This window comes from Nicotiana sylvestris, chromosome 8 (assembly GCF_000393655.2).
Source record: "Nicotiana sylvestris chromosome 8, ASM39365v2, whole genome shotgun sequence".
Taxonomy (NCBI): Eukaryota; Viridiplantae; Streptophyta; class Magnoliopsida; order Solanales; family Solanaceae; genus Nicotiana; species Nicotiana sylvestris.
Window position 1 is genome coordinate 202526818 of NC_091064.1, and position 72089 is coordinate 202598906.

At 35.4% G+C, this 72089-nt stretch overlaps 2 protein-coding genes across 2 annotated transcripts; one reads left to right on the forward strand and one right to left on the reverse strand.

Annotated features, from left to right (window-relative positions):
* Positions 1 to 23171: 23171 nt before the first annotated feature.
* LOC104237240 (uncharacterized) lies at positions 23172 to 28169 on the reverse strand. Its single transcript, XM_009791342.2, has 13 exons — positions 27912 to 28169; positions 27798 to 27831; positions 27600 to 27689; positions 27428 to 27505; positions 26379 to 26453; positions 26150 to 26202; positions 25763 to 25925; positions 25316 to 25426; positions 24852 to 24978; positions 24633 to 24730; positions 24090 to 24228; positions 23565 to 23617; positions 23172 to 23478 (listed from the first exon to the last, which is right to left on the reverse strand). The coding sequence occupies exons 1-13, from the start codon at positions 28031 to 28033 to the stop codon at positions 23365 to 23367; spliced, it is 1257 nt and encodes a 418-aa protein (XP_009789644.1). The 5' UTR covers positions 28034 to 28169; the 3' UTR covers positions 23172 to 23364.
* A 1065-nt stretch (positions 28170 to 29234) lies between these two features.
* Positions 29235 to 32162, forward strand: LOC104237239 (O-fucosyltransferase 30). Its single transcript, XM_009791341.2, has 2 exons — positions 29235 to 29770; positions 30404 to 32162. Exons 1-2 carry the CDS (start codon positions 29337 to 29339, stop codon positions 31455 to 31457), a joined length of 1488 nt encoding a protein of 495 aa, XP_009789643.1. The 5' UTR covers positions 29235 to 29336; the 3' UTR covers positions 31458 to 32162.
* Positions 32163 to 72089: the final 39927 nt, after the last annotated feature.

Genomic DNA, 72089 nt, shown 5'->3' on the forward strand with positions numbered 1-72089 from the left:
ATCCGAAAGTAGAGGGATATATTTGGCTTTTCCCTTAAATAATTATTACCTTATCACTGCATGTTAACCTATAATAGTAGGTTATATATTTAGTTTACTATCTATAAAACCAAATTAGGCTTACTATACAGAGTTACATATATATTGTAATTCAGTATAACTAGAAAAGAGCAGTCTGGTGCACTAAACTTTCGTTATGCGCGGGGGGAAGGGCTGGACCATAAGAGTCTATTGTAATTCAGTATAACTGCATAGGGTAAAAAAGGGAAAAAGGCCAAAACTAACCCTGAAGTAATGGAATTGGTACAAAATTGTCCCCCGTTCACCCATTTGAATAAAAATGCCCCTACCGTTATTTTTTTGGCTCAACATTACCCTTATTACTAACAGAAATTTTTAATTTTTTTTTTAATTAATATCCACGTGTCATCGTCTCATTGGCCAAACATAAATCTTAAGCCAACTTATAATTAAACCCATCTGTAATCCGCCCTAATTTTAAAACATAACTCTTTATCTATCTATCTTTCTCTCTCTCTCCCTCTCACCTTTGTCTCTTCGATATTTCGTTTTAGTGAGCATTTATTTACGACGTGATTCGGACGTCCAGTTGTGAAAATAGCAAATTTGAAGTGTTCTTGAGGAAAATCATGAGTTGAGGTTAAATTCGTAATTGTTGATGTTATTTTGATGATTTGATCACACAAGCAAGTCTGTATGGTATTTTTAGACTTGCGTGCATGTTTGGTTTGGAGCCCCGAGGGCTCGGGTGAGTTTTGGATAGGCCACAGAGTGATTAGAACTTAGGAAAACTCATCTGTGCATCTGGTATTTTCCACAGGCCTCTGATCTCGCAAATGCGAGATCAGGCTTCGCAAATGCGAAGTCTGCCGGCCTGGAAAATGCAACAATATTGTCGCAAATGCAAAGAAGGCATGGGAAGGCCAACATCGCAAATGCAAAACTTTGGCCGAAATTGCGAAGGCCCCAGAAGTCGCAAATGACATATGTGTCGCAAATGCGAAGGCAGCAGAAATTCAAAGGTTTGCGAACCCCTGATCGCAATTGCGATAACTGCAGCCTGTTAAGTGAGATTTTAGACCGGATTTTCACTTCATTCTTAAAAATTTCAAAACCTAAATTCCAAAGGGCGATTTTCCTAGAGCAAGTTCTTCCCCAAATCATAGGTAAATGAAACTTCACTCTTTTTCTTCAACCTGTTTCATCTTTTTATATGATTTCATTTCAAAATCTAGGATTTTTCATGGGAAATTGGGTGTTCTTGGGTAGAAATTAGGATTTTGGAATTTTGGGAATTTGGACCTCAATTTGAGGTCGGATTTAAAAACCAATTGCATATTTGAGTTCGTGGATGAATGAGTAATCGGGTTGTGGTTCGAACTTCGAGTTTTGACTAAACGGGCCCGAGTCGGTTTTTGACTTTTTGGAAAAAACATTAGAAAATCTATATTCATGTATTAGAATTGGTTTATTTAGCATATATTGATGATATTAAGTAAATTATGATTAGATACAAGCGGATTGGAAGAGGAACGAGAGGTAAAACGGTAATTGAGGCTTGATTTTGTCCGTAGAATTGAGGTAAGTGTTTGGTTTAACTTTAGATTAAGGGAATAGGTGTTGTGGTCCTATTTGCTACGTGTTAGTGTTGAGTACGACGTATAAGTGTTGTGACGAGTATCTATATGTTGGTGTCGAACATGCCCGTGAGTCTTATACCATGATTGTTGTGACTCTTACTATGTACCGTCCATGCTTAAATTTATGATTATCAATGTTGAACAAGACTTATGATAATTTCTTAGTAATTGACCATTATTGAGTATTGACTCAAGTTGAGATTTATTTTGTGAAGTAACTATGAGAATGAGATTGGTTATAGTTGAATCCTTTACGGGGATGTATTTGTTTCTATTGTTGATTCCCTTGCTGGGATGTATTATTTCTGTTGTTTGGGTGAGAAAGAGTCTAAAGCACGATGGATGATGCCGTGCATGATATTGTGAGTGAGTGTTAATGCACTAAGGGTGATGTTGTGCCGATATTGTGAGAGTTAATGCATGAAGGGTGATGTCATGCCATAATTTGAGAGTTAATGCACGAAGGGTGATGTCGTGCCACAATTATGAGAGTTAATACACGAAGGGTGATGTCGTGCCGTTTCTGTTGTTTCTTATGGTGAGAACGAGAGTAAAAGCACGAAGGGTGATGTCATGCACGTGTTACTATTTCATTATTCTTGTTGATACAAATATGGTGTTCATTATGCTTCTCTATTGAATTACTGTTAGAATTTGATATTCCCCGCAACATGTTTCATTTCCCATCTTTATCTGTTATTTCTTGTTATTATTGTTCTGTTCGTATATGATTTAACTGCACAGGTTTATATGGTTGTCGTGTCCCAGCATCGTCACTACTTCTCCGAAGTTAGGCTCTACACTTACCAGTACAAGGGGTCGGTTGTTCTGATACTGCACTCTGCACTTTTTGTGTAGATTTCGGTGTCGGACCTTGTGAGTAGCTGCCTTCAGTCCAGGGAGACCAAGGTAGATATGTTGGCGTTCGCAGAGCCTGAAGTCCCCCTTACCCCACTTGGTTTTTCTGCTGTCTCTTCTATTTCGAGAACAGTTCTACTTCTTTCAGACTTATATTTGTAGTAAATCTTAGTCATTCGTGGATTGTGATACCAGATCTATGGGGTATTATGTACTTGAGTTGTGGCATTGTTATATTATTTGCGCCTTTCTTAATGATTTTGTTTAGCTAATATCTGTTCCTGTTTGATTAATAAAAATGGTGGTAAAACTGTAATTGTCGGCTTGCCTAGCTTTCACGAGTAGGCATCATCACGATTCCCGGGGTGAAAAATTCGGGTCGTGACAAAAGTATTTACCTAAGAGTCCCTAGCCTACCTATAAATACGTGTGTGACTCCATCAGTCTGGCATCCTACGATAGGCACAGGCTAGAAGGCTCTCTAGGTTTTCTGCTAAAGGTTTCAAAGGCAATTCTCTACATCGCTTGAACAACTATGGCTGAAGCTATGTTCCTATTAATATTCTGTTGCGTTGGCTTTGTGTTTGTATTCAAATTTCAACATAAATCTCATGTCAATCTTATTTTTATTTTTTTTAGAACTAGGCGTCCACGGGAGATGGACATGTCAGGTGTAAGTTTTTGCATATTAATTAAGTACTTCTTTTTCTTTCTTTCTCTGAATTGATTTATTCTTTTAAAATTTCACGCATTGAAAATCCTAATATTCTTTTGTTACCATAAAATTTTATATGATTAAATAAAACGTGCATAAAATTGCAGTGAATGATGTAGCTTATAGTCAATGGATTCAACTTATCCTAATATTTTTGATAGGGAGTAAATAATATAGATATAAATATAAGAAAATTACTATATAAATATTAAATTTGAACTTATAATTCCAAAGTGAATGCAATAGTAAAACTAAATATTAAATCCCTAAAATTTATATTATGGATCCACCGCTTCGTAATACTGCACACATCCTCCCAAATTTCTAGATTCGCCTCTACTAATAAATACATACATATGTTTACAAATATGGTTATTGCTATCTGTTAAGCTATAACTAATTAATACATATCTCACATTTATTTTTATTACTTAATCATGTGTGTGATTTGGTGTAAACACATGAGTAAGTTTTTACATGTAAAAAAGGTGACAAATAGAAGAAATTAGCAAATAGAAATTAGCTGCCGTAGCAATATAGGTGAACATGAATTTGGGCATGTAGAGCTTTGCAGAACGTAAATTCCCCGACCACTTAAGTAATATAAGTTCTTTCTTGAGGACCCAAAAAAGAAAAGCAAATAGAAATGAAAAATATAACAAGATTTGTACCTTCTCGAAAAGAGGAAACATCTTGCTGATGGCTGATTTAACATAAACTTATAATATTACAACAACAATTGAAATCTTGAAACAACATGAAAAATAGTTGTGGTACAATTGTACAAAGTAAACACGTACAGCAAGCATATATTTCTCTGTTTAGCCAAATTACTACATAGGAAGACTGAACCTCTGTTCAATTGGATAAAAAACCATATTCATCCTCCTCCTTAGAAAATTCCAAACAGTTTCTTCCCTCCTTCTCTGAAAATACGATTCTTCTTCAAATTGCTGCATTATTTTCTTGAAAAACCAATGCAACATTTCCCCACCAGTAAGCAGAAAACAGAGCAAATACACAAGAGGGGACACAGAGTCCGGGAACAGAACAGAGGCAGTAGAAGCCAATGACAGAGAACTAAAGAAAACCATAACATGGTTTACTAGGTCGGAGAATTTCCTGTAAAATGGATGACGAGAAAACCTCTGCTTAACACCATATATTAAGCAGTAAACGAGCAAAGAAGTGACTGAAACTTGCATGGTTTTGGGATGGGTTTGAAACGGATCAGTTTTGTCCTTGCCTTGATATTTCAGCTGTAGAAAGTTGAGGAGAATACTGAAGAAAAATCCAAGAATGGTGAGGGAACAAGTTGTGGTACTCTGTTCCTCGTACGTATAGAAAATGTAGGAAAGTGTAGCCATGAAAGTTTCGTTGAACTGATTGGTGAAAGTTATCCATGTTTGGACGAGAAATTGGCCAATTCTTGCATCAATGGCCATTGAACTAGAAACTAAGGGGCAAGAGCAAATAAAAAGGGAGTGATGAAGAAGAAGAAGAAGAAGAAGAAGAAGAAGAAGAAGAAGAAGAAGAAGAAGAAGAAGAAGAAGAAGAAGAAGAAGAAGAGAAGAGACCTCAGAGAGAAGATAAGTCCTACGACTAAAGGGTTGATGGTAATGAATATATAAAGATTTTCCTTGGCTGAGTTGGGTATCAATATTTTTGAAATGTCACCATTTTACATCTTAGTTAGTAGTAGTAGTATATTGGAAAAGACTGATTAAGTGGAAAGGGATTAGGGTATATTTAAGGGCCAGAAGGTTCAATGGTCGAATTGGGTAATATTAACATTAGGACATTCACTTTATTATATGAATATTGACACACGTATTCAATAGACACACTTTTGTAGGGCTGAAGTGTTTAATAGGTTACAAAGGTTAATTAAAGTGTCAAATGAAAATAGAATTTGGCCTATTTTTTCCAATAGGAACATTAACAGTAGAAGTCGACGTGGCCTTGTGCAACACCTATATATATTTTACACTTCGTGTTGGCAAAAACGTTGAAACGAAAAGGTTTACACTTACTGTTTGTGAAAGGGTGGTGAGAGGATAAAAGGCTAAAGGGACCAATTGGTTCTGTTTTATGCTGCAACTGCTGTCTAACTAATGTTGCCAAGAGAAAATGTACGTAATCACAAAAGCAAAGCCTCTTTTGACGTTGGACTTGGAGAGAGAAAAAATATCAAATTGGGAACACAATGAATTCTTTTAAAACAGTTAAATAAACAAAGTTTTAGTCTTGGTTTGGTACTTTGGTTGGTAGGGGTGTGCATTATCCGAATTAATTCAAGAAATCAAACCGAACCAAAATAGTTATGTTATTTGGTTCGATTTTTGAGTTTTTGGTTTGGTTTCAAATTAAAGATTTAAGCTAGCGTTTGGTCATAGATTTTCAAATTTGTTTTAAAAAATTTAATTTGGGTGAAGTTTGATTTGAAGATGAAAATCTGTTTGGACATAAGTTTTCAAAACACGTTTCACTTTTTTGTTTTGAGAAACATGAAATGTGACTTTTACCCATAAGTTCTAAAAACTATCAAAATACCCAACAATTCCAAACAAACAAACTTGCTAATCCTGCATATGCAGAACCTTAATTGATGTCATTCATTATCATTATCACAAATCATGGTCCTGAACATAGATAAGTTAGGCACAAAATTATCATTTTTATAATGAACCACATCCATGGAAACAGCCTCTTGCAGAAATGCAGGGTAAGGCTACGTACAATAAACCTTTATGGTCCGGTCATTCCCTGTACTTAAACTCCGACTTATCCTTTACTGCATTTGGTGGATGAGTCATCGTTGAGCAAGGGGGAAGCAGTTCCGCTAAAAAGGTGGAGGATAGAGGTCGGGGCGAGGTAGTAGGGAACGAAGAGCCAGCGAGGGGCAATCCCGAGACGGCCGTGGTCGCGCCCGAGGGTGGCATGGTTTTGGGCGCAAAGACTGCGTCCCTTTCAGATATGGAGATTTCTCCTTTATTAGAGGTCGTCATGGAAGGAGGAGGGCGATAAGAGGCAACCAAGGTCTTTTCGGTGAGTGATCCGTCAACGTCAGAGCGGGTTGACGTTCCTTCCCCTGGCGAGGAGAGGGAGAAAGGTGTGGCCGTAGATGACTATGAATCCAGCTCCGACGTCTACCCCTAAGATGAGAGGATGTTCGATGAGGGTTTTACCTAGGTCGAGGTGAGAACGGATGGATCTTCTCATTCTACAGTCATCCTTTTGGACTGCGACACGTTGACGAACACAGAGAGTGTGGTCCCTTCTTTGGTCCCTCTTTGCTCTGGCACCGAGAATAGGACTCTACGGTCATTTAAGGATGCCAATTTGTCGTTAGGCATATCTGGAATGGCTCTGAGGGTGGGTTTATATTTTCATTTTTGTTGTTTTTTGTACTTTGCGTCCTTTCTCCTCTCTATTTTTTCTGACTCTTTTCGGCTCTTCCTTTTTCCCTTAGACTCTCATTTTGGAGATCGAGAGCACTTGCCAAGAGGAGAAGAGGAAGACTGTTTTCAAGAAAATGGTGTTGAAGTATCGCAAGTATCGTGACAAGTACCTTAAGATGCGTGCCTGGTTCAGTGCGGATGACAATTTCTAGTCCCCAAGAGATGAGTTGGGGCGGAAGGACGATGAGCTCATGAGGTTCATTAGCAGATGCAGCGAGCTCGAGGGGGCACTTAGAGACAAGGAGGGCGAGCTCAAGGTGAGCAAGGGGGTCGTAGCTGAGTGTGTCGACCTTCAAGATCAAGTGATGTCCGTGTGAGCCAAGCTTGAGCAGAGCTCGATCAGAGCTAACGACTTGAGTGATGAGTTGATTGAGAATATGGCAGAGTTGGAAAGGACCGAGGAGGCCAGGGTAGTAGCTTTGGCGAAGGTGGCGGCATTAGAGGATACCACCTGTGTCCTTACATCTGAGCGGGCAAATGATGTGGAGATGGCCACGCTCAGGGAGGCGAGGTTTGATGAGCGGATTGGTGGTCTTGAAAATGAGATTTCGGACTCAAATGAGCAGATCGCCATTCTTGAGGCCGCAAAGGCGCAACTACTAGCTCAACCGTGTTCATCTCACGCTTTCGCTTATCCCGATGTTCCAAGGGATTTGTACGAGAAGTGGATTCATATAGAGGATTAACTAGACGTATTCAGGGGCTTGATGATGGCAGGGAGGGTTTCTGAGGCTGATTTTGAAGATGTTCGAGCTAAGGCGCGTTCAGCTCGGGTCTCTTGTAGTTATGATCCTGCTACACCGGGGTCCGATGATGGTGAAGATGATTTGGACGGGCTTGAGTTAGGTGCCTGGTATGATGACGAATACTCCGACGACGAGGACGAGGATGGTGACGATGCTGGGGGCGATGCTGCCGAGTAGTACTTTTATAACTATTTTTATTTTTGTGGGCGTCCGCTCGGCCATTGTAAGATACCTTTTTGAATGCTACTTTTGTTATTTATTCCCGAGTCTCCTATTTTTTCCATTGAATATTTTCCTCGATTGATTTCCTTGATTAAAAGAATTGTGTTGATAGACATTAGCTTGATCGTGATCGGGTGGTTGATTACTTCGCTGAAGTCGAATGTTGCTGTATTGACTCGAATGAGGTTATTCTGTGTATCAAGTTCGAGTTAGGCCGAATGTAGGCTGAATTCGGGCGAGGTCGAATGTGATTTGATTCAAGCGAGGTCGGACGTTGACTCTTAGTTAATTCAAATGAGGTCGAATATGAGTTGGTCGAGCGAGGCCGAATGAGTTAATTCGAGCGAGGTCGAATGTCACTTTTAACTAATTCGAACTAGGTTGAATGTGTTGATTTGAGCAAAGTCGAATGTCACTTTAATTAATGTCGAATATGAGTAAATTCGAGCGAGGTTGAATGTCTCTTTAATTAATTCGAACAAGGTCGAATATTTTAATTCAAGCGAGATCGAATGTCACTTTTAACTAATTCGAACTAGGTCGAATGTATTGATTCGAGCGAGGTCGAATGTCACTTTAATTAATTAGAACAAGGTCGAATGTCACTTTTATTAATTTGAACAAGGTCGAATATTTTAATTCGAGCGAGGCCGAATGTCACTTTTAACTAATTCGAACTAGGTCGAATGTGTTGATTCGAGCACGATCGAATGTCACTTTAATTAATTCGAACAAGGTCGAATGTGAGTTATATTGTTGCTTCAGTGAACGTAAATGGATTCCATTGTACACTTGTTTTGCTTCTACAAACTTGGAGAAATTTACATGTTTTTCAGACCGGCATTCCAGTCCTAGTCTATCTAGTCCCTTCATTGGGCGACCTAGAAAAGTATTGAGTGGTTGGGCAATGAATATATCAGTCTGCACCTTCAACATATTTTAACTTGAAACATTCTCCTAGTTGCTTCGCTAAAAACCTTCATGAGAAAACCCAATTGGGACAAAACTTAGGTGAGGGAAAAAGAGTATGGCTCGAAGAACATTTTTCCTTAGAAGTTAAAGTACTTGAGGTGGACGATGTTCCAGTTGTTTGACAGTTTTCCTTCCATCGTTTCCAATTGGAATGACCCTTTATTTGACCAAAAAGTATGAAACTCTTTGTTAAAATAATTAAGTAAAAATATAAGGGATTAATCTTAGTCAAAGATAATATCTCTAGATCTAAAAATTAGATCGTATGGATAGTGTGGAACCACGTTGAAATAGATTTAATGTGAAACATAATAAATGTGGTTGTTATTAATGTGATGAAGACAAGTAGTAAATAACAATAAATGGTACAAAATATAAATAAGGAGGAAGATTTACCTAATAATGAAAGAGGTGAATGACTTCTTCTTCTGACAATGATGAATGACAAGAATATGACGGAATACATACACTTTCTTGGATCTGGTGGAAATGACAATGGATCGGATTGAATATATGGATCAAATCTTTATCAGAAAGTTGTTCTTTGTATTTATCTAGAGAGCAAGCTTTTCAAAAGTGTTCTTATCAAATGGAATATTACATACCCCATTTCCTTATCTCTCCTACTATTTATGTAAGACATTCTCGAAAAAATCCTAAAAGGCACAATAAAAAGGAATATTCCACAGAATATTCCATTTATAAGTTCCAAAGCCATACTAGCCGTTACTTTTGTCCCTTTCTGCTTGACCTCGACCCTGATGAACCACTTGACATTTAGTTTTGTTCTCTACTGATCGACCTCGGCCGAACTGTCCATGATAAATTACAATTTTCACGGTAATCACCTCCTCGATCGGATTTTGACCCATACATAAATCATATCAAAGTATTGTGTTTCTTTTAGTTTACTTTTCTCTAGCTACTATCTGTTTTATCATCTTTCAAGTTTGTTTTATTAGATTCCACGTGATTGTCTTGTTATTTCGATCCCACTAGTGCCTGACGAGGAAATCTCCTAGCTCCTTTCCCTTTCAGCCTAATGCCCCAATGACCAATATTTAATTACAAAAAGAAACTCTGGGGATTCGAGTCATAGCCAACAACAATTCGTCCCCGACTGTTCTCGCCAACTCGAATCCTTCTGTGTCGCTTTCAGCTGCAATTTGAGTCCTTTGAGTGTATGTCCAAAATGTGTCATTTTTTCTCGGCAAATCGAGTCATTCGATTGTTTGCCCAAAATGGGTCATTTTCAACAGCAATTGGAGTCTCTGACTTCAAATCGACTCATTTTCAGCAGCTCGAATTCTTGCAAGTTTCAGTTAAATGGAGCTCTAAAATCTATAGCTGTCACATCATTAAATAGTTACTGTCGCACGGGCCCAACATAGTACTATTTAACTTGTATTTTCATAGAACATACCCTGTAAATAATTTTAATTTTTAACCAATATTCTCAAGTATTAAGGGAAAATTTTAAAATATTTAACTGCTTAGCAATTGAATATCTACTACTTGAATATCCTTAATGAGTCAATTTTCTTGAGATTGAACACTATATACCAATCGGCGATTCAATAACTATAACTAAATTTTTTGATAAAGTTATTATATTTTAAATTTCGCGTATGATATTAAAAATGATTATAAATAATAAGTGAGTGTCAGAAATATTTTTCGACGGAATATTAATACAAGTTTCCATCATTTCTTATTTTTGCAGGATAGTCAAATCAGATTCAAACGGTAGTAATGCAAATAAACATATCACTTGCAAGTTCTAACTCAAGAAGCAACTAAATTAAGAATGTTTTAAATTGTCTATTTTTTCCATAATGTATATTCTAGTGATTTGGTCCATTGAATTTAGGGTAAATAGCAAATACAAAATTAAATTAATAACTAAATTAGTAATTAACTTAAATGTTAGTATTTAAAAATAAATAAACTCATGAAAATATAAGGGTTAATAGGTTAGAAATAATATCATAAAAGTTAAATTAGAAATTAATTTTAAAGTTGCAAAATTAATTTAAAATTTTACAATAACTTTTCTTTACATAATATTACTTTATTAGAAAAAAAAAAGGTATGCACATTCCTTCATATTAAATGAGTTGGCGCCCAAATAATTGTACTACTATTTGAAAGCATTACAAACTACTTATTTGCAAAATGTTATAGTATTGTATTTACTTTCTTTCATGAATTTATAATATTTAAAGTTTTAGATGAGTATAAATATTAATTATTAACTTATTGGCATTGGTTGAACTTAAACCTAGCATATATTTATATGTAAAAATTATAATTTATTTAGTGAATTTATTCTATTATATTTTTATTTAGTGAATTTATTCTGTTATATTTTTTATATTTAGTGATTTTATTTTGCTACGCTTTAACTTGTCAATTTCATATATTCAAGCTTAACTGTTGATTTAACATATTAACCATTCAAACTCTTCAATTAGTTATCTATTAGGTCCTAATTATATAAAACTTATATATTTAATTGAATTCAAATACAATTTCCTTTTCAATTTGTGTGCTTGATATAAATGAGCTGCCAAATATACTTGATTTAGAAAATCTTAGATTTGGTTGAAGTATTTGTATTATGTGCTTATTAACAGATGCAACTTTCAAGGAATAGTGGTCTAACAATTTGTGCTATGTATATGTGGACTAAGTCTTGAGTGAATATGTGTTCCAATAGGTCCGGCGTTTAGATACTACTTGTCGAAAATTCCCCAAAATTTCCTTTGTTTACTAATTGTAGGTCCCACGTTTTATGTACTATTTTGCATTTGTGGAGAAAAAGTAGGCTCTGAAATTACCTCAAAGGTTCCTTTATTTATCAAATTGTGTGAGGGCGGTTAATGTAATAATACTGACAAAATAGGGATAAATATATAATGGTGAAAGCTGGCATGTTATTTTCCACCGTGGGCGTTCTATGGTTCGGTTTTTTCTCGAAAAAGAAACCAAACCAATTTAATCGGTTTTTCAAATATTAAAACCAAATCAAATCAATTAAGTCGTTTTTTTTTCGATTTAATTTTTATCAGTTTTTTGTTTTTTCGGTTATTTATCGGTTTTTTCTTAAATATAAGACATACACCACCAAACATATATTTCGGCGACCACATTTTCAATGTAACACTATCAAATCAATTGTCCTTTGAGAAATCTATTATTTACCAAGATATATTGATGATAATTGAATCAAATAGTGATGAATAATTTAAGGACTTAATTAAAAAAATATTATTTTTAATATGAAATAGATTCTTACACTTAACAAAAGAAAATTATCAATCAAGCTAGAATGTAAAGGTAAAGAACTGTAATAAAAGTGCAAACGATTAACATTTACTACAATTTTTTTGAAACTTTGTATAAAAGTATACATATATATACGTGTAATAATAAATCTAAAATAACAGCTCCTATATTCGGTTTGGTTCGGGTTTTTTTTAATTAAAACTAAAACCAAACCAAATTTGATCGGTTTTTAAATTTCAAAACCAAAACCAAACCAAACAGTATCGATTTTTTTGGTCGGTTTGATTCAGTTTTTTTTTTGATCGATTTGGTTCAGGTTTTCGGATTTTTATGAACACCCCTACTTCTTATCTATCTATAATTAATAGTATATTTATAAAAATAGACTTCTAAATTGTATTCACTTGGGAACAAAATTACGCAACCGACAACTTGAAAATCAACTTTATAAAGATATAGAGTTTGCACTAGGTATGGGAATCTATTACTTAATGCTGGTCATATTATATTATTACGATTGCGTAAGAAATGCATAATAAATGGAACTGAGTTCATTGGCTTTTAGAACGTGGATTTTTTATGTTGGAATTTGTTGTCAAAGGTCGAAATAGTTCAATGGCTAGCCTACCAGTCACTCCATGCTTAAGAATTTGACTTGACGGCATTTATCCATTTGCGCGGACATGAAGAGAACCAACATTAATGAAGAAAAATACTACTATTATCACAATTTTATTATGTTGTCCAATTGCTTAAAAGGTATTTCCTTATACTGAAGTTATTATTTACTACTCTCTTTTAATTTATTTGAATCTTTCCGGGATACAAGATTCAAATTGACTAATGTTCGTAATGGACTTGGACATAGATTCTTTAAGTTTTTTAAAATAAAATTTACATATTTAGAATATAAATTAATTATCTCGAAGTGACTCTAAAGGGGATGGTCTTTGGCGGAATGTTTTTATTTTTTATGGTTTTAGCAAAATGTCCACCTTTTTTATTTGAACACCATAATTCTTTAATTTTTAAAGCTTGGAATTCTTGTTTTATGGTGAAAATACAAGTTAATGAACAATTATTGTTAAAATCGTTTGAATGTTGATAATTTATGCTTAACTGTAATGTACTCAAGAAGTAAACGCAAAATTAGCATGAAATTAATAGCAATATGAGAATTTTATTAATTCGACACTTTCAATTCAAATAATTATAATTATAAAACAGAAATAAAAATGGTTAAGCTACAAATTGATAACCTAAAGATTGATAAGAGAAGAGAAGCAAAGAAGGAAAAAAAGAGCGGAGGAAGGAGAAGAGAAGAGACAAGGGAGCGAAGAAAAAAATGGAAAGAAGAGATATACATAAGAGAGAAAAAGAAGCAAGAAGCAGAGGCTATGAAAATGGATTATAATTCCTGGAGAAAAATTTTATTTTGCGTCTCACTTGCCAACTTATATTTATATAGGCTCTTTATTATTTGACAAATAGACTCACGAGTCCCATGTATTTATTTTAAGAGATAAAACTAAAAAAGACAACTTAAAAGTCTATTCTAGGTTGGCTTTTTTGACAATTAATTAGATCCAAAAATTAATCAACCAATTTTTGATCGAAACCGAAGTCGATCGACAACGACGACACGAGGCTTACCTTCTTTCCAACCCATTTAACATCAAAGAAAGTGCTTTCTTAATATAAGCACATTCCATTTTCTTTACACTACCAATAAGGGACAATTGCTCCTTCGAAAGCATAAAGGAACAACTCACTTTCCTTTCACATTTCTTTCCTCCATTTCTCATTCACCAACCTCCAATCCCAACAATAGATTCATTCTTTTTGAAGCAAAGTGAATATATAAATAGCAATATTCCACAACATATTGTTATCCATTATCCACATTTCACAGAATTAAAAATGACTTTAGGTATTATCTCGACCCAGATTTTCCTCCGTAGGATGTCGTGCCGGCGTCTAGTCTCTAAGACTAGGTAAGCCTAACAATTTGCGGAAAAAAATTAAATACGACTAAACCTCAACATTTAATAGATAATATATAACTGAAAACTACCGCTTGTCATGTACAAGTAAAAATCCACAACTCAGAGTAGAAACAACTCCCAAAACTCGGTATTTACAAGCCACAAGCTCTAAGGAAAGAACTAATTGTCTTTATACATCTACGTCTAAGAGAATAAAAAAAAAGATAACATAATATAGATAGCGGGGGACTCCGAGGTCTGCGGACGCTAGTAGATATACCTTGAAGTCTCCAAGCAACATCACACGCTCTCTAATATCGGGGCTGGTAGGATGTGCCAAACCTAACCTCGGTAGAGTAGTGACGAGTTCAGGTCAGGGCCCTACTGAAATATAATAAATAAGGCAGAAGGCGAAATGATAAAAGGGAATGGCATGTAAATGAAACAGTAAGAATGTACGGAAAGGCAACAGCTCAGGAAAACAGGAGGGAAATTACAATACGTAAGGAAAAGAACATCTTACAAGTTAAGCAACAACAACTACATCAAACAACACAACAAAAAGAGGAAATTAACAGGGGCGCTCCCGAGGTACTGCTTCGTAGATCCAAAAGTAAATTACTCACAACAACACGGCAAAAACCTCGTGCTACAATCTCACTCCGCACGGAAGAAACCTCGTGTCAAATCACACTCTCACAGAAGAAAACTCGTGCCAATCACACTCCGCACGAAAGAAATCGCGTGCCAATAAAATACCGCACGGAAAAAATCTCGTGCCAATAACACTCCGCACAGAAGAAATCTTGTGCCAATAATACTCCCGACGGAAGAAATCTCGTGCCAATAACACTCTGCACAGAAGAAACATCGTGACCATAACACTCTGCACGAAAGAACCTCGTGACAATAACACTCCGCACGGTAAAAACCTCGTGCCACAACAAAACAATCATCACAACAAGAATCACGAAAGTCAACATGTAATAAATACAACAATGATATTACGAGCAAGGAAATCCTACAATTAAAGAACAAATACGGAATCAAGGAAAAACAGGTAATTCAACTAAGCATATTGTACAATTTGCAACTGAGAGATTAAACTCGTAGATATGTGAAATTAGACTAAACATGAATACTACATGTGTTAAAATAACGCATTTAAGATATAAAAAGGAAATTACTTAGCAAAGAGCGGATTTTCAATATTTAGCTCGTGTACGCACTTGTCACCTCGCGTACATGGCGCTCACATATCACAAATTGTTACAACAGTATCCTAAGGGAATTTCCCCCACATAAGGTTAGACAAGTCACTTACCTCAACCAAGCTCAATTAGTTAATAAGAATATTTTTCCCTCGACTTTTTTACTCCGAACGGCCCAAATCTAACCAAAAGCAATTACATATTATAAATATAACTATAAGAAACTAATCTAAATAATGAAATTATGACTTTAACTAGAAATTAGAAAATCACTCCAAAAAGTCCACCCACACCCATATCTTGGAATAGCGTAAAAGTCACAAAATCTGAACACTCGTTCAACCACGAGTCCAACAATACCAAATTTACCAAAATCTGATATCAAATCGCCACTCAAATCCCCAAATTAGACTCTCCAGATCCCTAGCCTCAAACTCCCAAATTCCACCTTAAATACACACAAAATAGGTGGAAAATTCAATGGGAAAACAAGATTATTGAATAAAAATGTTCACAAGTATCTTACCTCAAGAAACCCCTCGAAAATCCTCTAAAAAATTGCCTTTTGAGTTTGCACAGTCCAAAATGAGAGAAATCTCAAAACCTTTCAAGTTTAAACACTGCCTAGTGTTTCCGCTTCTGCAGTCCACTTAGTCGCATCTACGTCACCACTTTTGCGGGACAAGGTGGTAGTGGCCCCTGTGGAGGCAAAGATGCCTGAGGCAAGATTGAGATGGTTCGGGCATGTTAAGAGGAGAAGCATAGATTCCCCTGTCATGAGATATGTGAGAGGTTGGCCTTGAGGGGGAGGGGTAGATGTAGGCCAAAGAAATCTTGGGGAGAGGTGATCAGGCGGGACATGGCGCATCTTGAGCTAACCGAGGAAATGACCCTAGATAGAAGGGTGTAGATGTTGTAGATTAGGGTAGAAGGTTAGTAGGTAGTTGTGTGTTTCCCTTTGTCTTCTCTAGCTCAATAGTATTAGCGCTAGTGCGGTACCTTTTTTTCCCTAGTTTGCTATATTCGCATGTCTCGTTCCGTTGTTACTTGTCATCGGTAATTCCGTAGTTTGCTAGCAATACTTCGTTCATATTCTCGTTTGCTGCCTTGGAATTAGTTTTCTAAATATGTTATCTTGCTATTACTTGTTATCGGTAATCCTTTCATATTCTTTGTTGCTATCTTCGATTTAGTTTTCTAATTATTTATCTTGTCATTACTTGCTATCAGGGCTTCTCTTACCTTCTTTAACCGAGGGTCTATCGGAAACAGTCTCTCTGCCTTCCCAGGGTAGGGGTAAGGCTGCGTACATCCTACCCTCCCCAAACTCCACTTGTGGGATTATACTGGGTAGTTGTTGTTGTTGTTGTTGTTGTTGTTGTTTCTCTTTTTACTAGGGAGGACAATGGGGCGGGGCGGGTGCGGGACAAGGCGAGTTTTGTTTGATGCGGGACGGAGCAGGTTTACTCTTATGCGGGTGCGGGACGAGTAAAAATAATTTTTAAATTTTTTAAAGTGGGGTGGGGCGGGTTGCGGGTTTAATGCGGGTTCAATGCGGGGCAATTTTAAATTTTATCCTTTTTGAAACAAAGCAATCATTTCAACTACAATTTCACATTCTTCTTCACTATGCATGAATACTATTTTGATTTATAATTAACCAATTTGCATAAGTCTCGCCAAAATGATATTACATAAGTCAAGATATCGTATTAGTAATGGGAAATGCTAGTAACCCATTTATTTTGGAAGATCAACGTAATACTCTCTCAGTTTTATGTTTATGTGATTCTATTAAACTCTCCATTTTATAAAATAATAAAATGTCAAACTAGTTTATTTTAGAAAAAAAATTAAAGAAAAAAGAAAAGAATTAAGTGGGCCGGGGCGAGTCCAAGCGGAGCGGATTGAAACCTAAAAAAATAACTATGTGGGGCGGGGCAGTACGGGCCGGGGCGAGGTAGGTTGAAACTTTTGTGGGTTTTGCCAAACCCGCCCCCCCTGCCCTATTGCCGTCCCTACTTTTTACTTTATGGTCAGTTTAGCACATTTAGGAAACCTATTGGCTAAGGGTTTATATAGACCGGATTAGTTTGGTTTTTATCAAAACCAAATCAAACCAACTATATCAGTTTGGATTGGTTCGATTTTGTCGGTCTTTTCGGGTTTCTTGAATTTTTTTGTTACGTGAATATTATTTCAATCTTACTTTCTTAAAGTTATAAATAAAATTTTAATAAGTAAATATATATTTAATAAAAATTGAACAAACTGACTAGCATGTGATCAATTAACATACTATTATGGGAGAATTTTTTACTAACACTTGATAGTTATTTTCTTAATCGTCTAACAATAATTTTTGGTTGATGTACGCTTTAATTTCAAGGTTAACCGATTTAATAATTAAATACAAAAATCAACATTAAACCTAAATAATGGTATGTTCTATTTAATTCTAAAACTATCGAAATACCATTTCAAATTCGAAAAGATACAAGAATTTAACAGATGTTGACATATGCATATGAAATAACAAAGAGATTGACGCATACAGTTGATAAGAAAATGATGATACAACCCATTATTTAAAGTAAACAAAAATAGATGCACTTTATAGGTCTATTAAATATTACATTCCACGAGAGGATACCAAATATTTCTAGATTTTTTTTAAAGAAAATTCTATATAAAGTCTTAAAGTATATATAAAAATTATATATTTATATGTTGGTATGGTTCAAATTTTTTTACTCAATATCAAACCTACTCAAATTTTTTAATTGGTTTGGTTTGACTTTTTGGTTTGGTGCGATTTTTCGGTTCGGTTTGAACACTCCTGGTAATTATACGATTTTCTAATATTAAGAAGTTCCTTTTAAATGAGAAAAATCCAATTTAAAGTAGAGTTCAATTTGTTTATTTTGCTTTATACATGGTCCACTAAACTCGTCATTGTCATTCAACGCTTCAAATTAATAATCTTTAACAACAAAGAAAGATGTAATCTTTGCAGTAATGTGATGTCACATTTTCGTTTGCTTTTTTTATTTTATTTATTTATAGTATAACATTAACCTCTCCGTTCATTAAAATACCAGTAGCTTTTGAGGGGTAGAGGGGGATTTAAATTTTCAAGAAACTTCAAAACTTATATAAATTTTTAAGACAAAAGTGTAAAGAATGGGGTAGAAGGGACATTTTAAAACCTCCAAAGTTTTCTTATTTTCAAAAATGTCTCCTTCCTCCTTCACACCGATGGATGTTTGAAACATCTTAATGATGTTTGAAACATCTCCGGGAGATGTTTTAACTATCCCGATGGATGTTTCAACTATCCCGGGAGATGTTTGAAACATCCCGGAAGATGTTTGAAAAATTCCGGGAATGTTTCAAACATTCTTGAGATGTTTCAAACATCACGGGAGATGTTGGAGATGTTCAAAATTACCCACAAATTTTGTTATTTTTAAATTGACTTCCGAACTCCTTGTGTCTTATATTCTTCCACAAGACATGAGAAGTCTTTTTTACCTTTTTTTACCTAAGAATATTTATCACACAAATAGTTAGCAAAGATACTTGAAAGAATTCTCTCTTCAATTTGCAAATGACGCAGTTGCCACACAAAATCAAACTAGGATATTAATACATTAACAAATAAATGAATGTAAAATTTGTGCTTTTTCATATACATGTTTATCACTTAGTAATGTTAATTTTTAACTGCTAAAATTAAAATATTTTATTTGGGTAAGCCTAGGATACAGATCAGTTTTACCATAGGGGCAATTGCAAGAATGCCTGCCGGAACTGGGCAAGCAAAAAATATATATACACAATAAGAGCCGATCTATTTTGAAATCAACCAAAATATTTAGATTCGCCTACAAAAAAACCTCTATAGTTGGTACTAACCAAACAACTGTTACATAAATAGCTGGTCAGATTTAATGTTTGTTTTTCTTAAATACATAATTATACATATATTATATATGAATTATACATATATTATATATTCGCCAGCTATTTTTAGTTTAAAAAATTAGGTGCATGGCTATTTGGATTAATCCTTCTTGGTAAAAATGTCCTTAAATTGAACAAAGAATTCACGATATTTGAGAAATTCATTAGGACATGAAAATTTATTTACAACATAAAAAAAAGATAAATAAAAATGTAACAGAAGTTGAGGTAAAAAGTGACCAATAAAAGAAATATAGATATTTCAATAAGAGCTATACCATCTCAAAATAACCAAACATGTAACCGGTAGCTGGCATTTACGGATTTGGCTCACCTCCTGTAGGTGATCTCTCCGGTTCCTCCAATGCCATTCTGTATAATTTACACGTGTCCATTCAATAATTTATTGGACGAGATTTATTTTGTTAACCAATTGGTTTTAACTATGGTTACCCTCTTTCCTTTCACTGCCATAGCAGGAAACCTTCCCTCGCTCCCAATTCTCTCAAGAAAATAGAGCGCAAACATCTATTTGTAATTTCATATTAACCAAATAACTGGAAAACTACAATTTCATAATATCTTATACCTCTGAAATTGTTAACATGTACATGAACAAATGGGAAGAATCTCAACAGAGAAATGCTGAAACTCCGAGAGTAGTCTCAGTTGAAGATTACAGTAATAAATGTAAAACAAGAGAAAAAGAAAAAACATAGTTGATCTCATAAGAGAAACACAAATTCTGCATCAGTGCATTTTCCCAATTTTCATGCCCTCTTTAGGTCTTTTAGTTGGCCTTAATAGTTTAAAAAAATCCCAAGTTAAAAAATTTTCTTTCCTGAAGACGACAGCAAAGCTTGTCCATCACCATTGCCGTCAAAACCAAGCTTTAAAATAGTCCAATGCTTCTCATAACCAAGTGCATCTTTTCGATTTCTCTTCTCTTCTTATTGAAAGACATGGGATAAAATGTGTTTTCTTTTTTTATAGTGGTGTGAAAATAGTGATTTCGTATTAGCAATTTGCATCTTCTTGTTCTACTTTTTAGAGAGATTAGATAGGTAAGGGAAGGTTCTTACGTGCCTTTCACAGGGAAGGCGGAAGTGAGAGGGAAATGATAATTGGTAACCATAGTTAAAACCAATTGGTTAACAAAATAAATCTCGTCCAATAAATTATTGAATGGACACGTGTAAATAATACATTCTCTCTAATAATACAACCTTTTTAACTTTACAACATTGGGAAAACTACACTCCGATACCATACAAGATACGTCTAACTTAATATTACTACAACAACTGAAATCTCGAAAACAACATGAGAATTAATCGTGGTACTCAGCTTATGCTGGCAAAATTACAGAGGAAGACTGAACCTCTGTTCCGTTGGATAATAAACCATGTTCATCCTCCTCCTTAAAAAATTCCAAACAGTTTCATCCCTCCTTCTCTGAAAATTCGATTCTTCTTCAAATTGTTGCATTATTTTCTTGAAAACCCAAAGTAACATTTCACCACCAGAAAGCAGAAAACAGAGCAAATATACAAGAGGGGAAACAGAGTCCGGGAACAGAACAGAGGCAGTAGAAGCCAATGACAGAGAACTAAAGAAAACCATAACATGGTTTACGAGGTCGGAGAATTTCCTGTAAAAAGGATGACAAGAAAGCCTCTGCTTAACACCATATATTAAGCAGTAAACGAGCAAAGCAGTGACTGAAACTCGCATGGTTTTGGGATGGGTTTGGAACGGATCAGTTTTGTCCTTGCCTTGATATTTCAGCTGTAGAAAGTTGAGGAGAATTGTGAAGAAGAATCCAAGAATGGTGAGGGAACAAGTTGTGGTGCTCTGTTCCTCGTACGTATAAAAAATGTAGGAAAGTGTGGCCATGAAAGTTTCATTGAACTGATTGGTGGAAGGTGTCCATGTTTGGAATAGAAATAGGCCAATTCCTGCATTAATGGCCATTGAAGTAGAAGCTATGGGACAAGAGCAAATAAAAGGGAGTGAAGAATGGAGAAGAAGAAGCAAAAGAGAATATAAATCTTGTTCTGTTTTCTCTAAAAGTCTCGCCCTTTAAATCCTTTATATAGGGCAATGAGAAAAAAGAAAACAAAAACCCTTCACTTGTTTTGGTGCATAAGTTAACAAGTTTAAAATATTCCCAATGACATCTGAGTTACCGGGAGAAGTTGTAGGCAGAGTAAGGTTTTGGAATTATTTCAGGGCCAAAAGGTCCACAACTACACGGACAAATTTTAATTTGCTAACGTTTGATATTACAGTGCTGATTAGATACTGAGTATTCAAACAACTTTGAAATGGTGGACTATTTATCTTTTATTGGTTTCTCTTTGTTTTCTGGCAGGTGAGAACAAAGGCTAAAAGGACCAGATATACAGTTCAATTAGTTATTAGCAGGTGTACAAAGGAAACCGACAAACCGATGATTCGAGTCAAACTAAGAAAAAAAAAGTTTGGTTTGATTTGGTTTGGTGTTGGAAAAAAAACCCGACCATAATTGATTTGGTTTGGTTTGGTTTTAACTAAAGAAAGTCAAACCGAAACCAAACCAACCCGACATTACATATATAATTTTTTTAGATATATTTAATATATAAATATACTTATTATGATGTAATTTATAAATATTTCTTAAAAGATTTCATAATTTTATCTTCTGAGGTATTATTTCAAGGTTGGACTTAGAACTTTTGAATGTTCCAATAAGTTTTATAGGCATTAACATTAGTAAATTAAATAGTGCTAACAAAAGCCCAAACCAAAATTAAATCAATAATAATGCTAGCAAAAGACATTCAATTCAATACTACCAACGAGAATGGATTGAATATCTACTTTTTGTTTTGTAATAATTTAGATAAAAATGCATAACCTATTTTTATTTTTTCTTTAGTGTTTAGTCATGTAATTAAATACTCTCTTGTTAGTCTACTTATTTTAGCATGACTTAGTACTTTTAGATTATGTTTATTTTTATTATGGCTTTTTAACTAGCAATATTTATATTACATAATTTTATTGTCTTTATTGTTGAATATTTAGGATAATGCCATGACATATCGCATATTTTGCATTATTTTCTGGGAAAATACTTTATATAATTGTATACTAGGACTAAAAAAATACTTTGAGCACAATTTATATGTTTTGTTCTATGAGATTTTACCGGGAAAAAAAATCCGAAAAAATCCGAAAACCCGAGAGCAAAAAATCAGAGTTTTATTGGTTTGGTTTGGTTTTTAGATTTAATAATCCGACACAATTGGTTTGGTTTGTAATTGTAAAATCCGAACCAACCCGACCTACATACACCCTAGTTATTAGCATTTGATTTCATCAAAAAGTTGGTTCACCACCAGTTACCACTTTGTGATAGGGACCCATTCATTTTTCTTGGTTTTTTTAGTTCTCATGGGAGAGGGAAAAGGGTGATGAGAGGATAAAAGGCTAAAGGGACCAATGGGTTCAGTTTGTGCTGCATTTGCTGTCAACTAATGTCTCCAACTCTCCAAGAGAATGTACATAAATCCATGTTTATAACTTAACATTATCACTTATCCAAAAGTTGCCATGTAATTTGTGATTTCAAGTCAATCAAATTTTTAGCCTTTTTTTTGTTGGTATTATTTCTTCATATGTAGCTTTCACATATGTTACTATGGAGGGCAAACCCTCTGGGATGGAAACCACATGTCTGCTAGTTTCATTAAACTTTCAAGGATGCCTTCCACATTCTGGATTCAAATAATTATTACCTTATCACTGCATTTTAACCTATAATAGTAGGTTATATATTTAGTTTACTACACCTATGAAACCAAATTAGGCTTACTATAAAGAGTTAGCTATATATTGTAATTCAGCATAACTACATAGTGTAAAAAAAATTATACACTGCTAGGGTATATAAGTTAAACTCTTTATATGTCTGCCTATAAGGATCTCCAGGTCACACCATTACCGCCGTCCTCAAAAAACGCAGTCATCCAAATGGAATCAACATAAAGGCCCTAAAGTAATGGCTGTATCAAAAACTATATCTGCTACACAAAAGTATAAAGATGGAATGCTCCTGATACAAGCTTTTCATATTAGAATTCATGTTTTTGCTACAACGTTTGAAGGTCTTAAGCTCAATGGCCAAATCTTTCACATAAGATGTTACAAATGTAGCTGAATATAAGTCTAGAAAAAGAAAACAGCAGGAAAAGAAACACCCAAAGTTGATAACTTTTATTTCTGTTGTCTGCTACAGTAATGTAGCCGCTTTTGGGGGATCGTTCACTGAAAAGGGTCTCAAGCGAGGGTCTGTTAGATGGGGAAGACCAGCTCTTGCTCCCAATGCCCTGCACCCAATACCTGCCTGCAATCAATCCAGAAAGCACAAGTTAGCTTTTCTTGCATTTACTACATGTAATAAACCAAAACAAAGTTTACAAGTCTACTAACCACTTGAGAAGCAAATGTCAACATTTTTTCTGCTGGCATATTGGCACAGAGAGCTGCAGTTAATAAGTGGGAAATCCATGAAAAACGAAACCATTACAAAACTCTGATCAAACGTGAAGGGATCAATGTTATTCAGGGGCGGAGGTAGAAACCGAGCTACGAGTTCGGCCGAACCCAGTAGCTTTTGTTCAAATAGTGTATTTGTGTTAAAAAAAAGTCATTAAAACTGTACAAATATTAAATTTAGAATCGAGTCATTAGCACTTGAAGTCGTCGTTCTAAAATTCAGAATCTATAAGGTCAAAATTTTGATGTTATTAGATTTTAACTTGCATGAACATAGACACAAGTAGAACTAGATAAAAAACCACTATCATCCGGAAAGGAGCATGAAACTGGTTGAGGTTGATAGAAGCTCTGGATCTCAATTGTCACAAGCAGGGGGAAAAGGGAGATGCCAGGAATATAACACATTTAAAGAAAGAACATTTAGGTATAAAGACTGCAGAGTATAAATTTTCTTACCATACAGAACTGCTCCAATAAATGCATCGCCTGCACCAGTTGTATCGACTAGTTCTGATGGCGGTATCTTTTCAGCTGTTCCTAGAAGCAGCTTCCCACTCACTGTCCCGATGCCTTTTGCATGTAATTTTGCGATATCCTAGAAGAAGACATGTACGTTAGGCTCAAATATCATAACTTAATCAATCTACAAACATACTCTATTCAGCTTCAGAAGAAGTGCCAGAAAAAAACTTCATAAGTAGCACCAATTAGTCTCGTATAAAAAAGATAAATTTAAGAGAGTGATGAGTAACGGTATGACTGCAAAGAGAACATGTGGAGGCAATTCATATTTGTAAAGCTCAATCTCATGAAGTAAGAGAAAAAGGGTACTAAGCAGGGAAGAACCATACATGACTCCCACTCCCACGATAGATTCCACCTAATAGTGGTTGACTAGACCAAAATGAATTGTGTACATGGATTTCTTTGTGTGTGTGAGCACTGAGACCATGCTTCAGTCATCTATTGAATGATAAAATCTTCTTATTGGTGAATTACCGAGGATACGCATGTTGGACTGGTTGCATCAGCATCAACGCTCTGCTTCATTTTCTCAAACAAGTCATCAACATCAATTTCTTCAGACTGGAAATCCTCTGCAAATCAACAAATAGCAAAAAGCAAATAGACACCTCTTCTTTATCTTTCAAAACAATTTGTTTGCCAACAAGCAGACACTTAACATACATCAGAAGAACCAAAAGTATGCAAGCATACCAGCTTCAGCTCTTTGTAGCATCAAGCAGCCATCTTCACCCAGTGTCACTATTACAAATTTGATGTTTGGCAACTTCAGAAGTACAGAAACAAGAGCATCTGGAACTGAAGGGGCCTCTGTCCATGCCTGGGTGACAATACATCTTTTGTCAAGCTCAACCTCTGAAAGGTTGGAAAGGAACAAAGATATCACAAGTAAAGCTAGGAGGTGAAGAATAACATTATTTACCTTTTTTAGAAATAGTATTGAATTAAAATCGGGAAACAACAACTTTCACTCCTAGTAGAGCATATTAGCTACAGATACCAAGGAGATGAAGAAACAATCTAAATCTAAAATATTCACTCATTTACCTAGACCTTATTAGCAACTAAGATTTAGAAGCAGATCACCAGATATATAAATTGAAAACAGTGCAGCAAAGGAATCATCTCGATGCAGTTTGCCAGCTTAGCTAACTTGCCTGTGGAAATCTCGCTGAGCATACAACATAAGTTGCCAAGTTCAGAAGGTCATCTACCCTTTCTCTTTTACTTTCTGCATCAATTACAATAGGTATATTCCTCCGATGTGCCTGCACTTGAAATCCAAGAGGCATGCAGTTTTCTCCATTTGGTTGAAAACATAAGTCTTCGAACAATTTGAACATAAATAAGAAAAAGAGTTAAGTACTCGGTATGTAGGATCTAGGATGAAACGAGCAATATGATCAGAAGCAGACAGTAAGATAGCAGATTCCATTTGTGTTGCCCGGACTCTCCAAAATGTTGCCGCCCCCATGTCGGATCCTCCAAAAATACACTACTTTTGGAGGATCTGACACGCACCCGGAGACATTTTCGGAGAGTCCGAGCAACATAGGATTCCATGACTCCAATTTGCGTGACAAAGAACACCAAGTTAAAATTACCTCTTGGGCCACAACTAAAGCTGACAACAATTCAGTTTCTTGCAATACTCCATCAAAATAGACAAGTCTCGCATCATCCAGAGCTGAAGACAAGTTTGACTTGGATAGATCCTCAGGTATCATGGGCGGGTATCCTGGAGTGTAAATGCAAGTACGAGTTTTCCTGGGAGATTAAACAAGATTAATCATGAGCAGAGCTAACAGTTTCAATAGAACAAGTGCAGAAAGGACAGCAATCCAATTGTATACTAATATTTATATTTCATCCATGCAAAATATGGTGGAGAAAAATAGTTGAATACTTTGGAAATTCTGCCATACATTTAGTCAAGTCCCAATTTTAGCACAGGAAAATTAGTGTAATGAGGAATCCAATTAGCCACTCACGCTTGACTATCGACAATGACATAAGAGAATGTCGAGTGGCCTCCTTTGGAAACCTGAACCAAAATTATAGGTTGAAGCACATTAAATACTCTGCTTAAGTTATATCTGTTTTGCTAAAAATTGGAAATAGTTCAGATTGTGATAAATTTAACAGATGCATGAAAGTACATCCATAATTATTCAAGAGAAACATGCAAGAACCTTCAAGTTTAAACTTTGTCAAACTCACCACCATAAACGATGTATCAACTCCATCAGCTTCCAGCTCTTCCAGTATTCCTTTTCCTTGAGAGTCATCCGCAATCTACAGCAAAAATGTTACAAAAATGTGAAGATTTTCAATGCATTATTGCAAAAGGGTTGTGTGTGGAAAGGTGAAGGAATAAAGTAGTTTCATAGAAATGACAATTATAGGTGACTCCTTAAGCAATTATCCTGAATGATACAAAGTACACAATGAGTTGGGTTGCACTTTAATAGATATGTATTTATTCCACGTTATGCGGATTTTAGAGGAACAGGAAGTAATATTAGCAGTTGAATCTTGACCACATAATGTGGGACAAGTTTAGTAGACAAGTTTATTCTGGTAGAATTACATATTGCTTTGGCATTGAAGGCTGACTTTCTCCAACAAGTCCAGATTAAAGGAACACAGAAGTCTCTCTAGGAAATCATATTGCCAGGAGGTAAATCAGTGTTTGTCAATTCCAATAGCAGGAAACAGGTTCAAAGGTTCAAGAAGCAAATTACAGCCAAGCTAAGATAGAACTTGTGTTCTTTAACAGTGCTATGACACGATAATGGAGTTCTTTATCTCATATCTAAAAGTTCTATTCTTATCTGTATGCAGCAAAACAATGTTTTCAGGGGGCAACAAAAAGGAATTCCTTTTCTTTTTTTTCCCAGAACTGAGGAATCTCCCAGGGCCAATGGCATATGGTTCGAAACTCGGTAGATAATGGGCCTGCCCCTCAACCCTTCTGCACTTAAATATCGGGTTTTCGCCTGCGGCAGGGTTCAAACCCGCTACGTGCGCGTAACCAACACATTACGCGTTGCGCTCTTACTACTAGATCAAAGACCTGGGAATTCTTACGCGTTGAGCCAAGAAAGGAATGCTTCTTTGAAGCTCTTATAACATAAAATGTGGTCTGACAAAAATAAGAAACTTACACAGCTAAACCTATACTTGAATAGTAAGAACAAAAAGAAGAGCACGAATTTGAGATAGGTTATACAGTTAATTGGTATTTATAAGCCTTGGAAATGTCATACCTTTGATATAATTCTTGGAGATAAGCCTAAACGAGCTGCACAAGTCAAAGCGTTCCCTGCATTGCCACCTCCTTGAACCTAATAAAAAACATAAATTTCCTTTGAAATTTCAGCTGAAATTCTTTTTTTTTTAAAAGACAGCACACTAACAATCACACACAAAATCAATCACCTGAAAACTGGTGCTTCGAATCTTGTCATCAGGCTTAGGATAAGAATCAACAGCAACTAGGAAATCCACAGCCGCCATTCCACAACCTAGCTGCTCAAAAAACGCATAACAAATTTAATACATATAGTAAATTCTACAACAATTTCAGCATATATTCTTTTCACATGTGAAGAGAAAGTCAAAGGGAGGAAGACCTACAACGGTACGATTTTCTGGTGTTGACATTTTCAACCTGAATTTGATTAAATAAGACATTTATATGATCAGTTTAGTTTACACAAGAGAAAGCTATGAACAAATGAAGGTACTTACCTGGTAAAGAAAGAGTTGAAGGTACGATTGCGGGGTGGAGGAATATGATGAAGTAGAGTTGACGGCGGTGATCGGAAGGGGAGTGGTGGCGAGCTGTATGACTGCAACCGAAACGTCGCCATTTCTGAGAGATGATCAACTACTAAAGCAGCGATTTTGCGATGAGAAAGAGAAAGAGCAAAACTTTTTCTTGTGTTTCAGAGAGAAACCAACAGAGACCAGCTACTCTGGCGCCGCTAAAAGATAAAACACCATTATAAGCAAAATAGAATAATTGTATGTTATTAAAACTCACACTAACCTAGGGGTTCGGAGATCAAGAAAATAATCTCAACATAAAATGTGACATTATTTTATTCATGTTTGGTCCAAAAATAAGTAATTTCAAACATTATTTTAATTATTATTTTACACTCTTTTTATCTTATTTATATGATATAATTTAATTAGACACGAAATTTAAGAAATTAAAAAAAATCTTAAAATTATAGTCTAAAATATTTGTATGGCAATAAGTAGGGGAGTCAATGGTTCGGTTCTAGTCAGTTATTTTATAAAAATTGTACTATACTAATTTTTCAATTACTTATTTTATATTATCAAAATTGGATTTTTCGAACAATCCAATCATTTCGGTTTCCTTTCGTATTAGTGCAGTTCGATTAATTTTTGGTAATTCATTAAAACGATATATAAGAATTAAGATCTCTAGTAGATGAATTAAAAAAACATAAAAGATTGTCAGAAAAGAGATTTATCCCACTATTAATTTTACAACAACGTAAAATAAATAAAGCGAATACAAAAGAAACATAGATCACACGAGTGAAAAGACATTAGTGGACTCAAGCATAGAGTTACTATTAAAAAATTAAGTATCTAACTGGAGAAATAAATCATGTGAAAGGAAAAATATCCAATATATTATGGCTTGCTACTTAAGGTCGCTTGAATACTTTGTGACTTGTTACTCCATATACTAAAATTAATTTATTTTCACTTAAAGTAGCTGAATAGGTATGGGGGTTGAATTTTGGGTGTTAATTACTTGTTGGCTTGTAGTCATTTTTATAATCTCAAGGTTTAATGCTTTGTTGTTTTAATCTTAATATATAAAATAAAATTTTCATATAATAATTTATTTGGTATGATTAATATTTTTTTAGTTTATTATAAAATAAAAAGTTTAAAATATAAAAGGTATTTTTGTAAAAATAAATTGAAATGGAAAATACAATTTAATGTATTATCTTTATTATGGGATAATAATATGAGAATTAGCTAATACCCATATAAAACAACCAAATCCAAATGACAAACAGTAATTCTGTCTCTCAAAGTTGGGAGTGCAGGTCACTGTTGATAAACTAAACGAAGCTGTCCACCATCTCTGATCCAAGAATTCAGAGAGAAGATTTGAATCCAATGGAAACTGAGACCTTCATTAGACCCAACAAATCAAAGAGGAAGCAAAGATCTCCACTTTTAATCTTCCTTTTTCTCTTCACTCTAATTTTCCTCTTCTACTACTTCAAAAACTTCATTTCCCCTTCTCTTCTTCCCCTTCCCCAAAAATCAAAAATACCCATTATACCCCGCCCCTCGCAATGCAACCCCACAAATCGCCTGCAGGGAAAGTTCCTGTGGTACGCACCTCACAGTGGTTTCAGTAATCAGTTGGCTGAGTTCAAGAACGCTATTTTGATGGCTAAGATCCTTAATCGAACCCTAATTGTGCCTCCCGTATTGGATCATCATGCTGTTGCGCTTGGTAGTTGTCCTAAATTTAGGGTTTTGAACCCTATTGAGTTGAGATACGCTGTTTGGAATCATAGTATCCATCTATTGCGTGATTGCAGGTAGTGTAGAAATTTGTTCCAGTTCCCTTTAGCTCAGAAAATTGTATTATTTTATGTTTGTTAATTTATCTGACTGAATTATGTAGAGATATTGATTCAAAGAAAGTTTTCTGTTGCTATAAATCATCTATTAAGGGTAAAATGAGAAATTTAAAGTTACATTGTTTCTAAATATAGAAATGTGGCACATAAAATGGGACAGACGGAGAATATGTGAAGCTATAGTTCAGTGGTTGTCAGGAGCTTTTTAGTTATATGCCAGTGTAGGAATATATGTGGATATAGTAAATCTCTAATTCTAGAGAACCCATACTCAAATGACAAATTTTGAGTGGAATGCTCGTGAATAGAGTGAGACCTAGTTGATTGACTGATTCAATGCGCTTAGAGCATCTAAACTATGTGCTTAGACACAGTGACGAAACTATTCTGTGAACCTTGTATGCATTGCAATCGTACTATCATGTTTGTTGTTATCTTTCTGCTGCGGATTTAACCTGGACTTGATAAGCTGTAAAATATTAACTATTAAATTTCATTGTCCATTTGGTTTTTGACTGAAAAAAGAAGACATGCTTTCTTGGATGGAGTATTAGGAAGTTTCTAATAATCTGCTTAATTTGTGTGTTGCAGATATGTGTCCATGGCTGATATAGTTGACATTTCACCACTTGTGTCTTATTCAACAGTGAGATTTATTGATTTTCGAGCTTTTGTGTCTTTGTGGTGTGGTGTAAACTTTGATGATATTTGCTCTAAAGACCAAACTATTCCATATCCTTTATCTGAGAGACTTAGAGAATGCGGTTCTCTGTTGTCTGGTTATTATGGTAGTATAAGTGATTGTTTGACTGCTTTAGAAGATGACTGTAGAATGACAGTTTGGACATATCAAAACGATGTCGAGGACGGGGCATTAGACTCCTTTCAACCGGATGAACAACTTAAGAAGAAAAAGAAGATTTCATTTATTAGGAGAAGAAAAGATGTATATAAGGCTCTTGGTCCTGGTTCTGCAGCAGAATCAGCCACTATTTTGGCGTTTGGAAGCCTTTTTACTGCTCCTTATAAGGGATCTGAATCCCATATCGACATTCATGAATCTCCTAATGATCCTGTGATACAGACCTTAATCGAAAAGATAGAGTTCCTCCCCTTTGTTCCTGAAATAGTAAATGCTGGCAAGAAGTTTGCTCTTCAAACTATCAAGGGTCCCTTTCTTTGTGCACAGCTCAGGCTACTAGATGGGCAATTCAAGAACCACCACAAAGCTACCTTTCTTGGTCTGCAGCAGAAGCTAGAATCTTTGAAGCAAACTGGACAGAAACCGATCCATGTATTTGTTATGACTGATCTTCCCATGGCTAATTGGACGGGAAGTTACTTGGGGAGCATAGCAAAAGATTCAGATGCCTTTAAGTTGTTTGTTATTAGAGAAGAAGATGACTTGGTTCAAGAAACGGTTAAAGAAGTCATGGCTGCAGGGCATGGGCTAAAACTTGGTTCAATTTTACCGAGTTCAGCAGGGACTAACAACCGTCACCATCCTCAATCTTTAACTGATGTTCTCCTATACATAGAGGAAACAGTCTGCAGCTGCGCTTCTCTTGGTTTTGTTGGCACTGCTGGGTCAACAATTGCCGAGAGCATAGAATTAATGAGAAAACATGGCATTTGTTCTGGCTAAAATGCTGCTATTGCTGTTGGCTTCAACCTAACTAATGCTATTTTCCCAGCTTTGTGGTCTCCCCTTTAGCAGCTAGAATCCACTTATCACCTGAAATTCTCCCTTATGCCTGTCTAAACAAACTTGAAATTGCAAATTAACAATGTCCTATTTGAATTCAAAGTTGACGAGGCTGACAAATCTGAAGGATATTAGTGATCCATACTACTGGAAAAGGGACTAGTGGATGAAGAATCTGCACAGCTTGTTTCAAGGGATTGGAAGCACTGGTGGGTGAATATTTTTGTGCAAAGGTTCTATTCTTCAAATTTACAATGGTAACACTTATTTGATTTAAGGAGGTAATTGTATGTTCAAATGCAAGTCCATATTTGGATACAAGGTCAACAACCTTCAAGTTGGCGTCTTTGTTGATCTCCTGACATTTAATGACCTATACATTAGCAAAGAAGAACCATGTAGATCAGTTGAAATGTACAGATTGTTTATTTATCTGTTAGAAATTGCTTCCCCTTCCTGAATTCGTTTATGTTGGATGGTGTGGCCTTAGTATATACTAAAAAGAAATTGAAAGGGTCTACTCTGTGTTGATCCTTAGTCGTTCATGCCCCACTATGGTGTTGCTATGAAACATGGATACACAAGCATACTGTTATCTGTCCAACAGCATTATATTTTTTAATCTGGCTGCAACTGAATTATCTTATGAATAATGGTTTATGATTTTGTTAACAGAGCTTCAGTATATAATCTAATATAAATATTTTAAAAATCAAGGTAACAACCTGATAGGGATCAAGATTTTGAGCCAACTACTGTAGAGTAGAAATGTGAGATTTTTATCTGAACTCATTGTGTATTTTACGATAAATTTTCTCGCAGAATTGACAGAATCGTTTTAGAGTTATTTGCTTCTGGAGAAAAGGGTAGTACTGAATTGTGTTATATAGATTGAATCAAGTTGATATTTGTTACACCTATCTTTTATTTGTCTATCCTTGTGGACCAGGGTTCAAACAGTACCAGAAAGAAAAAAAATTCTACTGTATGATTTATTCCCATCAGCCTAAGATTTGGCCGATATAGTTATCCAGTACCTTTGTTGGTAGGAATTGGCAGATTGTGTTGTCACTGGTGGAATAGTCGTATAGTTATCCAGTACCTTTGTTGGTAGGAATTGGCAGATTGTGTTGTCACTGGTGGAATAGTCGATTTGTGCACAAGTTGGCCGGAACACTATTGCTATAAATAAATAAAAAAGTTTTAGGTGGATGACATTCAGTAACTACATGTATGGTACCATACTGAATGATGCATTTGTATGATTCTGTTTCTGTTGCTGTTCTTTTTTCTCATCTAGATAGATCAGACATTTCAGTTTACTAGCTCTCTTTACACAGATGTATCAACATTTTGCATCTTGTGCTTACTGTTCAATTTTCATCAAATAATGTATTTCCAAAGCTTGGATTATAGCCAATGCTGTTTAAGTCTTGAAAAACAAAGGGTGAAAGTTGAAAGTGGAAGACTCCTTTAGAGGCTTCTTATTTCAATTGAAGTAAACTATTGAACTAACGAAATGGGCATTGCGTTGGTTTTCTCTGCTGACTTCTAGGTTTGGAACCTGAAGATGAAATATGACTCTCAAACTGTGTAGCTGAAGCACAAATTATTGGTTACAGTAGATTATGGAGGTGGTTATCCAGTTATTCTTGTTTGCCAAATGTATTGACATAATTAGAGGTGTTCATAAAAAACCCAAAAACCGAACCAAATCGAAAACCGAACCAAACCGACAAAAAAACCCGATACTTTTTAGGTTGCTTTGGTTTTGGTTTTAAATTTTAAAAACCGATCAAATTTGGTTTGGGTTGGGTTTTAATAAAAAAATAACCCAAAAAAAACTGAACCAAACCGACTATAAAAGTATCTATTTAAATTTATTATTGCACCTATATATATGTATATTTTTATATAAAGTTTCTAAAATTTTATGGTACATATTAGTCGTTTGTATTTTTAGTCTAGTTCTTTGCTATTATATTAATTTAATTCTTTGTCTTTACACTTTAGTTTGATTGGTAGTTTTCTTTTGCTAAATACAATAATTTATTTCATGTTAAAAATAATCAATTCTTAATTGAGTACTTAAATTATTCATCACTATTTGATTCAATTATCATCAATATATCTTGGTAAATGATAGATTTTTTAAAGAGCAATTGGTTCGATAGTGTTACGTTGAAAATATAATCGCCGGAATATGCGTTTGGTAGTGTATGTCTCATATTTAAGAAAAAATCCGATAAATAACCAAAAAAATCGAAAAACTGATTAAAATCGAATCGATAAAAAACTGACTTAATTGGTTTGATTTGGTTCCAATACTTGAAAAAATCAACTTATTTACTTTAGTTTCTTTTTAGGAGAAAACCGACTCAAACCAACCATCAAGGCCCTAGATATAATGCCGCTTTTAGATGCCTGTATTTGTCATGGTATTCAAGAAAACTATCTGTTGACTTTCTTGGATGTGTTTTTATTATTGCTATTGAGGACAATAATTGATGTTGTCAATTATTTTGCCGATATTGGGCAGTGAGTTAACTACGTTTGCTTTACCATCCACAAATTTATCGTGCATGTTTAAAGACATTTTGGTCCACATCTTCAATGACTCCACCCATATTCCTGGTTCTGACTAGGGGTGTACAAAGAACACTAACAACCGCACCAAATCGATAAATTGAATCAAAACGAGAAAAAAAAATTGATTATGATTTGGTTTGGTATTAAGAGAAAAAACCTGATCATAATTGATTTGGTTTGGTTTTAATAACTAAAAAGGTCAAACTGAACCAAACCAACCCGACATTACATATATAGAAGTTTTAAATATACTTAATACATAATAATATTTATTGTTATGTAGTTTATAAATATTTCTTAAACATTTCATAATTTTATCTTTTAACGTATTATTTTAAACTTGGACTTATAATTCTTGAATGCTACAATAAGTTTTATAGTCAATATTAATGTTAATAAAAGACATTCAATTAAATTGCACTGGGATGACACAATAGTGTTGGATATCTATTTTTGTAGTTTTTTCATGGTTTAAATAAAATGCACAACTTATTTTTTTATTGTGTTTAGTCATGTAAAAATAGTACTACTTGTTAGTCGTACTTATTTCAACAACTTAGTAATTTTAGATTATGTTTATTTTCATTATGGCATATTAATAATATTTATTTATGCAATTTTATTATCTTTATTGTTGAGTATTTTAGTACAATGCTATAACTCATCTCATATTTTATGTTATTTTTTTGAAAAACACCTTATATAATTATGTCTTACTATGATCAAAGAAATATTTGGAGCACAAAATTTATGTTTGTGCTATGAAGACTTTATGAAAACAAAAACTCGAAAATTTGAGATTAAAAAACCCGACTTTTATTGATTTGGTTTGATAATTAAAAACCCGAACCAACCCGACCCATGTATACCCTTTGTTCTGCCCATTTTGTAAGTTGGATAGTAGAAGAAGGATGAATCTACTTTTGTTCAAACATTGGGCCGTTTACCTCGACTTATTTCGTAAAAATTGCACGGGGCGTCCTATTTGGTCGCCCCTATTTAACTTATACCCATTTTTTTAAAAAGTTTTAACTTGTACCCACTTTTTAAACAACTTCAGCCCCCTTTCTCCTCCTCTTTCTCCCAGTGATCTCCATATCTCTCCGGAACTTAACATTGATGTAACAATATAATGGCTCGATTTATCATGTGTTTCATTAATTTGGTTTTTTACTATTCTGTTGTGCACGCAGTTATGAAGCAAGAAAAGTACTCTTGAGCAACATGGAAAAGAAGAAGCCTGATCCTAATCATCCTTTTCAAGAAAAAAAAATATATATTTCATACTGATCCTAATCATCCTTCTCAAGAAAAAAAAAATATATTTCATACTTTAAGTTATTACGTTGTACTGTATGATATGGCTTTTGAGCTTATGGGTGAATTAAGTGCTGATGTTTTCCTACTATATTCTTGTACAGTTAAGAATCTTGTTCTTCTTCTCTAATTTTCATGTGGAAAGTCAGTTAAAACTTCAACTCTAAGAAAGCTTAAGTTCGTCAGTTACAAACAAATACTTCAGCTCTAGAGTTGAAGTTTGACAGTTACAAAAAAAAAACTTCAGCTCTAGAGCTGAAGTTCGCCAGTTACAAAAACAAAAACTTCAGCTCTAGAGCTGAAGTTCGCCAGTTATAAAACAAAAACTTCAGCTCTAGAGCTAAAGTTCGTGAGTTACAAAAACAAAAATTTCAGCAAATAGAGAACAAAACTTTAGCTATTGTACTTAAGTTCAGCAATTACAAACAAAAACTTCAGCACACTTGGTTCAACATACTTGCTACTTCAGTCCCGTCTACTAGAATGCTGAAGTTTTGCGTCATTGTCTTTGATACTTCAGCCCCGTATGCTGAAGTTATGCGCAAAAAGTGGGTACGCTTGCAATCTTTTTTGCAAAGCGGGCACAAGTTAAAATGTGATCCAAAAAGCGGGTATAGATGCAAATGCCCCACTTATTTCAAAGATGCATAATTTAATGTTTACCTAAATTGTTATCAGGAGACTATAATTGACTAATACATATTTTCATCTTTGTTTATCAATTAATTTTGGTAAATTAATTTATTTAGTGTAAATAACTAAATATAAAGTGCGAGACTTTTTTGTGAAAATAGAAATGATTGTATTTGGTCAAAACATCAAATAGGAAAGAGGAAGGTACCGTCCAGAAATTAAACACCCAAAGCTTTGAAACTTAGGGTATTTTAGTAAGGACATTTTGGTTAATCGGGTATAACTTAAATCCATATAGCATCGAGTGAACTCAAACTTAAAAATTATTTTGGTTCTCAGATCATTTAAAAGAAAATATTTTTTACGAATAATGAATCAAGTCAATATACTCGGCCTTTTTTTATTATTCTTAATATATCTTTGGTTAAGAGTAGTAATGAAAACCCACGTGAATGGCGTGATAGTTGAGCGATAATTTCAATTTTGTATTACGTATTTTTTTTTTTCATTTTGTATTATTTGTTGACTTGACCAATGTGCGGCTATTGCTTTCTCTCTATTCCAGTTGAAGCAATAATTTTAATTGCGCACCCAGATTGGTTAATTTATTAGACCGTTAATTTTTCTATTTTCTTTAGAAATGTTTAAGTTGTTATTTTTCGGATGACCGATATTTGTTTTGAGGCTCCAATTAATATATATTCACATTATGTAAGAACTATTAAAAGGAATGGTTTTCCTGCCATAATTTTTTATAATGGATTTCGCATGAATCGTTGATAATTTGGGAAACCAAGTTGGAAAAATGGCCTTAACTAAGTTCAGGAATAAAAAAATAAAATAATCAGCTTATTATAATGAATACGGGAGAGTAAGGAGGCCTAATTGAACGAAAATAACGATAAGACCTTAAATTAGATTTAAAATAGCACGAGTTAGCTAATTTTCGGACTGGTCATTGAAAAATATGCAACGTTTACAAAGTCGTTGAAAAATAGCCACTATTTTGCTGCAACACGAAAAGTTCCAGCATAATATACTGGAGATCGGTGCACATGTGTATGAACATCCAACATATTATGTCAGAACTCCAACACGCGAAAAGTTCCAGCATAATATATTGGAGATTGGAGCACCTATGTATGCTAGACCGGTATATTATACTGAAACTCTAGTATATTATGGTGGAAGTCCAGTATACTTATGCTGGAACTCCAGTATAATATACTGGAGTTCCAGTATATTATACTAGAATTCCAGTATATTATGTTGGAGTATTTTCCGGATTTTGAACATTATTTTCGTTTAGATTTATCTTTACATGAAAAGTGGCTAATTTCGATTACTTTTGAAACTGTGACTATTTTCGAATGACCACTTGTAAATATGGCTATTTTTTAATTTATCCCTAAATTAGAACTCATGACAATACGATTTAAATTTGGAAAAATGATACTCATTAGCCGGTGTAAAAATAATAGCCAAAAAATATATGTATATTATGTATATTATGTATTTTATACACAAAAATTATACAATTTTATATATTTTTTCAGCTATCAAATGTAAATAGTTTCTGACAGGACCTAAAAGTGATAATACCCGGTCAAATTTTGATCTACGGACCATTGGGTCTATGAATAATGTGGTCAACCAACTTTAAAATTTTGAATTGGCTAACGACACTTAAATATGTAACCGGGACTTTACCTAAATAACTGGTGATATTCATTCTTTACTTTTTCAAGCCATAGATTGTACATTTTTATACATAATTACACACGTATAATATATAAATTATGCATACGTTATACCTCTATGGACTATTTTTAGTTTAAATGATTGAGTGATATGCTATTTGGGTTAATTCTTCTTATTATAAAATTGATCAAATATTGATTCTTCCAATCTCTCTATTTAATGCAGTATGTTAGTAATCTCGGGTAGACTATAATAAACATTTTGTTTCAGTTATATGCTGATTAGGATTAATATTATCCTTTGTCTTTTAAGGGGCTAAATCACTTTCAAATAATAATCTGAACGTAGCATGGTCACTATCTATAGTTATGGTCTCTTCAGTAGTTTTTACTACTTGTTTTAAACCTAATTTTTCAAAAGTACCTAACTGGTATATTATCTTAGACTTGACTATTGGTATAGTCCACTTATTAAGCAGGTCTAATTGTTGGGGCAATTCATATTCCTCTTTTCTACTGTTTTTAGCAATAGTCTTCTTCCTAATGATATTCATTAAGAAAAAAGTGTCAGACTTAACTTCTAAGGTTCTTTACTAAGTTGTTTGCATGTGTAGTAACAATGTCCCCTGTACCTGAGCTTTGAGAACTTCTGGGCATGCGAGTGCTCTTTAGTAATATGTTGGTTTTGGAGAAAGAAAAAAAAAAGGTTCTTTACTAACATGGCTCTGATACCAAAAGAGGGCTAGGATCGCTTCTAATGAGGCTCAGAAATAAATTATTAGAACTTGAGCCTTGGCTAGTTACTAACCTCTAGGTAAACCTTAAATCACGGTGCTCCTCACAACCCTTCAATGTCCACTCTGAAAACGAATCTATTTGGTTTTCAACCATCATCAACACCATTTGAAAAAATCATTTTTGATGCAGTAGGTTCAAGGTCCGAATTAACCTTGACGATATTATCCCTACTAATTCTAATATTATCAATTCTATTATTTTCTCTAATTTGAGATGTGGAAGCTCTAGATGGAAAATCTACCACATAATCAATTGGAGAAATATAAGAAGAATTTGATCTAGTTAGTTTAATGATAAACTGGTATTATCAGTTTGCACGGGTTCATTGAACCTGATTTTAATAGTGTCATCTAAGGTTTGTTCTATTTCTGTAACCTCAGTATTACCAGTGTTTCGAGGGGCAACTGCTTCCTCTATGACCCATTCCTTAGGAAAATCAATTTCATCCCATTTGATAGGTCTTCTGGCGGTTACTTTGGATTTACCAAAGTTGGTTTCTATAAGAATGGTTTCATTTTTGAAATCCATAATTTTGCACATAGGATTTAAAGTATATAAAGGTTTGAAATAAATTCTATAACATATACATATAACCTATGTACCAGGCAAATAATCATAACCATGTAATTTAATACTAAGTATTAAAGCATTTAAAGAGAAACAAATTAATAATCTCTAATATAACATGCTCATCAATGAATCCCTTTCAATAATAACTAACAGAACAATGAATATGCAGCACATCTAATTAATTTTAAAAATATAAACCTCTTTAAAGATTTTCTAGTAAGGAATTGGGATGGTCCCTGTAATCAGGGGCAGAGCTAGAGTACGGGTTCGACCGAACCCAATAGCTTTGGTTCAATCTTTGTATTTATCTTAAAAAATTCATTGAATATATATAAATTGTTAATTTAGAATCTTAGAACATAAAACAATTCAAATTTTGAACTTATAAGTTTGAAATTCTGGCTCCGTCACTATCTATAATATTGTATTCAAAGAGACGAATTTTAAAAAAATAACCAATCGAGGAGAATTGATTAAAACAAAGTAAGCCAAATTTACTCGGAGCCGTTTGGACAATATTTTATTGAAGTTTGAAAAGAAATATTTGCAGCTGAAATTGAAAAGGAAATTAAAATTATTTTTTAACATTAGTTTTTTTAAAATTTGACATATATATATATATATATATATATATATATATATATATATATATATATATATATACACTTTGAAAAGATTAAATAATACTATTATTGTACGTGAAATAATATTCTCTTTCACTTAAAATACTCCTCAAACAGATTTTTTTAGTATTAACCAATATTGTAAAATATTAAACGCAAAACCAATATTAATAAATATTGAATACGTATATTTTGTATGGTCGCCTACTGTACTGAGTGTTCACACCTCAAACCTTGGAACCTACGAAGCAAAAAAGGCTAAAAATATAAATAAAGTTTTTAGAAAATAAATAATAAAGTTACGCCAAGGAGATATACTCCACTGTATAACAAAATCAGAGTCAAAATATGATTATGTAAGAGTGCCTGCATAAAAGCATTTAAGTATGCTTCTTGGTAATAATTGTTGATACCATCTTTTGCTGAGCCAAAAATCGAAAAATATTTTATGTTTACCATAAAATTTCGCAATCAACTTTTTATTTAGTTGATCAATATATTCATTTCTGCTAGTTAAGATAGCTTTTTAATTTCTATAATACAATTTGCACAAATTGCATTTTAATCTAATGATAGAAATATTTTCCTTTTTAAATACACTATTATTGCCATTGAGATTGATAATCAAGTATTGAAGAACCAAATCATCTTTTATTAGATGCTCTTCTTCATTTCCTACACGAAGCAAGAAGTCACTGAATACTGGATTTGTTCTTACTTTATATTTCTTGTGAGTTGAAATTTTTTCTTTTGAGGCCATATTGTGCATCCGTCGGATCAGATCGGATCGGATTTATCATATTTCATATTGTAAATTCGGATTTCGAATTTTATATAATGTAATCCAAATCCAATCCGAATTAAATTGGATCGGATCAGATTTAACGTTTGGATCAGACAAATATTTTAGATTTTTTGATTGGATTGTACGCCTTATTAAGACTACTAACAATCTAATCGGCCACGACATTTTTTTAAGCCATTCACCATTCTATTAAATTGGAAGGGATCAAATATCTTTCATAGCAATAGACAAAAACAAAAGTTTCATAGAAACATAAAATAAACTGAAATTCCAAACGAATATCTAATAAAGAAGAGGCGTCATTGTTTGTTGATAGGAAAGAGAGACTGAGAATGAGAGACACAAATGAAAGACTTAATAGAAGCGGATAGAGCAATCTGAAGAGAGGTTAGAGAGAGACTTCGATATAAACTAAGAAAAGAAGAGTCTAAAGAGAGACGAATGAAATGAGAAGACTTAACCCTAAAATGTAAGTCTAATACTTATACATGTCCATATAATTCGAATTTTGGATCGGATTGGATTAAAATTATACCAATCCGAATCAGATCCGAATATCCAAACTTTTAAAAAACCTAACCCTTATCCGATCTGAATATCTGAAATTCGAAAATCCGAATAGGCCGGATCAGTTCGGATTCTCGGATATCTGATCCAAATGCACAGATCTAACCATAAGTATAATTTTGGCAAGCTAGTTTTTGACGTCTTTGTTTTCGTCGAGTTTGAAACTATTTGTAGTACTTGACAGAAATCACTTTCCAAACCATTAATCTTTCACCAAACGGTTCGTTGATATTCAATATATCTCCAGAACTTCGTGCAATTGTTTCGATCATTTGACACATAGCCATAAGCACTTCATCCCATATTATTAGTTTTGCTTTTCTTATAAATTTAGCACCATTGTTCTGCTTTGATATTTGTGTTGGTTATTTTAGTAGTTTGAAGAGGTATATCAAATCTAAAGTGAGTGGCCTCATAATAAAATCATTGTTGGTACACCATTTATTATTATTGCTAACAATATCATGCCTCGTGATTTGAAATTTGCAAGTAATGCATGACATAGAAATATTATTTCGATTCCGCCGAAAACATCTACAAAGGATAATCCCGCAATACCAGATCTAGTCGACTCTTTAAAATATAGTCTTGAAAGCTTGTTCTTGTTCAGGATTTAACTTTGATTGTGCTTTAACAGATAATTATATGGTTGTTTGATTCTTAATACGCTACTAACCTTTTTTATTTTGTGATCTAATTTTTTTAATCTTTAACGCTCTTTTTATGGAATAAATTTATGTACCATAAGATCTTTTTTTAATTTGAAAAATAATTTTACTCATGATGAATTTAAAAATTAGTTGAATTGGATTCTCTTCCTAAACAATTGATTGAAAGATTTAATTATTTAGTCTTAACATAGAAAATAATTTATTTTATGCTGACTCAGATTCTTATTATTAGTTCATCTCCTGTTTTGAAGATTTAATCTTAATTATAATTTTATCCACCATAAATTTTATTTTCAAATAGTAAAAAGATCGATCTGACATTGAACTTTAGATCTTTATGTTTGTAGAATTATTAGTGGTATTGACTCTTACCAACAATTTTTTCTTCTATTTCTCAGATATTTATATTTTTAAATATTTTCTTAGTTGTTATTTAATTATTATGTATATTTTTCAATATTACACGAAAAATTAATTAAAACGTATATTATTTGAGTAGGAAATAGTTTAAATATAATATAAAAATATATTATGGGGATATGTTTTTTTCAATTTCAGCGTTTTATGCAATCTATTTAATATTATTTTTATTTTTTCTTGGTATTGGATATTATGGAGTGGTAATGTACTGCAAATATGGAGGATTCTTATGAAATTGATTTTATTAAATCTTCCTACATAAGTTTAATAAGAATTTAATATATAAAAATTTATTAATTTTAAAATTTTAAATATTAAAAAATTAACATAGAAGGTCTTGTAGTCCAAAAAAAGAAGAAGGTTATTTTAGTTATGTCCTTTACCTATGAGTTCTTCTATTTAATATTTTAGGACTATTTTGGTCAATCAATATTGTATTCCTGCTTCTATAATAATATAGGCTCTCAAATGGATTTGGACAATATAATACATTCTCAAATTAAATTAGTAATAGGACATTATAATACATTTTCAAATTAAATTAGTAATAGAAAAATTTAAGAAGTATATCCTAAAAGTAATAGGATTAATTACATAACTAAAAATATGTCTGTAATCATGTAGGATTCTTAACGTGTAGTATTATGTCCTAAAACTAATAGGAATTCAAGGCTAATATCTAGAATTCCGGTTATGTCCTTTTATTGTGAGTTATTATGCTTAATATTATAAGGTTATTTTTGTAAACCGATATTGTATTCATGCTTTTATAATAATATAGAAGTTAGCTTTGAACCTTAATGGGTGTTTAGGACTTTAGGTTAGTAAAACCTTTAAAATATTAAGGACATTTTTATAACTTAATTCCATATAATAATGAGTGAACTCAAAACTTAAATTTTTTTTGGTTCTTAGATCATTTAAACGAAAATACTTTTTACGAATAATGATTCAAGTCATTATACTCAGTTTTTTTTTTATTACTCTTAATATATCTTTGGTTAAGAGTAGAAATGAAAACCCACGTGAATTGCGTGATAGATGAGCGAGAATTTCAATTTTGTATTATTTGTTGACTTGACCAATAGTGGCGCTATTGGTTTCTCTCTATTCCACTTAAGCAACAATTTTAATTGCGCACCCAGATTGGTTAATTTATTAGACCGTTAATTTTTCTATTTTCTTTAGAATTTCTTTAGAAATGTTAAATTTGTTATTTTTCGGATGACCGATATTCGTTTTGAGCCTCCAGTTAATATATATTCACATTATGTAAGAACTATTAAAATGAATGTTTTTCCTTCCATAATTTTTTATAATGGTTTTCGCATGAATCGTTGATAATTTGGGAATAGTAACTGATAAATTATTGTTTACCAAGTAATCACAAAGTTGGAAAAACCTTAACTAAATTCAGGAATAAAAAATAAAATAATCGGCTTATTATAATGAATACGAAAGACTAATTTGTTTGCACTTAATGGGGGTCTACATCTTAATCATTCAGATCTCAGAAATTAAGTGCGTTTGATTTTAAAGTCTGAATTTTAATCATTAAGTGTGTTTGTTTTTTACTTCGCAATCATTTAATGGGCCTGAATAGGTTTCTATGATCAAGATCTATAATCAAGACTTAATTTCATTAAGATGCTATGATCTACGATCATTACTAATTGTCGTCACCATCTACCATTATGAAACTATCATCACCCCCACCATCACTACCATCCAACCATAGCTGACACCACCCACCACCCATCGCCATCAATAACCATAGTTGACACCATCACCATTATAAACTACCACCACTCATCATCACCTTCCCCAATCACAATCACAACTACCACCACCACCCACCACCATCTTCGATCATAATCGCTATCGCTACCAATCACCACTAGCTACTACGCAGAACCACCACTAACCACCGCCTCTAGTCGGCACTCACAGGCACCTCCGTTAGCCACCACCACCACCAATTACCCCATATATATATATATATTATGATTATTAAATTTTAAATAAAGATAAATTTTATATATTCATTTAGTATTCGGATCGTCATCACTTGTGTTACAAATGAATTCAGTTTTTCGAGGCCTAAAACCTCCTTATTACCCCACCTTGATTTACGTGCGTGGTCCGAACCTATATCTGGAAAGCTTTCTATATGAAAATATGAGAAATAGAAATCTTTAGAGTTAAAAATTTGATTATGGTTGACTTTGGTCAATATTTTGAGCAAATGGACCCGGATTTGTGTTTCGACGATCCCGGGAGGTCCGCAGTAAAATATGGGACCTAGACGTATGCCCGGAGATGAATTCCGAGGTCCCAAACCTTAGAAATTAATTTTTGAAAGAAATTATTTTACTGAATTATCTAAGAAATGAAGAAAAGAATTAATATTTGAAACCATTGTTATCGGGCCTGTATTTTGGTTCCGGAGTCCGGTACAATATATTATTTGAAAGATAACTGTGAAATTTGGTGGAAAACGGAGTTTATTTGACGTGAGTTGGACTTCTGGTTGAAGAGTTATGAACTTTTAGAGTTCTTGATGAAAATGTTGAGTTTTGAGGTATAATTCATGATTTACATGTTATTTTGATGATGTGATCGCACGAGTAAGTCCATATGATGTTTTTGAGTTAGTATGCACACTTGGTTTGGAGTACCGAGGGCTTGAGTGAGTTTCGGGTAGGTCTCGGGATATCTTAGGCTTAAAAACATGGATGTTGTAGGTTCAGAGAAGTGCAAACCTCTGAACCCGCAGTGCTGACCGCAGAAGTTTTTGTGTTGTCCGCACTGGTGACTGTGCGACCGCAGTTGATTTTGTGCACAGATTCACTGGTCCGACTTCGGAAGCTCATATCTTTGATCTATAAAGAATTTGGGGATGATTCAAAAACAAAAGTTGTAGATCTTTGAATCTAGTTTTCAAAAACATATTATAATAGGCATTTGAACATCTGTAGAGAAAGTTATAACCAAAATACTAAGACCTGCCACTGCATAACACAAGTAGTGTTGTGCGTCTGCACTTGATTTTGTATGGTCCGCACAGGGCACCTGAGAATAGTATATTTGGATAGGATTTTCAGTTATTTTTCATTTTTCAAAACCCCAAAAACATAAGAGGCGATTTTTCAAACAACCTTTCTTCTCCAAAACGTTAGTAAGTGATTTCTAACTCATTTTCTTCACTCCTTAACATCTTTTAACATGATATCAACTCAAAATCAATGATTTTCATGGGAAAAATTGGGTGTTTTGGGTAGAACCTAGATTTTTAAAAAATTGGGGATTTGGACCTCGATTTGAGGTCTGATTTCAAAACAAATTATATATTTGAGTTCGTGAGGGAATGGGTAATCGGGTTTTGGTTCGAACCTCGGGTTTTGACCATGTGGGCCCGGGGCGATTTTTGACTTTTGGGTAAAACTTTGGAAAATTCATTTTCATGCATTCAAATTGATTCATTTAGCGTTTGTTGATCTAATTAAGTAACTTGTGATTAGATACAAGCAAATTGGCGGTGGAATCAAGGAGTAAAGTTATAATTGAATCGTGAATTGTGTTCGTGGCATCGAGGTAAATGTTTGGTCTAACCTTAGCTTGAGGGATTGTGAGCACATAATTTTTGCCTCACATGAATTACTCCTATAGGATTCCAAAAATTAAATTTTTTCTTTTAATTATTTATTATTTTAGGATTAATTGTAGAATTTTCTGATTATTTGCATTTTTTGTGTGCATATTTTAATTCATAAAAAATACAAAAAAATATGTTGCATTTACATTTAGGTTTAATTTTACATTTTTAGATTAATTAGTAATTAGTGTTTTACAAAATAGAAAAAATCACAAAAATGATTTATTTTGCATTGTTTGATTTTTAGCTTTGAATTTTTTAGTTTTCCTTTAATTTGGTATTTAATTAGTTGTGTTAATTATTATTAATTTAATTTGGTAGGATAATTTGTATTAGAAATTAATTTATATTTTTAGTTTTAATATTGAAAAAGAAAAAAAAAATTGGAATAAAAGAAGAAAAAAAAGAATGAAGAAAACCAAAAAATTCGAGTTTCCCAAGCCCAAACCAATTTCCCCCTCAAATACCCACTAACCCAGACCAAACTCGTTACAAATCCCGGTCTGCCCCCACAAATGATCTAAACGGCCCCGTTTTGATGGATTTTAATCTGAGTCGTCGATCTCCCATTGATCGAATGGCTCAGAACTGAGTCCCTTTTTAATATATAAGTGTCTGAACCCCTGCACCCCCCGTCTCGTCTCTCTCAACCCCTCATCTTCATCAGAGATTAAACGAAACCCTAAGCCGCCGCCCTAAAATCCTTGCCATTTCCGGTGGCGACGCCGGTCCCAAATGACCCCAAAACCACACTATAGAACCCCCTTCACCTCCTCTTCCCCAATCCCTACTCCTTTTCCCTCGAATTAGATTTCAACCCCTCGAATCTTAATTTGAATACATGAACCCTAAGTTCTCAAAAACTCAAATCAGTGAGTTTTATTGAAGATTTGAGGTTGAAATCGACTTTAGTCGTGTGTTTTCAGTCGAGAACACACGATTAAGGTCTATTTCGGTCAAAAATTAAAGTTTCTTTGAAGATTAGTTCAAGACTTGCGTTCCCCTGGTTTGATAGGTAATTTCACAGTTCTCTCGTTTTCATTTCTCTTCCTATCTTCTTCTAGTTTTATTCCTTTTCTTCTGTGTTCTCAAAATTATCTCTACATGCGTTTCTTTTAATTTAGGATTAATGTTAGTTATTAGCTTCTTTAGTCTTGTTTGAATTCGTTAAGTTTGTTTGTTTGTTTGTTCCCTTTAGTTTTGGGTCGATTGAGAGCATTTGGTTCAGAAGTCTAATTGAAATCTGAATTGCCCTTTTATTTTATTTTTTGCCTTCTCAATTCTTCTGAATTTCTGATTTGGATCCGGGCCAAAGAAAAGGAATTAGCCCAGGTCTTGTTAGAGTCAGGCTGGCTTGAACCATTGGGTCAAATTTGACCCATGAAATTTCTAGGGTAATAATAGGGGTATCGAAGGGTAAATTAGGAAGTCTAGGTGAAGGAATCTCTTGTAACTGGCTGAAGGAAGCTTCCTATAAGCTGTCCTTGGGACCTAAATGAAAATTGATTTTTTAAGTTAAGGGTATTAGAGCAAGAATGAAAATTGAAAAAGGTTTCAAGTGCAAAACCGAATTCTTTTAGGCTGCCCTAAAACCTTGCCTATAAAGGCATCTTTACTTCACTAGCAAGTCAGATGGGGAGAGACAAAAAATTCTTGAAAAAGCTAAAACGACTGAGTTTTCTTTGAGAAAAACTCTGAATTTCTGCATTCTATTGTTGAAACTACCAAAAATTCTGCGTTGGTTTTGGATTTCTGTTACTTAGAACTCTTAAAAAATTCTATAATCATATTGCTGGAGTTGAGAAATGGTTTGAATCTGGTTTGAAGTTGGGTTTTGGTTTGCTGGGAATCACTGTTTTATTGTTTGCTTCGAGCTGGTTTTGCTTGTTTTGTTTCCTGTTTGTTGGGTTACTACTGTTTGCTGCCCCCTCACTCCCTTTGCTTTTTCTTTTTGGCATTTTCCAGGTATTTTTTGAACCATGGACTTCACTTAGTTGTAATATGAAGTTGGGACTTGGAAATATGAAAAATTGATGTTATTTGTTGTTTAATCTTATTTCTTCTCTCTTCAATCTCATGTGTAACTGTAATATTTAGTTTTAGAACTATTTTGATTAATACATTGATCATGAAAAGATGGCATAGCATGAGGTCGAAGCTTTAAGCGTGCAGATCCTTCTGTTTAAGTCATCGGATTTGTTTGAAAGTGGCTATAAGTAAAAGAAATGCTTAAGGTTGTATTTGCAGTAATATTTAGGCCAGTTTTGAATCATTTGTTGTTGTTTGAATGTTATGTGATTAGGCTGATGCGTTAAAATCATGATTGTTTAAGGTCAATTCTACAGGTTCTGTTAGTATGAGATTTAATTGAGGTTTAAATTCCCATGTCATTAGTTCAAGTTAGTTTGAGGCTTTGAAAGTTAAAGTTGCATACTGCATAGTTCTCAAAATTGGACTTTCGATTGTTTTCAAAATCATGTCATTGCTAAATCTTATATAATTGACTATTGAGCAGTTAAAGGTGGATTAAAGAGCTGATTGTATATACACTGTTTCCACTGATAGCCACTTGGATTTACGTTGAACCCATGCGACTTCAGTCAATGCTTGTGTGCTATGGGGACTCGATGTTGAGTCCTGCACTCATTAACTTCAGGGTCCCGAAAATTGGGCTCATTCTTGGGCCCAAACCTGAAGGCGCCTGCGAATGGGATTTGGACCCACTTCGCTCTTGTTGAACCATTAATCTTTTGTGCTGGCCCAAACCCCCCTTGTTTAAATAATTAATCTTTCTTTATGCAAGCCTTTTAGCTAGTTTGAGTAAAAACCCCAATTTCATTTAGCGTCTAATTGATTAGGTCCTTAATCAATTGAGGTGAGCCATATTATATAACGCAAATAGCTTATGGACCTCATAACCTTAAATAAGAAATATTTTAGACAATTAGATTTGAGGTTTGCCATATTTAACAAGATATAGTTTATGACCCTCAAAAATTTAGTTTGAATTTCCTTTAAAAATTGGAATCGAGGTGTGCCGTGCCAAATAAAATCTCAAAATGCATGACCCTCACTTAATTAATATTTTAATCCTTAGAAATCGAGGTGCGCCATTTAGTTGAATTTTCCATGGCCCTCACAAAGTTGAAAGTGCGTAGTTGCTTTAGGCGTGCTATTTTAAAAATTGCTTTCCTAAACTCAGGTGTGCATTTCATGTGATCCAAATCCAAATCTCAATAACATTAAATAAAATGTGTCATGGATCGCGGGTGCATTTCATGTGACGTGGTCCAAAAACGTGTTTTAGATGATGTTGAATCTTCCTAAAATTAATTAAAGCGGTTAATAAGTTAAAAAATGCACTATAGGTTAAAACATATATTAAAATCAGATAATATGCCAATTATGATAGTTTAAGCGATCGTGCTAGAACCACGGAATCCAGGGGTGCCTAACACCTTCCCTCGGGTTACAGAATTCCTTATTCAGAATTTCTGTTTCGCAGACTTCAAAAGGAAAGTCGAATTTTTCTCGATTTGGGATTTTAAAATAAACCGGTGATTTGGGACACATAAAGCAAACCATCCCAAGTGGCGACTCTGAATAAAAAAATAATAATTCAATTTCGAATAATGTCACTTAAATTGGAAAAACTCTCTTGTACTACATTCGGGTACGTAAAAAGGAGGTGTGATAGGTCTGGCGACTCTGCTGGGGATACCCCATGTACTTAGCAAGCACAAACCCAGAATTCCGGTTCAGGGATTAAGAATTCGAGCTTAGAATAGATGTTATGATTGGCTTTATCTATTATCTGATTTTTGTACATGTTTGAGCCTAATATGCTAATGCAGCTTTTACCGCTTTGATATTCTGTGAACTGTATATAAACTGCTACGAAACCCTTCTTCTCTCTGAGTCTTCTAAATCATCTAGGGAGTGTGCACTTTGTATGACTTCTCTTCTGTTTAGAGTCTTATCCAATTTTAGAACGAGGTTCAGACAAGTTGAAAAGCAGGTGAAACTTCTGTATTCTCGGTACGCATCCCTCCCTCGTCTCGAGCTGTCCGCTCGGGTAAGCCAGGTCTAGAACAATAAACCCAGGTTTTAAACCTAGTATAACAAAACCTCATGTCAGATTCCTAGTAGGAACATTTGTTTACATCACGTACATTTGACTTTGGAGACTCAACACAAGGATTGGTTCTGCCTAGGACAGGTGTACCCGAAATGAAATGACCATCCTGATGCATCCTACTTGCTACTTGTGCATTTATTTGTTTCGGATTTGCATGTTGACCGGATTGTTGGATAATAATAGAAAGTTGGAAAAAGAAAAATCAATGAGAGGGCTAAGAGAGATAATTGCCTATTTTTGAAAACCCAGTATCCAAAAATATACCGGAACTCTGCCGAAATTCTAGGGGAAAAAAGAAGAAAATTTTGTTTCAAAAATAGTTGGTTTTATTTTTGTCAAATCTGCCTGAACTACGCCAGTTTGATTCTCACCGGATGTGGGATACGTAGGTAACCCCCATCGGGTCCAACTTTCCTTTTTACAAAAATAGCCCAAAAAGAACAAAATTTTTTATTGTAAATAAGTAGGGTGATGCCATTCTTGTCTAAAATAGCCGAATGTCCCCAAAAGGGCGCCGGAAGGCCGTTTTTGCAAGAACAACCACCTTTGGTCGCTTTTTCAAGGTTTTGGCCGGTTAACAAATACAACCTTAAAATCTTCTTCCCCGAAGTGTTGAAAGACCGTATTTTCAAAGTCGAATATTTTTATGAAAATTTTGAAAATACAATAATAGTGATAACTTTTTTTTGAGTTAAAATGAATCATAATTTTTCTTTTAATTAAATCACCCTAATAAATGTGCAGGATGAACACAGATGAAAATGAACCCTTCACAACTCTTAAAGAGATCCCCTTACAGCTCCACATGTGGTGGAACGATTTAGGGAAATGCAGTAGAGGAACTGTGGTAAAGTTTTTGGGTGGTCTTATCGAACTTTTGAACATCAAGCCAAGATTGGACGTGATTGAAGCCTTGATACCTTTTTGGGATTTACCAAGCTAATGGTACTTTGGTTCCCCTAATCTTATCAGACTTTTGAACATCAAGCCAAGATTGGACGTGATTGAAGATTGACGTCGCAATCAAGAAAGCTAATGGCACTTTGGTTCCCCTAATCTTATCTGAGATTTACCAAGCTTTGACTATCTGTCGGGAAGGGGGAAAGTTCTTCCAAGGCTATAACCTACTACTACAATTGTGGGTACAGGAACATCTCTGCCACCGTGTCGGGTATATGAACTACGGTATGACCGATTTGAATTGCATCAAAGAATTTGAAGGTCGAGTGGTGAGTGTTGAATTTCCCGAGGGTACCGAAGCTTGGTTTACACACTTAAGTTCTTTGACTTCTAATAAGATTGAGTGGGCGTTCGGATGGCTCCCTGTCACTGTTGACACCCAATTTTTCCCTGTATATTTTTAATATGTAAAATACTTTCAAAATAGCATGTATATGCATATATAAGTATGTCCCAAGGTTTTAATATTTTTCTCTTAATTTTTAAAGATTTTTTAAATCAATTTATTGCCCTATTTAATCAAGAAAAACCCAATAATTATCCCCAAAATTATCATTTTGGGAGATTCACTCATTATATTCTCATATTTATACTAAAATATAGCTAACATAATATTTGCATATTTTTATAAATTTATTTAGTATTTTTAAAACTAAATTGCCTATAATTGCAATATTAGCCTATTTTTCAAGATTTAATTATGTTTATAATTATAAAATGGACTTCGGTATTTATATTTTTCATAATTATATATTATTAATCATTTTAGTACCTTTAATTTACTCCCGAAAATTATTTTTTACTATGTTTTATAATTTTAAAAGGGAAAAATTGGCTATTTAAATAATAGCTCAATTCGTTTCAATTTTAGCCTAAAATCTGACCCCAAATTGGACCTCAATTTCCAGCCCAATTGCAATTAAAACCTAACCAGGCCCCAATTACCCCTACCCGACCCAAAACCTTATTTAATCCTGGTCGTTGATAAAAGATCAACGACTCTCACTCGTTCTTACCATTTTTAATTCCAAACGACCCTCAATACCCCTCATTTCCTCACTCGTCTCTATCTCTCTACCTCTAGTTCTGTCTAGAACCTTCCCCCTTTCACCTCCTCTTTGATGAGTTCCCTTCATCTTCTCCGGCCACTTTCTGACCTGAATCCATGGTGGTTTCACCACCCACCAAGCCACATATGGCTCCTCGCGTTTGGTTATTAGAGCTTCATGACTCGACCACGAAGAGTTGGGTCCAGACCTCTATTGATTCAAGTTCCACGGCCATCTCCGGCCTGCTCCGGCAAGCCATGCCTGTTTCGAGGACGGCCTCAACTCCTCTCGCTTAGATCCAAGCCTTTCTCATTGTTTGGGTTCCTCTGAAAACCCTAGCTTTTGATGTTTTTCCGATCTCTTTAGATCTGTTCCAGATCTATGCTTTCCCTAAAGTTTTTAAACGATTTTCTTGATTTTCTTTCAAAAACTATGCTTTCAAAACCATTTCTTTTTCTGATCTAGGGTTTTCTGAGTTATTTAGATGTTTCTCTGATTTTCTCTTTCTTTCGTGTGTTTCTTCTACTGTATTTTTCTTTACTGTGTTCTTGTGTGTTTCTTACTAAGTTTCCTCAACTGTGGTCTGATTAGTTTTCTTCTACTATGCTGCGTATTAGTTTCTTCTACTATGTTTTCTTTGAGCGCTTCTATTGTGTTTCACATGTTACTCTTCTACATATTTCTCATAAGTTTCTGTTGCTGAAGGAACATGTTAAAGGTTTTAGTTCTTTTCTGAGACCTCTGAACCTGTTTTGACTTAATTACTTGCCCTCTCATCTCTGCACTCGATTGATGATAGAAACCCTAGAATTTGGGGGGGGTTTCCAAGTTTGGAAATCATTGGCTATGTGATTTGCTTGAACTGGCTTTATTTCAAAAGAAACTCTAACTCTTTCAGACCTATTTCGAGTCTCTGAACTGAGTTTTGAAGTCCTTGTTTTTCACATGATTCTGACTTTTGCTAAACCCTTCTAAGGTCTTTTACACTGGATTTTCGTATGCTACTAGATGTTATTTCTCTTCTACATTGCTAACATATGTGACACCCATGCTCATGTAGTCTATTATCTACTAATTTTGCAATGACACGACATTTTCTTTCAGCTTAACATGTTTGTATGCTCTTTAAATGTGCTGGACTACCCCTCTAAAATGGCTTTCAAATCTTGATTAGTTTCAGACTTCCTTCTGTATAGTTTTGATTGATTTCTTTCCTTATTTGCTGATTTCCCTATGACTCGATTTAAGTTACTTAACTTTTCGGACTTGTTTCATTCATGGACCATTGATTACAAAATCTTTGATCCTTGATTTGCTGGCTACTAATTGATTTTCTTACCTTATTTATGCAACCGTGTATTTCAAAGCCCGCCCCTAAAATAAGCTTCTATGTACTTACCCCTAATTTCCTATTTTACACAAGATGTTTACTTGATCTCCTTCCTTAAATAATTTCTGTCCATTACTGCTTGGTTTTAACTTCTTTATTAAAGGAAGTCTTTGATACTGATTGATTTTTAATTGATACACAGTTCCATAATTATTTTCTTGCCTTATTTTCTACCTGTTTCACATTATAAATACATGGCTTTTGCATTGACACAGATAATCCCTCATTCATAGTTTGTTTTTTTTGAAACTACACGTACACGCAATAGTATTCTCTCTTATTTGCTTGCATTATGGCTTGTTTACAAGACCTACTGCCTTTCTTTATTGTGTTTCTTTGAAACTGGTATGTTCTAATTTAAGTTTCAGCACCACAACAAATGTGTTTATTTATGCTTTTGTATCCCTGACTACTTACTGTTTTTGTATAGTTCAGCATTACTGATTTCTTTTCCTGCATGTTCTGTCATGAATCCCTATTCCTCACCCCCTTGTGTGTTTAAGCTATGGTTTGGAGGATGACAATGTGTAAATTGTTGCCCATGAATCAAACCTGATCCCCTTGGGATCCTAACCTCTATTAATGTGTGTTTTGACAAGCTTATGGCATGCTAGCATCCTCCGTTGTTGAGCATGCCTAAAGTCTGCCCTTGACTAAGCAATAGGCTCTTTACAACCTCCCCATTCCCATATGTGTACTTATTTGTAGTTGTTTCCTTTCCCCTTTCCCTCTCTTAGAATTCTGTTTCTGCACTTGCACTCTCTCTTAGTCTTTAAGTTCTGCCCCCTCTTGTAAGCCTTGCCTTGGGACCTTGAGTTCCCTCTGAACTTGGACACTTGAGGGTTGGCCTTTCAACACTGCACCTGTCCAAATCTGGTAATGCATTTGGGTGTAAGCACTGCTCGGAGTTCATTTGAGACTCTTAGGGAACTTTGATACACTCAAATGGAAGAAAGGCTTTGGATCATGATCTCATGGAGTTGGTTTACCTCATATTTCAGACATGAAGTCTGAATCAGGCTCCCCTTGGTTGTACTGTTATTTTTTCTGATGTATTTTTTACTTTATTCTAGGATGTAATAAATTTGTAATAAACTCTTGGGGATGGTTAGTAAAATGGGCAGGTAATTATGTATGCAAAAAGGGTAGATACCATATCGATAGGAATTCTGAATTCTGCATTCTCACATAGATAACAATGTCTATAGGTTTTTGAGTTCTGCACATTCAAATGCATATAGAAAGCATGTCTATAGGGAATTCTGAATGTCATATAGAAATCATAATCATAGGTCTGCTACTCTGGTCTAGAAATCATGCCTATAGGTCTTTCTAAATCCTGTATATTCATTATCATCTAGAAATTGTGTCTATAAGTATTTGGGAATCTGAATTCTGCATATGCATATAGAAAATATGCCTATAGGACCTTTTTAAATCCTGTATATTCATTTTCCATCTAGAAATCATGCTCATAGGACTAAATCGTTCAATTGCATCTAGATACTATGTCTTAAACCAATTTCAGCGCTTAGATATCATGCTTTTGTATTTTTTGCCATAAAAGGATTAAAAATCAATTACACGTAGAAAGCATGTCTATAGGAGATATTAATCTAATCTGAATCGTTCATTCACGTACATAACTAAAATCGGTAATAACGAGTATCATCAGTTTCAGAGCCTATAACTTTCGTTAAAGTGTGCTTTCTTTTCATAATCTGACTTCCCCTTTTTACCAGCATGTACTCGGTTTATTTTTTAGACCTTATTATTTTACGGATTTCCTGAATTCAATAGATACCATGCCTATAGGATCCTTGTCTGACACTTAGGTAAGCCTTAGGATAAAAGTTATAGACGGAATCTGTGCTATTAACTACAACCAGCAGGCAGGCCTGACTCTGGTTTCTTATCTGAATTATGTAATAAATCAGTCTGCCTCAACCTTTGAGTTCTTAATCAGACCATAAACAGTATGTGAAAGTCATGCTAATTATGTGCTTTCTTTGTTCAAGGAGGTATATCTGAGCCTTTTACTCGTTATGTGCTTTCCCCCAATTTGTTATACATGTTCTTGCATGTCGCCTTAGAATTTTGCGTTTGAAACTAAAAATAAGCCGATATCCCTTCCCTTAGGATTAGTAGTCCTAAATGCCTCCAGGACTGATAGGATTGGGACGGATAATAGCATGCAATAAGTAGACAAGACCATTCCGCGCTTTAGTACCTTAACGGGGTAGGGAAGGGTAGATATGTATATGATGACCATGCGATAATGTCACGTGTCGCCCCTCATTGAGGAGTGATTATTGGGCATTGTGTGGGGTGATCCATATTATTAATAAACCTAGGACCCCCTTTCCCTTTGTTTCTTTGTTTCTTCTAAAGATTTCAAACTATCTCTTTTAAGAAAATCAGCTTCCTTCTAATTCTTTCCAATTTTGTTTATAATCATTATGTGAAAATCCCCTCTTATTTGAAGTTTTATTTGCCTACATGTTATTTGCACCTAAATTCACAATAATAGTCTGGTTGGGAACCACACTAGTGGATCTTGAGGGGTGTCTAACACCTTCCCCTTGGGACAATTTTAAGCCCTTACCCAATCTCTGGTTACTCAAATCAAACTCTCTTGGTGTCCTAATGCACCCTAATCATTGGGTGGCGACACTTAAATTCAAACCCAAATTCCCAAAAGGGAATGAGTTGTCTTCCCAAATGTCATGAACCCGATTCCGCAAGGAAAATGGGGCGCGACAGTCACCGAAATAGTATACATGTCAGCCGAAGTATATTATCTTCTACTGATGGGCATCCGGAGCATCCAACCATATGCTCCTCATAGGGTTTTGCGCCAGCTGGGCAGATTTCAAACCGTCCCCCATGACGAAGATTTGAGTGGACATGTCGTCGAATTGGGCCCAAAGGCCACATTTCCAGAAGGAAGAGTTCGCCAAGTGTGGAATGAGTGCAGATTTCTCGAACCTAAGACTATGGTGCGGGATCTAGCTAGAGGTGAGGTAGACCCTAAGTACATTATTTGGTTCGGTAAAAGGTTTCAAATTCCTGAGAGACCAGCTAAGAGACCTCATGTTCAACAATTCACTAACGACTCACAGGAGCAGTAAGACTGGTTGGCAAAAGAAGAAAGCTATAGGGCCAAAATAAGTAAATTAGAGGGACAAATTAGGGACCTCAAATTTGGCAACAGTATCCAAGCTGCCGCAGATGAAGGGGAAAAGAAAAAGATAACTCAGGAAAACGAAGCCCTCAAAGCTCAAATCCAGAAAATGAGAATAGCTGCTAGAAACCCGGAAAGAAGCCGAGCAGATGAAAGGCTTATAAGAAGTCTGAGAAAGTAAGCACTTGAGTGTCAAGATGACCTAGAAAAGTCTGAAGCCAGTCTAGCAAGAGTCCGGGCCCAATTTGCAAAGAATGCAGAAGGGCGGGCACAGTTTGTGCTGTCACACCTCCTTTGTCCGCCCCCGCGAGGGGTGAAGGAGTTTTTTCCAATTAAAGGACAATCGAAACGGGATTTGTTTGTTTATTTCAGAGTCGCCATTTGGGAGATTTAGGGTGTCCCAAGTCACCAATTTAATCCTGAATCGAGGAAAAGAATGACTCTGTATTACAGTCTGCGAACCAAAAATCCGGATAAGGAATTCTATTAACCCGGGAGAAGGTGTTAGGCATTCCCGAGTTCCGTGGTTCTAGCACGGTCGCTCAACTGTCATATTAGGCTTGTTTATCTGATTTTATACAATTATGAGCTCATGTGCAAATTTTAACTCTTTACTGCTTTTATTATATTTTTAAAGGAATGTGAACATCGTTTAAAAAATATGTCTTTGGATTGCGTCACATGAAATGCACCCGCAATCCGGAACATATTTTATTCAATGTTTTGGGATTTGGATTTGGGTCACATGAAATGCACACCCGAATTTAAGAAGGTAAGATTATTAAAATGCGCCTAAAGAGTCTAACGCGTTATTATCTTTGGGGAAGGCAGTGAAATTCACTAAACAGTCCATCCCGAATTCTAAATATTCAATTAAACGTTTATTGAGGGCCCCACAATTGGTGCGTTTTATTGGGCGAGGCTCATCTCATTTATTTTTAAAGGACAATCCTAAAATGCCTACATTTTTCTCTATTAAATTTGTCTCTACAAAATGAAAGAGAAAATGTCTTAATTTATTTACATGCTTGAGTTATTATAGTTGGGTTTCGAATATGATTCATAAAATATAAAAATGATGCAAACAAGACAGTCCGTTGCCAATGCGGGCCCAGGCCCAACGTGTATGGCATAAACTAGACCTGGGCCATCTTATTCACATGTTACTACCTAATTACATTATACTAGGCATGTTCACAGTTATCAAATTAAAAAAAAACTTAGCAATCTAATTTTAATTCTAAACTATTTACATGCTGAAATTAACCAATAATATTTAACTAAACAACATTCCTACAAGTTCAAAATAGTCTATTCGCTTGATGAACTAACGTGCTTTTTGAGACATGGTAATCATCCAACAATAACGAATTAACTAGATGAAGTTACTACACCATTTATTTATTTTTAGGCAATATATAGATAGTTCGTCCGTTAAGCTATCGTCAGATGTTTCACTATATATATTAAACAACTACATGATTCTGATTAGAGTAAGCTAAATAATTTATATATACAAATAAAATTCAGAATATAATTAAAATAAATTTAGAACTTCAACTCTTCATTTTCGTATTCATGCTACATGTTTCAGTTTACAATAATCAACGTGTCAATTGTGTACCTGGTATTGGAAGCAAAAGAAAAGTGAGATCAGCAGATTTCAGTAGCATACAACAACAGCAACACCCAGCAACCAGTAACAACCAACAACGAGAAACCAGTGACAGATTTTAAAATCAAGATAAAAATTCAGAAACACCGACATAATCAACGGACAGAAGCCAAGGGAATCTTTTCAGATTTGAAAGACAAATTAATGTTCAACCCTTAATTTCGGAATCCGTATATTAGAATATTTAAATTGTATATCAGGTGTATACTACTCTCTCTTTTAATTTCCAAAATGTTTTTATTTGTATGTTTGGAAGTCTTAATATTTTTGGAATTTTTTCTCTCTCTTCAATATTCAGCTCCCTCTTTTTTCTTCTTTTCCTGTCCTCTCTCTTCTTTAAAATCTGATCAAGTCCCCTCTTTATTACCATCTTTCAGCATTTTTAAACATAAAATCCACTATATTCCCACTCATCTCCCTTTTAATCTCACTACCTAATGTTTTGTCCCCCACTACATTAAACAAATACCCCATTATATCTTGTCCCTCATGCTTACATTAAACAAATACATTATTCCCCCCCATTATATCTTGTCCCCATATTATTGATTATTTTAATATTATTTTAATCCTAATTGACAGAGCACTCAAAATAAATAATTGTTTAGAATTTTAATTCCAAAAATACCCCTCTAACCTTACTTAAATTACTATTTTACCCCTGAACGTACTGCAAATTACCAAACTACCCCCATCAGCTATAACCAATTCACCTAATCAATTTCAACCAAAATACAGCAAATATGACCAATTTCTAAATAATTTTCAACAACAAATTCAAACTAAATGATGAACAACAAAGAAACAACTAAAATTATTTTGATTGAACAATATTTTTTAACAACAAACAAACCTACTTCCAAATTCAACAACAACAACAACAACAAACAAGTATATTCAGATTTCTAAATTCAATAATCATTTGAACTTAAAATTAAATCTAACAACATTACAACCAACAATTTCTATATTAAAACTAAACAAGATCATGAAACAAACTGAAGAAATAATCAAAAATGATAATCAACAAACAAGAAGATCAAACTTATACTAATTTCGGATTCAAGAACAATCAAACAAAGTATGGACATAAATGAAAAGATTCAACAACAATAACAAGCAAGTTTTATTCAAATTCGAATTAAACTCGAATTAAGCTTAAACAAAACAAATAAACATATTCAAATCACTAAACTTCAAATAATCAATTGATCTTTTTAAATTAAATCCAACAAAATTATAACAAAGATACATTGAATCAAAAAATTAAAAACCAAAACATAACTTCACATTAAATCACTGAATTAAAAACGAACTTCAAACAAAATGAACACGAATTAAATCTATATTAAACAACAAATAACGGATTCAAGTAAACTAACACTCTTCTATATATAATTTAAATCCTTTTAAATTAATAAAACAAACTGAAAAATAATTAATTGAATCTTCAACTTAAATCTAGCAATATTATAATTAAGCTAATCATTTTCTACCTAAAAATAACCAAGAAAAATGAATGAAACAAACTGAAGAAAGATTAAAAAAAACGATGAACATGAAGTTAATATCAAACATATTTGATTTCAAATCCGAAAAATATCAAACAAATTACGGACAAGAACGAAACTTAAACCAACTAACTGGATCGGAACGATGATGAACTCGAACGAAAACAAATCTGCCCGGAAACAAATATCGCACCAAAACCATTTGACGCCGAAGACGATCACGAACGGACAAACGAAGAACTTGAAGAAAGAAGTAGCGGACAACAGCAACAACGGAGGAGAAGAAGCAGCGGGCACAAAGCTGAAGAAGACGTAGCAGCAGCACGAGCAGCGGTGAAGCTGGAAGAAGAAGGAGACGCAGCAGGCAGCGGGAGAGAAGCAGCAGCGTCGGGGTAGAGCTGCAACGAGCAGCAGTACCATGGACATGGCAACATCTTGACGGAGAAGAAGCAGTGGGCAGCAGCAGGTAGACGCAGCCATGACAGCAGTGGCGCGACGCAGCAGCAACACGCATGATGTAGAAGACGCAGCAGCGAGAGGGGAAGCCATGGCTGCTTGAGCTCAAGCTTGACGCAGCTGAAGCGAGGGCGAAGACGAAGAGTAAACAACAGCCCGTGTGTGTGTGTGTGTGTTGAAGGTGAAGGACGGGGGGAAGGGCAGCAGCCATGGCTTCCATGGGAGGGGAGCTTGGGGTGTTTTTGGAGAAGAAGAAGATAAGGAAGGGGGGGCGGATGGTTAGTGTTAGGGTTTTTTGGGTTTTTTGTTTTGTTTTTTGTAAGATAGGGGGGTGTTGGGTATTTGGGTTATGGACCGGGTCAACCCGGTTTGAAATGGACCGGGTCATGGGGAAGGTTGGGTATTTGTTTTTGGCTTGTGGCTTGAATTTGAAGAAGAGCCCAATTCCGATTTTCTTTATATTCTGCTTTTTTTTTCTTCTTTTATTTTTCTAAAACTAAATTCTAAAATACTTAAATTATTATTAAGTTATAAAAGCGCAAATTAACTCCCAATAACAATTAACGCACAATTAAACATTAATACAAATAAAAATCACACAATTTGGACATTAAAATGCTAGAAATGCAAAAGATTATTTTTTATGATTTTCTCATTTTTGTAAAACAAACTTAAATAAATACTAAATGAAAAATGCGACATATTTTATATTTTTATTAATTTAAACAAATAAACAACACAGACAAAAATACAAATAATTATACAAAAATACCAAAAAAATACAAAAATTGCACACAAAGGAAAATTATTTTATTTTGAATTTTTTGGGAGTAATTCTTTCATAGGGCAAAAATCACGTGCTTACATGTGCAACAAATGAAGAGAAAGTATGAGGGGACAATTACCAATCTGAAGAGAAAGCTAACCACCCTTGAAAATGAGGCGGACAAACAGGATATGAACTTCAAAACCGATAGGGAGCATTGTTATGCTTTGATGGCCCAGATGGAGGAAGATGTACAACAATTGCAAAATCAAAGCCAGTATGACACTCAGGTGCTAGAAACCCAAAATCAGCAAATCAGGTGCTTGCTTCAGGAAAAGGGTATTGTCCGAGAGAGGGTGAGAGCCATTGCCGACTACATCGTCATGAAATGCCAAGCATGTGAGGATATGACTCAGACCACTTTCTTAGATGTAGTGATGACATTTGTCCGCCAGATAATGAGAGATTTGGAGTGACTTCAAGGGTATCTCGCACGTAGGCTCGTGGCAATACCGAATGATGTCCCACGGGCCTTAGGAGTCGAAGCATTGATGTATTCATGATTTTTTCATTTATCGAGTCTGTATTTTGGTTTATTTTGAGTCTGTTCGTAGTTTTAAATTCCAAGAAAATGAGTAGTTTGAAGTCTTTTGTAATATAAAGTTTAGGAGTTTTTATTAATAAAAATCGAAAATTCCCAAAAAAATTATTTCTTCATTTTCCGCATTTATTTTCTTGAACTACGTAATGATCTGATTCACGCGGTATCGTGATACGTAAGCAATCCTTATCGGATCCGGTCATGATTTTTGTAAATAATTCAAATAAGAGAATGATGTGAAAAGAAAGACCCAAAAGAAAAACCCAAAAAAAAAAAGAGAGCCAAAGAAAATCAAAAGAAAAATGCGAAAAAAGAGAGCAAGAAAAGTTGGAAAATTGGAAAGTGGAAAGAAGAGAAAATTGGGGAAAAATAAGTAAAGTCGGGATGAAACATACAACCGTGGCGAAATATGTAGAAACACATTTAATTGTATAGGTGCATCATACCCCAACGTGCGATTACCTATGTGTTATTTGCTCCAAACTACCCAATTTGTTGTCTACTGTTAAGCCCATGTTTTATAGCAAGGTGGTTGGTTTTGTAGTAGTCTGGCTTCGCATCCATACTTCACGAGGTCGAAAGGAAGCGTTGAAATGTCTTCGAAAATTCCTCTGCCAACAATTCCTATTTCGGATGAGAGTCCGATCTCGGGCATCCCAACTTCGAGGAAAATAGATTTCTGCGTCTCTACATGATGGAAATGTAGGACGCCTGGGAAAACGGAAAAGAACCACCAAGTGCAATCCCTAGATTTCCCGAACTTTTTCCCAGGGCAAGTGGGACCTCCAACATCCCCATAAACTATCCAAACACCCCACTGGGATATCCTACCATTTCCGCCAACTTTGTGGGAACACCTTCTAAGGCCCGCCCACAAGTGTTAGCTTCAAGTACGGATTCAAACATATTCACCGCGCCACCTTGCTCAACTACATCACAACCTACTCTACCCAGGCCTAGCTTCGATCCATCATCTTTCACCTTTCAAGCACCATCTTTACCAGTGGAACCAACCCAATTTACTACTAGTGCTTATCCTCAGCCGTCTTGGTACAAGTTTACCGCAGGGTAGGAGAAAACTGCAAAAACCCCCGAACAAGAAGAGATTACAAGAAAGATGAGAAGCATGGAGCAAAGTCTCAAGAATATACAAGGTCTGAGTGGGCAAAAGAGCATATCTTACGCTGACCTATGCATGTTCCCACACGTACATCTACCCTTGGGTTTCAAAACCCCGAAGTTTGAGAAATATGATGGGCATGGGGATCCCCTTGCCCACCTCAAAAGGTATTGCAACCAACTGCGGGGAGCGGGCGGAAAATAAGAGTTGTTCATGGCTTACTTCGGAGAAAGCTTGGTCGGTATCACTTCAGAATGGTATATGGATCAGGATATATCTTGCTGGCATATTTGGGATAACCTGGCTCGAGACTTTGTCAGGCAATTCCAATATAATATTTACATCACTCATGATAGGAATTCATTGTCAAACCTAAAGAAGAAGTCCTCGGAGAGCTTCCGAGAGTATGCTGTCAAGTGGCGCGAACAAGCCGCCAGAGTTAAACCTCCCATGGACGAAATAGAGATGGTCAGTGTCTTCCTTCAAGCCCAAGAGGTCGATTATTATCAAAACATGATGCATGTGATGGGTAAGCCATTTGCCGAAGCCATCAAAATCGGTGAAATGGTGAAAATGGGTTGAAAATAGAGCAGATCTTGAGTCAGTATGCTATAAGGGCTACCTCCCAAGCCATCTAGGGTGGGTCTGGAGGAGTAGCAAATCGAAAGAAAAAGAAAGAAACAACAATGGAAACGTCGAGTGCAAGAAAACCCCGTCCACCCAGATCTCTTTTCTTTAAAAGAACCCCACAACACTACTATCCCCACCAGGATGTGGCTTATGCTCCTCAGCCATACACAATGATGAATGCCCAAACCTATGTCAGGCCACAACAATAATTTAACCAGAACAGAGCCCCACTTCCTAGAAATCAACCTCCTTACCAAGCTCATTACAATCCCCAACCTCCACAAAACAACTTTCGTGCCCGGGAGCCGCCAAGGAAAACAAACTTCACACCTATTGGTGAGTCCTATTCTAGCCTATTCCCAAAATTGGTCCAAATGGGTTTGTTGCAACCCGTACCCCCAAATAGGCAAAACCCAGAGTCACCCTTTTACCAACATAGCACCCGGTGTGCCTACCAACATGATATAGATAATTGTTGGACCTTGAAGAGGACTGTGGAAGCTCTGATAGAACAAAAGAGAACAGTGCTAAGGGACGAAGACATTCCTAATGTAACCAACAATCCATTATCGGCCGACAATAACGGGCCATTTATTGGGATGATCTGTGAAGATAGAGAATTTGATCCAGCTCTAAAGCCATTATTGCCATAGCCGATGTGGAAAAGAAGCCAAAAGCTATCGTAAAACAAGACAAGGGGAGAAAAAGAGTAAAACCACCCCTCAGAAGACTGAAAAGAAAGTGGAAGTTAAAATTGGGGTAGCGTCGTCCAAAGATGACGTTCTCTATGTCCCTCGAGGCCGCAAGAAAGAACTGATGTCATTGAGTCCTCCTAGGAGGTTTGAGCTAAACAAGGGAGCTCAAATGTATGTGCCCAAGGGGACCTACATGATGCAGGGGGCAATAATTACACCAAGGCTAAGTGAGCCCGTGGTTATTGGTCGTGCGCCACAAAGGCCCATGACAGATTCCACTACCGTGCCATGGAACTATAACAAATCAGTAGTAACTTACAAATGCAAAGAGGTCTCGAGAGAAGTTAAGGAAAATAACCCGACTGATAAGTACCTCAATCTGTAGGAAGTGAATAATGCCACAAAGAAGCGTTTCCCACCTAAGAAGCCAGTGAGTGCTGAAGAAGCAGAGGCATTCTTCCAGAAAATGAAAATGACAGACTACGAGATAATCGACCAACTTCGAAAGTCTCCTGCTCAAGTTTCTCTTTTGTCTCTGCTGATGAACTCAACTGAACAACAAAAAGTATTGATCAAAACTCTCAACGAAGCATATGTGCCTATTGAAACCACTGTAGAACAGTTGGAGAGGATGGCAGAAAGTTTTTTTTGCAATCAATCAAATCTCTTTCAGCAAGGGTAATTTGCCCCCAGAAGAGGCCGCACACAATAAAGCCATCACCTGATAGTCAAATGCGAAGGGTATTATGTGAAAAGGGTCATGCTCAATGGTGGTTCTGGGGTAGATATTTGCCCACTCTCAACTCTGCAACGTATGGAAATTGGTACTGAGAGAATCCGACCCAACAACATCTATGTATGTGCCTTTGACGGCATAAATAGAGATACAATAGGCGAGATTGATCTGATCCTGACTATCGGCTCAGTGGACTTCGAAGTGACATTCCAGGTTTTGGACATGGATACATCCTATAATTTCCTCTTGGGAAGGCCGTGGATTCATGCAGCAGGGGCTGTGCCTTCTACTCTCCACCAAATGGTGAAATTCGAACATGAAGATCAGGAGATTGTAGTTCACAGGGAAGATGAACAATTGATTTATCGGGGCCCATCATTCCTTGTCTTGAAGCTAGAAAGGGAAGTGAACACATAGTTTATCAAGCTTTTGAGATTGTGGTCGCGGACTAATGTGAAGAAGGAAACCATTTCCCTCAACCATTTCTTTCAAATGCATCAATTATGGTGGCCAAAGACATTATAAGACATGGTTACAAACCCGGGAATGGGCTTGGAAATCATTACAAGGAATCGCTGAACCTATCACCCTGACCGCTAGTGAGAGGGTAGGCTTCCAACCCACATCAGTTGATGGAAAATGGGCATATGAAAGGAAGAACAATGGTTGGGTCTTGCCTCAACTGATCCTGCATCTTTATAGGACATTTGTCAAACCTAAGTACAATGAGGAAGAGGAAGATGAGGCTTTTACGACCGAGGAAATTGAAAACATCTGTGAGGCTATGAGGCAGATGTTGTACGAAACCCACATGGTCCAACCATGGGAAGGCTCAAGCACTTTTGAGGTGCTATACATGGGACCCAGTGCCAAACTGCAAAATTGGAAGGCTACTCCATTCCGAATTAGGCCGGAGTCCCGGTAGTCCAGTCCTGCCACTTTTTCTGCATCGCGAGTTATTTCAGGGCGTAACTCGGATGTTTTCTTTAGTTTCCTGTCTTTAAATTTCCAATGTAAACTTGTTATATTCAAATTCAAAGAAATGAAATCAATATTTCATCGTTCATCTCTCTACTCTTTCTGATTTTTGTTATTTTCTCTTTTATTTTTCTTTCAGTTCTAATAATGCAGCTTTAAATAACATGACATGCATGCAGACTTTATGCCCAGATTCAAATACGCTGTCTAACTGTGAAATAATGAACCAAGAACCAGAATATGATGAAGAAGAGGCTTTTAGGGAAATAAATCGAGAATTGGAATAATTTGAGAATAAATCTAAGCCGAACTTAAATGATACTGAGCCGGTTAATTTGGGTAATTCCAAAGAAGTCAGGGAAACCAAGATAAGCATTCACACAGATGAAAAAACCAGGGACGCGTTGATTCAACTCTTCTTTGAATTCAAATATATGTTTGCTTGATCGTACGATGACATGCCAACACTAAGTGTTGATTTGGTGGTTCATAAGTTGCGAACTTACCCCGATTATCCCCCTGTCCAGCAAAAGCAAAGAAAGTTTAAAACTGATATCAATGATAAGATTAAAGAAGATGTCACAAAATAGTTGAAAGCAGGGGTAATTCGAGTGGTTCGGTACACCACATGGCTAGCCAATGTAGTTCCAGTGCCAAAGAAATACGGGAAAACCCAAGTGTGTGTGGATTACAGAGATTTGAACAAAGCAAACCCTAAGGATAATTTCCCTTTGCCGAACATCCACATCCTTGTTGATAACTGCACCAAACATGAGATACAGTCCTTCATGGATTGTTACGCAGGATATCACCAGGTGTTGATGGATGAAGAGGATGCATAAAAGACAGCTTTTAAAACACCCTGGGGAACATACTGTTACAGGGTCATGCCTTTTGGTATGAAGAACACCGGGGCAACCTACATGAGGGCCATGACTGCCATTTTTCATGACATGATGTACCAAGAGATATAGGTTTATGTGGACGATGTGATCATTAAGTCCGGGACCCAGGATAACCATGTTCGGAATTTGAGAAAATTCTCTGAGCGACTGCGTAAATATGATCTGAAGCTAAACCCAGCCAAATGTGCATTTGGAGTTCATCTGGCAAACTTTTGGGATTCATAGTCAGTCGGAGGGGCATCGAGCTAGACCCAACAATGATAAAGAGATTTGCCCCCTCTAAGAACCAGGAAAGATGTTATGAGCTTGTTGGGAAGATTGAACTACATCAGCCGATTCATTGCCCAACTGACGTCTACATGTGAACCCATCTTCAAGCTGTTAAAGAAAGATGCAACAATCAAATGGACAGACAAATGTCAAGAAGCTTTTGACAAAACTAAAGAATATCTGTCAAATTCGCCAGTCTTGGTCCCACCTGATCCGGGGAGGCCTCTGTTCTTGTATCTGACGGTCTTGGAAAACTCTTTCGGCTGTGTCCTCGGGCAACATGATGTGACAGAAAAGAAAGAGCAGACCATTTACTATCTGAGTAAGAAGTTTACCAGTTATGAAGCTAAGTACACTTTATTGGAAAGAACTTGTTGTGCTTTAACTTGGACCGCTCATAAGCTGAGGCATTATCTGCAAGCCTACACCACTTACCTCATAACCAGGTTGGATCCTTTAAAATACATATTCCAGAAGCTAATGCCCACGGGAAGGTTAGCAAAATGGCAGATCCTGCTCACCGAATTTGACATAGTCTATGTCACCCGTACAACGATGAAAGCTCAGGCTTTAGCGGATCATTTGGCAGAAAACCCGGTTGATGATGAATACCAACCTTTGAGCACCTACTTCCCGGATGAAGAGGTAAATTCAGTTGAGGTAATATTCGAATATACTAATGCTTGGAAAATTGTCACGACCCAAACTGAAGGGCCATGACTAGCACCCGACCACACTTGCCGAGCACCAACGTACATTTCATCTAACCTTCATTATTATCTTTTAAGGCTGACGAGATCAATATAAATGGTAGACCTAGATCATGGACAACCAGCAATAAAATATGACGGCATGAACATACATAGCAGGGGATGACCAGACAATCAAGAAACTACGTATAAGGTATGAGCTACCACGCTACTATGAAAGACTATACAACAAAAACTAGCCGACAAGGCATACCAAACTATACATGAGCCGACACCTGTCTATGAGCCTCTAAAAGAACATAAGTGTTGCAACATAGCCGGAACAGGGCCCCGACATACCCATAATGTCTATAACAAAAATTGCATACCAAGACCAAGGCAAGTCCGGAGAAGGGATCTCGCCAATCACCGCTGAACTGGACAGTCTACTGTGGTGGGGGAGCTGCACCTGCCTGTCTATCAGGACCTGCAGCACGACATGCAGCGTCCACAAATAAAAGGACGTCAGTACGAATAAAGTACTGAGTATGTAAGGCAAGGAACCATAAATACGATCAGTAATGTAAGCAAGGATAGAGAATATACAACCTGTAACATCTTAGTACCTCTGAGGGCTACTTACATGAAATGCATGATACATATGTATAAATACATAAACCTTTAAAGCATTCGCCTCTGTGGGCATCATCATCATCATATCGTACCCGGCCATAATAGGCTCGGTAGAATCGTACCCGGCCACGTGGAGCTCGGTAAAACCCAACTGATCAGTGGTTGCACAATAGGTGTCGTACCCGGCCAACTATAGCGTGGCTCGGTAGAGTAAAATAGATACATATATATAATGCATGCTCGACTCATGGAATCACATTCTAAACCTTTCGGAGTGACGTAAGGTCGGTATCCTCTATACACGTTATTAGGACTAACTCTTCACTATGAACCTTATAAGATTTAGGAAGTACGAACAACATTGATAACATAAGAATAAGAGAAGTAACATTAACATCAATCGTTCCATAAGAGGGAAAACAATGTAAGTACTGCTAGCTTCTAAGAGTAGAGTATCTTGGAAGCTCGTTCATTACATTATGTACAATCGGAGTCGTGAAAAAGAAGGAAAGGGATAGCCTCACATACCTTGTATATACTGCCCCAATCTCAAGCTATGCAATTTTCAAAACTCCTTAGTCTACAATAAGAGAAACGATACTATCGTTATCATTTAAGCGTCATAACTATTATGTATCGACCACAACCTATTTTACGATGAAACGGACAGCACCTCCCCTATATATATGACCTCACACCATTCAAAACAGTCACCAAACATCCCAAACAACATCAATAATAAACATATTGAGCCTCCCAAAATAGTCCACACATAGCCTAATCACTCCATACATACGACGACCACCGTAGTCGTGTCAAACAACCTGGAAATGTTACGAATAACTATCAGCCCATAACCCTACATATATATGGTGTTTCTCCACACCCTTCCTCCTCCAAAACTCCACAAGATAGTAGTAAAATACGCAGCCCAACAACAACGCAAAACAGTCCACAAAACAATAACATTACTACCAAGCCTTTCGATATATATCTCACAAGTTCTAGCTTCAATGGCTTAGCCGCAACTTGGATAATCTTAAATACATATAGAGTAAGAGGTTCCTTACCTTTATACAGAAAGAACAACTCCAATTTGACCTTAAATTTCCATGAAATATCCCTCCAATGCTGCCACAACAACAAAAAAGCGAAACTAGCGATCAATTAGTGTTTTTCGGCACTAGAATCACTTTAGAAGGCTTGAAATCACCTAGGATTGATATTAAGAACATGAGGGAGTATTTACAGAACATAAACCCTTTAAAACAACCTCCCACACGAGCTGAAACGACACAAAAATGAGCAACAAGAAGAAGAACAAGAGACTTACTAGCGCCACGGAATTCTCGACACTTGATTTGTGTTGTTTGCCCTTTTTTGGGTCTTGAATCTTGAGAGAACCTTGATAGGATGTTCCTAGGGTTCTAAGGTCTGAAAATAGTGAAAAGAAATGACTTAAAACGGGTTGGAGGCATCCTATATAGGTCCAAATATCTTAAACCGACTTAGTGGGCCCCATAGAGAGGTGCTTGGCGCAGTCTCGCGAAAATGCGAATATCTCTCTACTCCGAGATCGTATCGATGAACGGTTTAATGCGTTGGAAACTAGACTCATAGATATTTAATTTGGTTGGTAGATCACATCGTAATTCCTTGTAAATTATGAGAAAAGATTAGAAACATTTGACCTAATGTTTAAGTAAAATTATGAACCTAAGTTGCGACAACTTTTGTCGACTTTTGTTTCATAACTCGTTTGACTTCAAGACTTATGATACGGATATTATATGATTAAAATACCTTAATAAATGACCTCTTGAGTGTATTAAGCACCGCTAGATTACCTGAAAATACGAGTTACAACATCTTTGATTCGTTTAACTTCTAATACTGGTTAATCACCCTTATACACTCTTGTATCACTTAAGACCAATAGGATTGACTTCTTATCATCTCAAAGATAATTCCTTCTTGGATTTATGTTAACTAATATATGGCATGAACTAACACATGTGGATATGGGTTGTAACACCCTCCCCCCTTAGGAACATTCGTCCTCGAATGTAAGGGTTTATGGGGAGTTTAAATCATCGTGGATTCCAATGGAAATTTCCGATCAATTTTCCCCTATAAAATGGTCACTAGCAAAACTTGCAAGTAATTAAGCCCAACATATGGCTTCACAAGGCTACACAAAGCATTATGCGTATTTACATTATCTACATATCACCATTTTGTATTAAGGAGGAGTATTCTCAAATTATTGCTTACCTCATAGAGCCGTTTCTTCTTCCAATGTATCCTGTCTTCCACCAGCATCCTTGTTATATTCATTCTGGAATAAGTAAGGGTATTTAGACTTCATCTCCTCTTCTGCTTCCCATGTCATTTCTTCCATATTTTTGTTCCTCCACAATACTTTGACGGAAGCTACATCTTTTGTTCTCAGCTTGCGGACTTGCCGATCTAATATCGCCACTGGCACTTCTTCATATGATAGGTCCTCTGTAACTTGTACATCTTTGATAGGGATGACTCGAGAAGGGTCTCCAATACATTTTCTCAACATAGATACATGGAATACCGGGTGGACAAATTCCAATTCGGATGGCAATTCTAACTCATAAGCAACCTGTCCAATCCGTCGAAGAATTTTATACGGCCCGATATACCTTGGACTCAGCTTACCTTTCTTCCCAAAACGCATAATACCCTTCATTGGTGAGATCCTCAGGAAAACCCAATCACCAACCTCAAACTCTAGATCACGACGTCGGACATCAGAATAAGATTTTTGCCTGCTTTGTGCCGTCCTCAATCGCTCCTGTATCACTTTCACCTTCTCAATAGCTTGGTGAATCAAATCTGGCCCATATAATTCTGTTTCACCGACTTCGAACCATCCAACTGGTGATCTACATCTCCTCCCGTATAGTGCCTCGTATGGGGCCATTTTAATACTGGAATGGTAGCTATTGTTATAGGCAAATTCTATGAGTGGAAGATGATCATCCCAATTCCCCTTAAAATCTAGAACACATGCTCGTAGCATATCTTCCAGTGTCTGAATGGTACGTTCAGCCTATCCATCAGTCTGCGGATGAAATGCAGTGCTGAGATTTACCTGTGTGCCTAAACCCTTCTGGAAAGACCTCCAAAAGTTAGCCGTAAATTGAGCTCCTCGGTCTGATATAATAGATATGGGCACACCATGAAGCCTAACAATCTCCTTGATATACAACTTTGCATAATCTTCAGCCGTGTAAGTTGTCTTCACTGGCAGAAAATGGGCACATTTTGTAAGTCGATCAATTATCACCCAGATGGAGTCAAACTTATGATAAGAGCGAGGTAATCCAATAATGAAGTCCATATTAATCACCTCCCACTTCCAGGTTGGAATCTCTATATTTTGAAGCAATCCACTGGGTTTCTGATGTTCTATCTTTACTTGTTGACAATTGGGACACTGGGCTACAAATTCTGCAATAGACTTCTTCATATTATCCCACCAATATTGCTCCTTGACATCATGATACATCTTTGTCGAGCCGGGATGGATGGAATATCGGGATTGATGAATCTCATTCATAATCTTCTCTCGCAACCCTGCCATATTAGGCACACACAATCGGCTCTGGTATCTCAGTGCCCCATCTTTTCCGATCCCAAAAGCCATACTTTTACACTGTTGAATGCTTTCTCTTAATCGTACTAAGATAGGATCTTCATATTGTCGTGCTTTTACCTCGGCTACCAAAGATGATTCTGATGTATTCTGTACAGTAACACCTCCGTCATCAGAGTCTAACAATCTGATTCTCATATTGGCTAG

Bases quoted from the DNA above. Each gene is read 5' to 3' on its own strand.
- LOC104237239 (XM_009791341.2), top strand. From the start codon at position 29,337: ATGGAAACTGAGACCTTCATTAGACCCAACAAATCAAAGAGGAAGCAA. The intron at 29,771-30,403 runs GTAGTGTAGAAA...TGTGTGTTGCAG, and splicing joins CATCTATTGCGTGATTGCAG to ATATGTGTCCATGGCTGATA.
- LOC104237240 (XM_009791342.2), bottom strand. From the start codon at position 28,033: ATGGCGACGTTTCGGTTGCAGTCATACAGCTCGCCACCACTCCCCTTC. The intron at 27,832-27,911 runs GTAAGTACCTTC...AATCAAATTCAG, and splicing joins TTCAACTCTTTCTTTACCAG to GTTGAAAATGTCAACACCAG. The intron at 26,454-27,427 runs GTATGACATTTC...TTTTTGCTGTAG, and splicing joins CTCCAAGAATTATATCAAAG to ATTGCGGATGACTCTCAAGG.